Source organism: Rhinatrema bivittatum, chromosome 5 (assembly GCF_901001135.1).
Source record: "Rhinatrema bivittatum chromosome 5, aRhiBiv1.1, whole genome shotgun sequence".
Classification (NCBI taxonomy): domain Eukaryota; kingdom Metazoa; phylum Chordata; class Amphibia; order Gymnophiona; family Rhinatrematidae; genus Rhinatrema; species Rhinatrema bivittatum.
This window is the reverse complement of record NC_042619.1, coordinates 11124287-11196375: the sequence shown is the minus strand read 5'-3', so window position 1 is coordinate 11196375 and position 72089 is coordinate 11124287. Positions and strand designations below refer to the sequence as shown.

At 45.3% G+C, this 72089-nt stretch overlaps 2 protein-coding genes across 2 annotated transcripts; one reads left to right on the top strand and one right to left on the bottom strand.

Annotated features, from left to right (window-relative positions):
* Positions 1-3468: 3468 nt before the first annotated feature.
* On the top strand, positions 3469-4413 carry LOC115091727 (olfactory receptor 52R1-like). The gene has a single exon (XM_029601882.1). The coding sequence runs from the start codon at positions 3469-3471 to the stop codon at positions 4411-4413; it is 945 nt and encodes a 314-aa protein (XP_029457742.1).
* Positions 4414-36678: 32265 nt separating this feature from the next.
* On the bottom strand, positions 36679-37956 carry LOC115091474 (olfactory receptor 52R1-like). The gene has a single exon (XM_029601696.1). The coding sequence runs from the start codon at positions 37954-37956 to the stop codon at positions 37012-37014; it is 945 nt and encodes a 314-aa protein (XP_029457556.1). The 3' UTR covers positions 36679-37011.
* Between the last annotated feature and the right edge of the window lie 34133 nt (positions 37957-72089).

The following is a 72089-nucleotide window of genomic DNA, read 5'->3' as shown; positions in this document are numbered from 1 at the left end:
AGAATAGAAAGTAGATAATAATCAGAGACAGAAGTAGAGAAGAATGAAAGGGAAGAAGACAAAACAAGCAGGGAGCGAGCCCCCAGCTGCAGCAGATAATTAGTTTCCCAAATCTTGTTCTGCAGCAGAGACTCCCCGCTGGTTAGTAAACTTCTGGGATTTGTAAGGAAGAAATATAAAGAGCCTCGGCTGATGGGAAATTCATAATCCAGCAGTGAGGAACAGAACATCACTCCTGCAACATCTGGATAAGTGCATTCCATCCTCCTGTTATAGATGCAGCTCTGGTAAGCAAACTGATCGTCTATAAATGTTTTTATAAATATGGACTGGGAATCTTTGCACCCGCAGCAGGAATACAGGAATCTGGTGCTCTTTACATCGTCGGGACATTTGTTTTCTTCAGTTGTGATGGAAGCAGATCCAGGCTCTTAATCTTTTAATTATGAGTTTAGTTCACACCTCTATTATGTTTAGAATTAGTCTTATTCCTTGATCTCATGATACGTTATTTATACAGGTATAAATGTATATTTACTAAACTTAATGCTCAGCTTTCCCCCGCACACACACACACACTCACAACCACCATCACCATCACCACCCTCATCCTGGCCGCACTCCTTATTTCTGAATCTGTCTCTCTGCTATTTATGCTACGGTACATTCACGCTTTGCATGGATCTGGATTTATTTTCCCTTTCCTGATTTTGCAGGGCATGAAATCCTTGGCTAAGAAATATCTTCTTTGCATACTCTGAACCACATATAAAACAAGCTCTTTAGTTACATTCTCAACAAACAGATCTCATATTCTATTTAAACGTTTGGAGGAGAATTGTCAAAGACATGAAGAGCGGTCACTGAAATGTTGCTCAGCGAGATTTCCTTGTACGCAAACCGTCCTTCTCGAAGCTGCTAAAAGTCGCTCTCACTTCCACAACATGCGTACTTTAATTTAGTTTGGGGAATAAACAACGCATCTATAAATGTATTTTCATATGTACCTCTGATCCGCTGACTGTAAAAAACAGCAGCTGCCCTCAGAAAGTTAACCACAAGCTACATGGACAGTTATGGTGGGAGATTTTGATTTGATTTGCTTCCTCCCGAGTTGCCTACGTGAGCTTCCCTGAAGCCTTGCCCAGAACCTCGGTGATATAGGAAGGACTTGTTGAGATATTTTTTATTATACAATTGTGCCCATAATCTTCATACCCCTGGCAGAATTTGTAAGATGTGCAGCATCTTAAGAAGACACAAGTGATCAGACAAAACATGTCTGTTATTTTTAACGTGTTTCAAATTATAACTATTACGTATCACAGAATAGCACAATCATAAAACAAACCATAGCAGTAAGGGAAATCATAAAATGGTCACCCCCCCCAGCCACTCAGATAAAGCTTCTTACATTTCCTTAACTGTTTTTTTATGCACCTAGTAAACAATTTTGGTTTTGGGGGAATATAAATGTTTAAAGAAATAAACAAATAAATAAATAAGACTTTGTAGCCAAGATAATTACTATTGACCTACTCTTTCCTGTTTATACTTTTATTTATCTATCTGACTATATTCTGCTATTTCAGGCACTTGAAAGTAGATAATATTCTTGAATTGTTTGGTGTATCTCTGTCCCCTGAGGGTTCACAATCTAAGGAGCTCATTCCCTAAGCCATGTTAGGCCAGTTATTGAGTGTAAACCACAGTTTTTTGCTCAAAAAATGGCCTATGGTGGGGAGATTTCAAATCTTATGTTATCTGAGCCCAGGCACCGTGCTTATTTCAATGATCTCATAAGCATGCAAATGCTCATGAATACTCTGAACTATGTAAATCTACTAATGCAGCTTGCCAAATGATGAGCAAACTGCTTTATTTGGTTTCAAGTTAGCTACGTCTGAAGATGTTTTGCTATCTTCCATCCGGGGAGCCTCGGGACGCTATCTTACATTCTGAGGCTCCCAGATTCCTGATTTAAAAATCTGATGATTTAGAGTAAACCCTTCCCCGAGAGTATTGTAAAACACTGGGGTCTGCATAGACACACACACACACACACACACACACACACACACACACACCATCCATTGTGAACATAAAGAAAAAAACCTTTTATGATGGGCACAAGTCCTACCCTCCAACCCCCAAACCCTACGCCTCAACTCTCCACCCTACTGTACAATCCCAGTGGGACCTCCCAACCATGGACCCCCACCTACAGACAAAACTTGCTTCGGCTTTCTGATGGACCCCTAAACCTAGCCCCTTCCTCACTTTTCAAAGTCTCATCGTCATCGGCAGTTTCCAAAAATGGTGCCAGGCAGCCTTTGCCTCTTTAATATGAAAGGGGCAAAGACTGGGCAGCAACGTTTTGGAAAAGAGTCCCTGTGGGTGCCTAGAGCTAGGGGATGCTCCGGGTCCCCACTGGACCAGCAGGGAGACTTTGAAAACGGGGGGGAGGGGGTTGCACAAGACCACCAGGGGAACCTGTGTTGGACCACCAGGGGTTAATTTTACGAGTGAGGGGAAGGGTTCAGAATTTACTTACTGAAGAAGATGGGCTGAAGGCATGAGGCAGTGCATGTGCTGACCTTAAAAAGTTGTATTTTTATTTACACAAAGGTCTGCCTCCCAGGGCAATAGGGATGGTGGTGGTGGTCAGGGGGGTCAGGGGGGGGGACATTGGATCTATGCAGATCCTCAGGATTTTGCACTCCTCTCAGCCCCTTTAAGCAATGGCAACCCCCACATCCCAGGGCATCATTGCACGCTGTTTGGAAAGCTTTTGCTCTAGTCATATTTTTCCTGACAGAATATACCACGTGCTGTGGTATATTCTGTCATGGCTTAGTGAATGAGACCCTAAGGTTGGAAGTGAGGCACTGGAGGGTGAAGTGCCTTACCCCAAATCACAGGAAGCGGCAGTGGGATCTGTACCTGGCTTGCCTGGTTCCCAGTCCCCTGCTCTAGGCACTATTCTTCTATTGATATATATAGTTGGGGAAGGCAGCTTTCCAAAGTGTTTAGGAAGCTGAAAAACAGTGAGCAGGGTTAGGTTTTAGAAGGCAACTGCATACCAGAATTTCAATTTAAAATCCCCACAGGTGCTTCTTCAAAGCAGATTCAAGGTATACCTTACTCACAATCCCCTACCAGCCCTGATTTCAAAAAAAAAAACCAGAATCTTCATGTGGGACATCTCCCTCTGAAAAGAAACTTACAGTCCTGCAGGTAGGAGGTATTCAGGGGCCTCCCCGCTCTGTGGATATTTTGAAATATCCCCATTTAAAAGTAATTTTCTATAAAAACGTAATATAAAAATCTCCTGACCTTTAGTATTCTGCATTGTTTTATGTATGCAAGAAGCAGGACTTCAGCCAGCCATGTCATTACTGAAGTGCATTACTCTTTTCCTATTCCCAGGGCATGAAGGTGACCTGTAACTGAAGGCAGGTGGGCATCATGTCATCTGTCAATAGCACTCCCAGCCACCCATCAGCCTTCATCCTCACTGGAGTTCCAGGGATGGAAGCTGCACACATCTGGATTTCCCTCCCATTCTGTGGGATGTACATCATAACGTTTTTTGGAAACTTCATTATTCTGTTTGTTGTAAAATTCGAACAAAGCCTTCATGAGCCCATGTATTACTTCCTTTCCATGTTGGCTGCCACTGATCTGGTTTTATCTACTTCTGTATCACCTAAAATGTTGGCCATTTTTTGGTTCAATTCAAGAGAAATCTATTTTGAATCCTGCGTGATCCAGGGTTTTTTAATCATGTGTTTCTCCTCCATAGAATCAGGGATCTTCTTGGCCATGGCCATCGATCGCTATGTGGCAATCTGTAACCCATTGAGACACTCGGTTATCCTATCCACTCCAGTGATAATAAGGATAGGACTGGTGATATTAATCAGAGGATTGGTCATATCAATCCCAGATTGTTTTCTTCTGATCAGCCTTCCATTCTGCTCCAATAAGGTCATCTCATCTTCCTACTGTGGGCTTGGAAATGTGTCAAAACTTGCCTGTGCCGATATCCTAATCAACACTGTGTATGGACTAACTGTCTCCATTTCAGTTGTGGGGTTTGATGTGACTTTTACTGCCTTGTCTTATGTCATGATTCTGAGGGTGGTCTTCAGATTTAAGTCCACGGAAACACGCCTCAAAGCCTTCAGCACCTGCAGTTCCCACATCTGTGTCATTCTAATGTTTTATATGCTGGCTTTCTTTACTTATTTAACAAATAGATTTGGTCACAGCATTCCTCTAAATGTTCAGGTAATTGTGGCCAATCTCTGCTTCCTTGTTCCTCCCATGTTCAATCCCTTAGTCTATGCTATGAAAACCAAACAAATCCGTTCACGGGTTTTCCAAATGATCTGCTTCAATAGAACCTAATGTAACCAGGGGTGAAAATATAAAATAAGGTGGTATATATATATATTTCTTTTACTGACCTGAGTCCTGGGGCTGTAAGAAAACATTGTAGGGATGTGGCATGTTTTCTTTTATTCACTGGGTATGTGTCTGCCTGGATGGAAGGGACTGTGAGGCTCAGATTGGAGGAGACTCTGGAGGTGTGTGACTGTTTTTTGTGGGTATAGGCAGTGACAGGCTGCAGAGAAAAAAAACCCAACAGCATGGTGTTATCAGTGCTGGCAGGAGTAGAGAAACTCTGGTAACTTAGAAGCCTCAGGGGAGGTAAGGAATCAGCTGTGAGAGGGTTTGTGTTTTTTTTTCTATCTTCCTCTCCCTGTCCAGTTACAAGTGGTCGGTGGAACTAAAGTAGAGTGAGCAGAGAAGGAGGAGCAGGACTGCAGATTTTGATTGTCAGTTTGCTGCGTCAGTCCTGCTAAAGCTAGGGGTGATGTGACTTCCATGCTGAAGCATATGCACATTACCAGCCCCCGTTATCTGGTGAGAGCTTTAGCAAGAGGAGAGAGAGAGACTGGACACAGAGGAGAACAGGCTGAATCTGCCTCTGCTCCTTTCATGGGGCCTGTTTTTGTGTTCAGTATTGAGAAATACAGAGGGAATTGAGGCAAACTTGTTAATGTCTGCATTAATAGTGATCAAAGTTGTCTTGAGAGTATTTAATCCCAGTGACTCCAGGTAAAAGGCAGGAGAGACAGATACTTGTAAATACAACTTGGCCACGTGTTTTCCCCCCAGTTTAATTGACATAGAACAGCTGAAAGAAGATATTGTGTGAAAGAAAAATAATTTTAAAATCACACTTTGCTTTAAGTGTGTGCCCTTTATAAGTTATTGACATAAACTTTCTGAGCTCATTCAGATGGCTATTTAAGCTCCTGCTTAATCCTGAGTTTCAGACAGCGGGACAAGTGCCCTGAGAGAGGAGAATAAATTGCAGCCAGGTGGCCGGTGTTAATATTCATGTCATCAGAGTGGTTACTTTAAAGGAAAGCAAAACTCTGCACAGAAGGAAAGTGCTAGTGGGGATCCTGTGTCCAGCTTGGAGTAAACCTGCGCAAATTGTGAAAATACCTGAGCAACAGTCCGATTGAGAAACTGACATCAAGGACATTTGTCTTGGAGAGAGAGACATTAACTGCTATCTCCTCATTCCTAGCCAGCATGGCTGCTATTAAGAATAATTAAAACCGTGTTAGCCCTGAGCAGCAGTGACCACCACAGAAAGGTGTGAGTGAGAAATGAAAGGAAAAGACAGTGGGACGCTTTCATCTTCTGTCTTGGAATAAAATATGTCTGTCCTGGAACTCACTTCCCTCCTGAACCACAGAAATAACCTGCAGAAGAAACCGGAAGCGTGAACAAGACATTACTCATTCCTTCTATTTCTTCACTAAGCTAGAGCCAAGTTCAATTAGACGGCAAAGACACCACATGTGGCAACACAAGTAGTACATCGTATGAAGAGGGGGACACGACAGAGTCATTAGGGAGCGCATGTTTTTAATGTTACTGTACAGATTGTCAGGAAACCTAACACTAACACAATATACCGCTAGACCTTTATTATGTTGACATTAGTTGTGTTTGTCTATTTTAACCTTCGTAGGTAAATCTGTTGTGCCTGACTTTTTAACTTATCTACGTATATTTGTAAACCGCCTAGACGGGCATGCAAATGTCTTATTGTTTGCGGTATATGAATATTTTTAAATAAATAAAAAAACAAATAAATAAAGCTGCGACAGACAAGAGAGACGGCTGAGAGAGCCGAACTATAGACAGCGCACTCAAAGGCCCAGAGGCCAGAGGCCAAGATTCCTCAAGGCCGTACAGCGTGAGGAGACTGAGTAACACTGGACTCCATTTGGAAGAGCTAACTGTATAAACTCAACACAAACACTAACGGCCGAAGTTTTACATGGCCACGCGTGTAAAAAACGGGGGTCGCGTATGTGGCCAGGCCTTGCGCACGCCGCGCGCATTTTCAAAGGGGCCCGGCCATGCGCGTAACCCCCATTAGGCGCAGACGTGCCGGGCCCAAGGAAAGGGGCGGTTCGGAGGCAAGAAGGGGCGGGACTGGAGGCGGCCGGTGTAGCGAGCATTTGCCGCTGTGCGGGGAAGCGCACGCTGGCAGTCGGCTGGCGCACGCAAATTGCTTCCGCTTCAATGGAGCAGTAAGCAAAAAAAAAAAGGTAGGCCAAAGGGTTCAGGGGGTGGGGAGGAGAGGAGAGGACAGGAGAGAGGGAGGGAGTATGGGTAGGGTGACAGGGAAGTTCCCGCCTCCAGTCCTCTCTGTAATTGGAGTGGACTGGGAGGGAACTGGGAGAGGCCCAATCTCATCGCTGTGCATACTTTTATAAAATTAGGCCCCCCCTTGTGCACGCGACCCATGGATTTTATCAAATCGGCATGTCCATGCGTGCGCGCAGCTTTTAAAATCTACCCCTAAGAGTCTAACTAGACCGAACAAGAAAGCAAGAGATACAGAGAGACACACACGGTGAAAGCAAAAGAGAGAAAGGGGACAAAGCGAGAGTGTTAAAGGACTCAGATTAAAATAATAAACGCTGAAAAAGAAAGGAACATTCACAAGAAAGGAACATTCACAAGGAAAGAATCCTACGCTCTTAAGCAAACATCTGCTTTACATGCACATTACAAACTCTACTGCGCAGAGATAAAGAGATCTATTCATAGACTTATCTGATGAGAGGTCCGTATTAGCAGGTACCGGGACCAGACAGGAATAGGAATCCTAGGAGGAAAAGAGATCGAGAAAAAGTTTCTTTAATGCTATTCGCTATTGTAAAACAGTCCTTTCCTCTGTGAATGTTGTTTGCAAATGTTCACAAGAATTTGAATTGCTGATTTATACTACATTCTTGGAATACAAAACTCTTAAATAAACTGTTTTCTTTAACGTAACATTGAATTTATCTGAGTATTATACTTTTAAAGACCCTGCCCTCCCTCTCTGACTCTGAGAGACTGGTGGGGAGGGATTCAGTCCCTTTCGTTCCTGTCACTGGAAGGAGGGCAAATTTTCCTCATGTAGCCACTCTTTTGTGGATCTAGTGGCTCCCAGAATAACAACAGAAACCCCATATTCCAGTAGCCACCATTGTGGGAGAGTCACTACCCAAAAGTAGTAGGGTATACTAATAACTGACTCAGCCATATTATCCTGGAACAACATCACCAGAATAGTGGCCGATTCTTCATGCCCTATTATCACCAAAGCCACCCAAGCAAATAAAGACAATAGAAAACCCTGGTACACACCAAAGTTAAAATCTATAAAACAGGAGCTCAGAAAAAAAGAAGTACTTTGGCGTAAAAACCCAACATCTCCTAACCTCACGACATTCAAATCCATGATGCACCTATACAGAACATCCATCCTCCAAGCAAAAAAAGATTTTTACTCACAAAAAATTCACCATTTCATCTTTGACCCCAAAGCGCTTTTTTCACTGGTCTCTTCTCTCACGAAACCTCCATCAACAGCCATACCAGATGATAAAGCGGCAAGCAAAGCGGGAGAACTCGCAACTTACTTCAAGAATAAGATCCCAAACCTACTAGTGCAGCACAAGAACAACAACAATTCTACGCTAGACACACCACAGATTACCTGCCCATCACAAAAGACATGCCTGAGCGAATTCGAAACCACCTCCTCCTTAGAGATAGAAAACATCCTAAAAAAAATCAAACCTTCCTCACATCCTCAAGATACCATTCCCATCAACCTCCTCATTTCATGCGCCAAAACCATATCCAAACACATTGCACAAATCATCAATTGCTCCCTATCTCAAGGACTAGTTCCCGACTCTCTCAAAATGGCAATCATAAAGCCACTCCTAAAAAAACCTAATCTTTCACCGGATATACCAGCAAACTTTCGCCCAATAGCAAATCTACCATTCATCGCTAAAATATTAGAACGAGTAGCAAATAAACAACTCACAGAATACCTTAACAACAACAGCATTCTCTCTCCAACCCAGTTCGGTTTCCGCCAATCCAGAAGCACAGAAACCCTCCTAATCTCCTTAACGGATTCCATCTTACTGAATCTTGAAAAAAGATGCCCCTGTCTACTCATCCTCCTAGACCTATCAGCAGCATTTGATACGGTCAATCATAACTCATTAATAGATCGTCTTTCAGACATTGGAATTAGAGATACAGCTCTCAACTGGTTTAAATCGTTCCTTAAGAATAGACAATACAAAGTCAAGGTCAAAAAGGAAGAATCGCAACCAGTCGCTTGCGACTTGGGAGTCCCACAGGGATCGTCACTCTCACCAACCTTATTCAATATCTACCTCCTCCCACTTTGCCAACTCCTTGTCAACCTAAATCTCATACACTACCTATACGCAGACGATGTACAGATTCTAATCCCAATCACTGAATCTCTACAAAAAACTCTGGACTTCTGGAATACATGCCTACAAGCCATCAACAACTTACTCGCAAGCCTAAATCTTATTCTTAATCAAAACAAAACTGAATACCTAATCATTTTTCAAGATGGAACATACTCACTTCCCAGCACCAACCTCGTTCCTCAACTAACTTTTTCACCACAAGTCAGAAATCTTGGAGTCATACTTGACAACCAAATGAATTATAGAGCTCTCATCAGCAATATAGTAAAGGATGGATTCTTCAAATTACAAGTCTTAAAAAGACTTAGACCACTCCTCCATCTCCACGACTTCCGACTGGTTCTACAAGCAATCATTCTCACGAAAATAGATTATTGCAATGCTCTTCTAGTGGGCCTCCCCGCAAACACCTTAAAACCATTACAGATGTTGCAAAATGCTTCGGCAAGGATTCTAACCAAGACTAACAAAAGAGACCACATCTCACCAATCTTAAAAAACCTACATTGGCTGCCCGTCAATTTCAGAATACGCTTCAAAGTGCTGTCAACAATACACAAAGCACTACATAACCTAACACCACTTGAGCTCAAAATCCCTTTACAACTCCACACATCTACTAGACCAGTGAGACAAGCCTACAGAAACAACCTCCAGACTCCACCAATGAAATCAACGTTAAGCAAAAGAGCATTCTCCACTAGAGATGTGAATCGTGTCCTCGATCGTCTTAACGATCGATTTCGGCTGGGAGGGGGAGGGAATCGTATTGTTGCCGTTTGGGGGGGTAAAATATCGTGAAAAATCGTGAAAAATCGTAAAAAATCGAAAAAACGTAAAATCGCAAAACCGGCACATTAAAACCCCCTAAAACCCACCCCCGACCCTTTAAATTAAATCCCCCACCCTCCCGAACCCCCCCCCAAATGACTTAAATAACCTGCGGGTCCAGCGGCGGTCCGGAACGGCAGCGGTCCGGAACGGGCTCCTGCTACTGAATCTTGTTGTCTTCATTTTCCAAAATGGTGCCGAAAAATGGCGGCGGCCATAGACGAATACGATTGGACGGCAGGAGGTCCTTCCGGATCCCCGCTGGACTTTTGGCAAGTCTTGTGGGGATCAGGAGCCCCCCCCCAAGCTGGCCAAAAGTTCCTGGAGGTCCAGCGGGGGTCAGGGAGCGATTTCCCGCCGCGAATCGTTTTCGTACGGAAAATGGCGCCGGCAGGAGATCGACTGCAGGAGGTCGTTCAGCGAGGCGCCGGAACCCTCGCTGAACGACCTCCTGCAGTCGATCTCCTGCCGGCGCCATTTTCCGTACGGAAAATGGCGCCGGCCATACGCGTGTGGCCGGCGCCATTTTCCGTATGAAAACGATTCGCGGCGGGAAATCGCTCCCTGACCCCCGCTGGACCTCCAGGAACTTTTGGCCAGCTTGGGGGGGGCTCCTGACCCCCACAAGACTTGCCAAAAGTCCAGCGGGGGTCCGGAAGGACCTCCTGCCGTCCAATCGTGTTCATCTATGGCCGCCGCCATTTTTCGGCGCCATTTTGGAAAATGGCGCCGGCTGAAGACAACAAGATTCAGTAGCAGGAGCCCGTTCCGGACCGCTGCCGTTCCGGACCGCCGCTGGACCCGCAGGTTATTTAAGTCATTTGGGGGGGGGGGTTCGGGAGGGGGGGGGATTTAATTTAAAGGGGCGGGGGGGGGTTTTAGGGGGTTTTAGTGTGCCGGCTCACGATTCTAACGATTTATAACGATAAATTGTTAGAATCTCTATTGTATTGTGTTCCATAACGGTTTAAGACGATATTAAAATTATCGGACGATAATTTTAATCGTCCTAAAACGATTCACATCCCTATTCTCCACAGCTGGTCCCAAACTCTGGAATAGTCTCCCATCAGAACTCAAATCAGTACAATGCCCCATTATTTTAAAAAAAAAACTTAAGAATTGGCTCTTCCATCAAGCTTTTCCATAACATCAGCCTGCTGAATAATATCTGCCAAGGACCACTCTAGGTTATTCTCATTCATCCTACAAGAGAGCTATATAAGAACCTCAATTTATTTTTAACAACCAACAAGAGAATTACACAAGAACTATCCAAGTTCAGCTCTGGAACTTCTTTGAAACTCCAAAGAATACCCCAAAAATTCCACAAGGAATACCAAAAGAATTCTTCTAACAATCTCCAACTCCTTGGCAGTCCAAAACCCAATACCCACCCTCTTGACAGTCCCACGCCATTGTTTAGTGCCTCTACCCACCTTTAGGCTTTGTATATAGTACTTTTTATGTTATCAACCCACATATTATTTCCAAGTTATTTTCTTCCTGTTCCTTGTAAGACGTTTACTTGTCACTGTTGTTATTGTTCAAAATGTAAACCGAATTGATCAGTAATTCTGTTACTGGAAAATTGGTATAGAAAAGTTCTAAATAAATAAATAACTGAACAGTTTTTCTTTTGTTGTTATTTATTAGGGATGTGCATTCGTTTTGAATGAATGCATAATCTGCAAAGTATAGGTCCCTATTCATTGCATTCATGGGGTTCCGAAACATATGGTGAACCCCCACAAATGGAACATATCATGACGAATAAACCCCCACCCTCCTGACCCCTCCAAGACTTGCCAACAGTCCCTGGTGGTCCAGCGGGGTCCTGGAGTGATCTCCTGCACTCGGGCCATCGGCTGCCAGTATTCAAAATGTTTGACCTCGATTGCTGTGCCTATCAGTCCAGGCCTTATGCCCCTATGTGGGATTGACTCTGTCCTTGACTGCTGTGCCTGTCCATCCAGGCCTTATGTCCCTACATGGCTTGACCTCTGTCCTCGACTGCTGTGCCTATTCGGCCAGGCCTTATGTCCAGTCCTAATGGCTGAACCCTCGTTGCAAAGGGAAACCTCAATCTCTGGCAATTCAAACTAGTAATCCTTCACAGCATGGATCCTTAAATAAAACAAACAGTTTTCTTTAGTTTCAGGGCAGAGAAGAGAACTTCCTCCATTTTGCTTATGAAGTCATGATCTGTTTGCAAATGCTTAAATCTTAACAATTTGTACCATTATACACTCTATGGGCCAACCCATTCCAGGGAGCCCTTTCCTGCTCAAAGGAACGGGAACTCTCCCTGTTGTTGCAGCCTATCTCTTACCACTTGTTGACCCATGTTCAGAACAAGAAAAGATCTCCAAGGTACTTAGACTGTGGCAAACACAACACAGTGAGACCATGCTCTCAGTGAGAACCTGCTCCAGGTCACCTTGCTTTGAAGGCTTGTGCGTCACTCTAGGGGGCCAACCCATTCCAGGGAGCCCTTCCCAGCTCAAAGGAAAGGGAACTCTCCCCGGGTGTAGCCAGCCTGTATCTACCCTCTGACCCATGTTGAACCGCTGTTTACATGTTAACATCCTCCGCCTCAGCCTTGAAAATTCTCTTTTATATATCTGCTAACTCTACCAGATTTTAAAAGACCAGTGAGAGCTCACTAGACGCCAATGGAAACCCCCCCATTCTAGGGGTGAACCCATTCTAGGCAGCCCTTTCCTGCACAAAGGAAAGGGAACTCTTCCCGGGTGTAGCCAGCCTGTATCTACCCTCTGCCTCTGTGGCTTGCTGCTATACACCAGATGTCTCACTCAACTCTTTGTAATGTTATGGCCACTATCATGGTTGCTCAGTGTGTTGGTGCTAGTCTATCTGCTTGCTATGTTCCCCCTTCATTGTGCTTTAGGATGTTGATGCCACTTGTCTTGCCGCTTTGCCTCTCGTGCTGCCTTTGAGGGTTCATGCAACTGTTATCGGTGCTCTCTTTTGAAGCTGTGGTGTGTTTTTGACACTCTCGCTGCTGCTTTGTGCCTCTTTTAAAGCACTCTTCTTGCCACTCCTGGTACCCCTTTGCCCCTTTAAAGTACCTTAGACTATTCATGCCACTTTGGTGCCACTTTGCCACAGTCTAAGTACCTTGGAGCTGTTTTGTTGTTCTGATGATTGCTCCCCAGAAGTTTCATCAAAATTGATAATAAAACCCCAATTCTGCAGCCCAAAATAGGCTGCAAATACTTCCTGCATTGACTTTAATGGGAACCGGAAAACGAATGCACGTATCAACGTATCGGGGCGCCATTGTATGAATGCTATGAATTTGCCCACCGACGAATACGAATCCTGAATGCAACAAATACTTTCTGGCTGCACATCCCTAAATCTGACACTGAGAAAAGTAGCTTTAAAGCTCTGCTGTAAAGAGTAATGTTTGTGAATTTGGTGATACTGCCATATTCATTGTTTGATGTGTCCTCTGTTTATAGAAATTTTAAGATTGCATCCATAGAGTTGTGTTATTAGATCCTAAAGTCATATGAAAGGCACATTATAGTATGTCAAGGATTATTTGAAGCAAGGAAAACAATAACTCTCTAAACACACACATTCAGTAATATTAATGACTATGATCCAAAGAGATAAGATGAGAATGAAGAGGTTCTTTCAATAGCCTCTGTTATGTTCAGTGTTCTGTGGGAGGGTCTGAGGACCAGCACTCTTACCACCAGCCCTGAGCCATCCTCAGGCGATCCCAAAACCAGGGCGGGCCGCCAGATGACTGTGCTGTAGGCCGCCACACTTAAATGGGCACAACACTGTGAAACGGAGGAAGACACCATAGAGGTGTGCAGGCAAAAAGTTTTCGTTGCGTACGCGATCCGTATTCGTGGGGGTCAATTCCGTTTCATGCGGAAGTATGGAGAATTCAATAAGTTGTTGATCTGTAAATACGTTACTACTAAATTAACTACAACCCCCCACCCTCCTGACCCCCCCCCCACAAGACTTACCAAAACTCCCTGGTGGTCCAGCGGTGGGGTCCGGGAACTCACTCATACCCTCGGTGCTAGTTTCATCGTGGCGCCGATAGCCTTTGTCACAGGGGCTACCAGTGCCATTGGTCAGCTCCTGTCACATCGCCATCGGCACCATCTTGTGCTCCTACCATGTGACAAAGGCTGACCAATGGCACCGGTAGCCCCTGTGACATAGTATGGGCAAAGGCTATCGGTGCCATTTTGAATCCTGGCCTGGCGTCGGACGGCAGGTCGCTCCGGGACCCCCGTTGGACCCACAGGGACTTTTAGCCAGCTTGGGGGGGTCTCCTGACCCTCACAAGACTTGCCAAAAGTCCAGCGGGGGTCCGGGAGCGACCTCCTTTCACGCTGGCCACCTGATCCCATTAATCAAAATGGCGGGGTCAGGAGGGTGGGGGAAGCTAAGGGATTAGTTTTAAAGGGTTGGGGTGGGTTTTTTGTTTATCGGCTCAGGCGCAGCCGATAAACAAAACCGCGATTGGGCCGGACGAAAAAAAAAACCACGATGTGAATCGGAACCGGAATCAGAACCAATTCCGGTTCTGATTCACATCTCTAGAACATATAGTATTCATTGCACATAATACATATTAATTTTACATACATGTTTGAATGAGATATGTTTGTCTTAAGTTTGATTTTAATTGTTTATAATTTCATATAATTTTTTTATGTATGGTGTATATGTTTTTCAATGTTTTATTCATATTTTTATGTATTTATATGTTTTCAAAAATGTTTTATCTTTGCTAGCCCCTGAAGCAGCTCAACGAGCGAAACTCGGCCTGAGTCAGCTTTTATTCCGTTCTGTGCTCAATAAAGATTTCCTGGTGTCTATTGATCCTTCTTCTTCTTTGGTTGCTACTGCAATATTGGATCAATTTCCGATCTGTTTCTTTGGACCTTCCTCTTTACCATTGGCCACCACACTATTGGGCATTCATCCACAGTACAGTGATTTTGTGGACATCTTCTAAAAAAAGTAAAGCCAAAATACTGCCACCCCACAGGGAGTATGACTGTGGGATTGAGCTGCTATCTGACTCCAAGCCTCCTTGGGGTAAAATGTATCCCTTGTCTCTTCCAGAAACTAAGGTGATATCCAAATAGATCTGTGAGAACCTCGACCGAGGATTCATCCAACAATCTTCATCTCCAGCTAGTGCTGGGTTCTTTCTTGTCTCCAAGTAGGATGGCTCTCTTCGACCTTGCATCAACTATCATGGATTAAATGCAATTAATAAAAAGGATCATTACCCTCGATCTCTGAACTTTTTGATTGCCTCCAAGAGGCAAGGAATTTTACAAAACTGGACCTCTGAGGAGCATACAGCCTAGTCCAAATTCACTCCGGGGATGAATACAAGACAACATTCAACACTCGAGATGGGCATTACATGTATCTGGTAATGCCCTTCGGCCTATGTAACACCCGTTGCGATATTAAGTAGGAGGAAAAACAAAATTAAATAAAGTTAAGAAATAGAAAAAGAAAACCACTGGCAGTCGGGTGCAGGAAACAGATGCTCAAATGACAAGCCTCCATTTCCTGAACCTCCTGGCTGTGCAGCATTTAGGAAAACAAATGCTGATAAACTGTGCATCAGTTTTTCTAACTGGTGGACTGCCGACGCCGATCAGGTTCTCGTTAGCAAAGAGGCGCTAGGGGCACACAAGCAACCCTAGTGCCTCCTTACTAATGTGACCCCCTAATTTAAATATTGCATGGCACCCCCCTTGGGGGTACCTGGGGCACATTAAGAACGCAGGCGCTTTCTGATCAGCACCCGCTTTCTGCGCATATTTATTGCATTGGCCCCAGTGATAGTGTGCAATCTCTTACTTGGCATAGATGAGTAAAATGTACAGAAGGGATATAGAGAAGACCTTTATTAGCAGAGCGAAGATTACGTTGGGGAGTGTGAAGTCGAATGCCAGCATTAAGCCAGTCAGTTTGATCTCCATATATGATTTTATGTAGAATGCATAAACTTTTGAATTCTATTTGATATTTTATCGGTAAGCAATGCAATGATATTAGAGTTGGGGTTATAAGGTCATGTTTCTTTGTTCCATTTAGAATTCTACCTGCAGTGTTATGAAGAATTTGTAAAGGCCGAATAGTGGAGGATGGTAAATCGAGTAAGAGTGAGTTGCAATAATCAATATTGGCAAAAATAAGTAACTACAATACCATTCTAAAGTCGGATGGGTTAAGAGCAGTTTTAGTTGTTTTAACATCTGAATTTTGTGATATCCTTCTTTTATTTTAAGTGAAATATGTTTTTTAAAATTCAGTTCACAATCAATGGTTACCCCTAGATTATGAACATGTCAGTGGTGGGGCCACTTGGCAATATTGATCATAATATGATCAAATTTGAATTAATGAATGAAAGGGGGACAGTAAACAAATCCACAGCTCTAGTGCTCAACTTTCAAAAGGGAAACTTTGATAAAATGAGAAAAATAGCTAGAAAAAATCTGAAAGGAGCAGCTACAAAGGTAAAAAGTTGCAAAAGGTGTGGACATTGTTAAAAAAATACCAACCTAGAAGCACAGGACAGATATATTCCACACATTAAGAAAGATAGAAGGAAGGCATGGTCAAAAGGTGACCATGGTCACCTTTTGACCATGGTCACCTGGTCAAAAGGTGAGGTAAAAGAGGCTATTTTAGCCAAAATATCTTCATTCAATAATTGGCATTAGGATCCAACAGAAGAAAATAGGTTAAAGCATAAGCGTTGCCAAGTTAAATGTAAGACATTGATAAGACAGGGTAAGAGAGAATTTGAAAAGAAGTTGGCCACAGAGGCAAAAATTCACAATAAAATGTTTTTAAAATATATCTGACACAGAAAGCCTGTGAGGGAGTCAGTTGGACAGTTAGATGATCAAGGGGTTAAAGGGCACTTAGAGAAGATAAGGCCATCGCAGAAAGATTAAACAATTTCTTTGCTTAGGTGTTTACTGAAGAAGATGTTGGGGAGATACCTGTTCCGGAGAAGGTTTTCATGGGTAATGATTCAGATGAACTGAACCAAAACATGGTGAACCCATAGGTTGTGGTAGGCCTGGTGTACAAACTGAAGAGTAGTAAATCACCTGGACTGGATGGTATATACCCCAGTGTTCTAAAGGAACTAAAAAATGAAATGTCAGATCTATTACTAAAAATTTGTAACCTATCATTAAAAGTATCCATTGTTCCTGAAGACTGGAAGGTGGCTAATGTACCCCAATATTTAAAAAGGGCTCCAGGGGTGATCCAGGAAACTACTGACCAGTTAGTTAGCCTGACTTCAGTGCCAGGAAAAATAGTGGAAAATGTTCTAAAGATCAAAATCACAGAACATATAGAAAAACATGGCTGAAAGACAGGAAACAGAGAGTAGGAATAAATGGGCAATTTTCTCAGTGGAAGGGAGTGGGCAGTGGAGTGCCTCATGGATCTGTATTGGTACCCTTACTTTTCAATATATTTATAAATGATCTGGAAAGAAATAAGATGAGTGAGGTAATCAAATTTGCAGATGATACAAAATTGTTCAGAGTAGTTAAATCACAAGCAGATTGTGATAAATTGCAGGAAGATCTTGTGAGACTGGAAAATTGGGCATCCAAATGGCAGATGAAATGTAATGTGGATAAGTGCAAGGTGATGCATATAGGGAAAAATAACCCATGCTATAGTTACACAATGTTAGGTTCCATATTAAGTGCTACAACCCAAGAAAGAAATCTAGGCATCATAGTGGATAACGCATTGAAATCGTCGGTTCAGTGTGCTGCGGCAGTCAAAAAAGCAAACAGAATGTTGGGAATTATTAGGAAGGGAATGGTGAATAAAACAGAAATGTCATAATGCCTCTGTATCGCTCCATGGTGAGACCGCACCTTGACTGCATTCTTTTTTTTTTTTTTTTTAATTTTCTCTTTATTCACTTTTTCAAAATTTACATAAAGAATCCTTCTCGACATGTATATATATGTATACAACAATAATTCTTCTTATTTATAGTTTTCAGGAAATATCCTATCTCAAGTATACATTATTAAGTCCACTATACTAACTCCAAGGATAGCTAATTACTCATTATTATGAACTCATATAAAGGAAGGAAGACTAAACCTAAATCTAGCATCGGCAGGGGCAACTATTATAATGTGAGGGGGTACATTCTCAGACATATTAAGGCGTCAACAACTGAGTATCAGGGAACTCATTCACAACAGTCTACCAATTTATCACTCAAAAACTGCATTAGCTGTGAGGGTGTGAAAAACAGGAAAGATTTATCTTTAAATGTAACATAACATTTGCATGGGAATTTAAGTAAAAATGATGCCCCTAACTGCAACACCTGAGGTCCTAACAATAAAAATAGCCTTCTTTTTTTTTTGAGTAGTTTTAGAGACATCTGGATACACTCTAACTTGCATTCCCAAAAATGTATCAAGTCGATATTTAAAAAAAAAGCTTCAACACCCATTCTTTATCCATTTCCATTGCAAATATAACTATTGATGTTGCAGGCTCAGCCTGAGCCTGATCCGAAGTTTCCAAGAAATCTGTAAGATTAAACCCAATTCCTGTTTCTTTTTCTCCTCCTGTCGCTCCCAATAATTCTATATTTATTTATTATTTTATTTATTTTAACACTTTTTTATACCGGCATTCGTAGGACACATCATGTCAGTTTACAAGTAACTGAGAAAGGAAATTACAATGAACGGGGGAGGGGAGTTAACTGGATGATATACAAAGGTACAGGAGAAGAGAGTCAGCAAGCAGAGTTACAACTATTTGCATTCATATTAGGATTAGATATGCAAATGAACTAATAAACAATGTTAAGGGGGCATGTGCACTTAAGAACTTGGCATATGAAACTTATTTACAGTATGACAGAGGCAAGTGCACGTATGTACAATTAAATGCTGGTGCAAGGGGGGTAGGGAGGGAGGGAGGGAAGAGGGGAAAAGGAGTGGAGGGGGTGGAGGGAACAGGGTACATTAGAGTGAGGGTACTTTCAGGGAGAGGTTGCTAGGGGGTGAGAGGGCAGGGTAGGGGGAGGCTAGGGGCGCTAGGGGAGGGAGGAGGGGGGGTGCAGGGATGTTAGGAGGGAGGGTACAGAGGTGGTAAAAAGGGAGGGAGCGGGTGGGGGGTACTGGGATGGAATAGGGGAGGTCAGGGAGAAGGACTTTAGGCTGAGCTGGGACTGAGGTCGTTCAAGGAGGACAATGACTAGGATTGAGAGGAATTGGGGTATGCCTGTTTAAAGAGCCATGTCTTGATTCCTTTTTTGAAATGGCTCAGGGACGGTTCTAAGCGGAGTTTGATGGGTAGGGAATTCCAGAGGGTAGGGCCCGCAATGGAGAAGGCTCTATCCCTGGTAGTGGTAAGGTGCCCAATTTTAAGTGAGGGGGTTTGGAGAGTGACAGCAAGGGAGTTTCTAGTGGGGCGATTAGCTTGATGGAATTGTGGCATATCTTCAAGCCAGGGTGAATTGTTATTGTATAATGTGTTATGGAGGATGGTAAGTGTTTTGTATTGGGAACGGAAGGTGATGGGGAGCCAATGGAGATCTTGGAGTATGGGAGTGATATGGTCAGTTTTTCTGGTGTTTGTTAAGATTCTTGCCATAGCATTTTGAAGGATTTGAAGGGGTTTAATGGTAGAGGCAGGGAGGCCTAAGAGAAGGGAGTTGCAATAGTCGAGTTTAGATAGTATGGTGGTTTGCATAACAGTGCGGAAGTCATGGGCGTGGAGAAGGGGCTTCAGTTTTTTGAGGATTTGAAGTTTGTAGAAGCCCCCTTTTAGAAGTGATTTAATGTGGGATTTGAAGCTGAGTTGATTGTCTAGGGTGACTCCTAAATCTCTGACATTGGGCGGTAGTGTGTGAGCTTGTGAAGCGTTATGAATCATTTGGTGGATTGGATTGATTGGTTGATTTGCTAGGATGAGGATTTCAGTTTTAGAGGCGTTGAGTGCTAGGTGGAGATTGGAGAGGAGAGAATTGATGGATGTCAGACATATTTCCCAGTATTGAAGGGTTTCGTTGATGGATTTTTGAATTGGAATAAGTATTTGTACGTCGTCTGCATATAAGAAGAATTTTAGTCCTAGTTTAGAGAGGAGGTGGCAGAGTGGGAGTAAGTATATATTGAAGAGGGTGGAGGATAAAGAGGAGCCTTGAGGGGAATGTGAGCGGATTCAAAATTATCAAGCTTGACTAAGTACTTACGGTGGTCAAGGTATGAGGAGAACCAGGATAGGGCTGTGTTTGAGATGCCTATCTCCGCTAAGCGTGATATTAGGATTTGATGGTTCACGGTATCAAAGGCGGCTGAGATATCGAGAAGGGCAAGTATATGATTGGCCGTGGTCCATGCCTTTGAGGATGGTATCCGTTATTGCAAGTAGGAGTTTTTCGGTGCTTCGGTCTTTACGAAAACTATATTGAGTGGGGTGTAAAATATTGTTTTCTTCTAGGAAATCGGTGAGTTGCGTGTTTACCACTTTCTCCATGATTTTGGATATGAAAGGCATATTGGAAATGGGCCTGTAATTTGCGGGGTCATTGTGGTTGAGGGTGGGTTTCTTTAGTAGTGGCTTCACGATGGCAAGTTTAAGTGGGTCGGGGACTTTCTCGGAGGTGATATTTATTTATATATATTATTTTTAATTTTTATATACCGGAATTCCTGTATGCAATACAAATCAATCCGGTTTACATGTAACAAAATGGTTGCCCTGGTCTGGGAGGTTAGACCGGGGTTTTTTACATAGAACATTGAACAATAACAATCAACCAATGAACATTAACATTAACATTATTACAAGGAACAATGAGAGTATCAATAATATTTAACAAATAATAAATAACCTTGTTCGTGTTTTGATGGAGCAGTGATGGAGCAGTGATGGAGCAGTTTATAATTTCTGCTATTGGTTTTGCAATGGCAGAGGGAATGGTGAGGAGAATCCCTTTTGATGGGATGGTGTCTGCGATATGGGTGGATGGTTGCATCTTTTTTAATATGGATTCAACTTCCTTCACGGAAGTAGTGTCAAGGGAGTTGAGGTTAGTTTTGTTGTCGATAGGTAGTGGGTCTGTGGATGCGGGATTGGAAGGGAGTTGAGTTAGAATTTTGGAGATTTTACTTTGAAAGTAATCAGCTAGTTTCTCACATTTCTCTATGCTATTTATTTCTTGGCAGGAGGGAAAGGGGGACTTTGTGAGTTCTGCAACGAGGGAGAATAAGGCATTTGGATTGAATTTATAGCTGTGGATTTTTGCTGCGTAGAAGTCACGTTTGGCGTGGATAGTTGCTTGTCGGTATGTATGCAATGTGTGTTTGTAGGCCATTTTATGTGTGGGTGTCGGTTGTTTGCGCCAGGTCCGTTCCTTGGTTCTGAGGTCTTGCTTCAGTTTTCTTAGTTCAGCGGTGTACCATGGCTCTCGGTACGTGTAGGGGTTATTATTTTGTGGATGGTGGGGCAAAAGTCATTGGCTATGTTGGAGATAGACTTATTCCATGACAGTAGAGCGGTGTCTGGGTTAGTTAGGTCGAGGTTTTCACTTACTTTGCTGAAGGCTAGGGAGAGTTCCTCCGAGGAACATTGTTTACGGAAAGAAATTGTTTTTTTATGTGAACTTGCGAGCGGTGTGTCGGTATTGATGGTGAGGTGGGCATTGATGAGAAAATGGTCGGACCAGGGGATGGGGGTGGTGATGGGTGCTTGGGGTACTGTAATGCTTGTGTTGACAAAAAGGAGGTCGAGAGTGTGGCCAGCTTTGTGTGTGGGCTCAGAGATTAGCTGTCTGAAGCCCAGGGCTTTGAGGGTGAGGAGTAGTGTTTCACAAGCAGGCGTATTAGGATGGGTGTCTACATGGAGATTGAAGTCTCCGAGTATCACTGCGGGTGTGTCCGGCTTTATGTTGTCGGTGATGTATTCAATGAGGGGGGATGGGTCCTGTTCAAGTATACCGGCGGGGGCATAGACAAGGCAGACCTGCAGGGATTTGGATTTAAAAAGACCAATTTCAAGTCTTGGGGGGGGGGGACTGGTTTGTAGCTTAAGTTTAAGGTGTTTCTTGGTAGCTAGGAGTATGCCTCCTCCTCTTTTTTTGGGCCTAGGGATGGGGAAAATGTCGTATGTCTGTGTTGGGAGTTGGTTGATGAAGACATGGTCTGAATTCTTTAGCCAGGATTCTGTGATAGCACAGATATCTGGGTTGGTGTCAGTGAGTAAGTCTTGAAGTATGGGGGCTTTCTTTAGGATGGATTGTGCGTTGAATAGGGAGATGGTAAGCGTGGCTAGGCCTAGCAGCTGTGTGATGGGTGAAATCATGATGGGCACTAGGGATTTGTGCTGGGTAAAGGAGTGAGGGTGTACTGGGCGGAGGATCCGCCGATGGGGGTGGTGTATGATAGGAATAGTAGGGAAGCACATTTTAGGAGGGGACAGACGGGAAGTTGATAGACGGGTGGGTGGAGGTCGGTCGTCAGGTTAGGAGATTAGGCAGAAGAAAGCAATCTGCTATTGTTAAGACCATGCCTCTAATGAATATCACTAGTCCTATCCTTATTATCACTGGAGTGGACAGGATAACTGAATGTCTCAAGGGGTTGCAGATTGCTACATAGCGATCGATGGCCATGGCCATGAAAACCCATGATTCTATGAAGGAGAAACAATGTGTTATGAACGCTGCCCGCGGGTGTTCCCTGTGAGCAGGCTCACTGACTCACCGCAGCTGTTTTCGCCGATGCGGCCTGCCCACGTGGCCCGGAGGCCGCCCTGGATCCTCTTCTGCTCCGCGGTCAGAGCCGCGGCCCTCCGGCGTCTCTCCTCGGGGCTGGGACCGCCCCCGACGTGGATTCTATCTTCGGGCTGGAGTGGCGGCTGGAGCCGCCCCCGGGGCTTCCGGCAGCGGCTGGAGCCACTGCTTATGTTGGGCCTGCGTCCCAGGCCAGTCCTGCCTCGTTTGACGTACTACCTCGGTGCAGTCCGCGGTCCTGCACAGCACCTGCACTCTTCTTAGGCGCACGGCCGTGTCTTCCTACTGCATTTAAAGGGCCAGACACAGGAAGTGTCTGGGCCCCACCTCGATGACTGTTTCCTGCCTGAGCCCTATAAAGGGCTGCTCCGTCAATTCTTCCTGGCCTTGCATCATCATGGAGTCTTCGCTCTGGAGGTTCCTGCCTGCTAGAGCCTGTGTAAGGTCTTCTTCTCTTCATGGAGCTCCTCATCTCGTCTATTGTGCCATGTCAAGTCTTCGTGCCTGAGGTCCATGTCCAGGTGTCTTCATGATCTTCCATGTCCTACTGTTCCTGCCTTCCTAGATGTTCTTCCCTACGCCACGCCTCGTCTTCGCTCTCGAGCCTTCTGGTACCAGTACGCCGGGGGTCCCTCAGATGCAGTACTCCTGAGTGGACTGCCTGCCGGTGGACGGTTGTCCTGTGCTCCTGAGCCGTCATGTCCCGGATGTGTGTTCCTGTGCTGTCCTACTCCCATCGTGGTCCGTGACCAGTCTGCCAGGGCTGGGTAGGGCGAGTAACGGACAGGGGGGTCCGCGACTCAGTCCCGCGGGTGGCCTGAGTAGGGCGCCCTGAGAGACAGTGCCAATATCCATGCCTCGTGTTGCCTTTGTGGATGTCAAGAGTCTCGTCCCTGGATGCCGTTGCATCAGCCATGTGTCTTCGTCCCTGGATGCCGTTCCATCAGCCATGTGTCTTCGTCCTTGGATGCCTTTGCATCAGCCATGTGTCTTCGTCTGGATGCCGTTGCATCACTTCATAGTCATGTATTCATGTCAAGGCCCGTCTGCCCTCAACCTTAGGCCAGGCCTGCTGCTCCATGCTGCTCGCAGCAGGTCCGAAAGGGCCCGGAATGGTCGGAGGACCATTCACCTTCCATCATCCTTGGATGTTGGCCATGGGAGCTTGCCGGCCTGGCGGAGGGTAGACCATCAGCCATGCGGGGCCACCGTCAACCCTTGGCTCGGCTCAGAAGGTCTGGGTCAGTCTGAGGCCCATGGGCACACTAAACACCGCTCTCAACACAATGGATAAAAAACAGCTGGATGAAGCAGGATTCAAAATAGATTTCTCTCGAATTGAACCAAAATATGGCCAACATTTTAGGTGATATAGAAGTAGATAAAACTAGATCAGTGGCAGCCAACATGGAAAGGAAATAATAAATGGGCTCATGAAGGCTCCTATCAGTTTTTATAACATACAGAATAATACAGTTTCCAATACAAGCCGTGATGTACATCCCACAGAATGGGAGGGAGATCCAGATGTGTGCAGCTTCCAATCCTGGGATTCCAATGAGGATGAATGCTGATGGACGACTCTGCGTGGTATTGACAGACACCATGATGCCCAGCTTTTTTCAAAACTAGGACACATAAATCCCCTGGAAATAAGAAAAGAGTGATACAGTTCAGAAATGACCTGGCTATGAGAAATACTGTGATTTGAACACCTGAGATACTGCAAAAGTCTAAAGTTCACAATTTTTTAAAATTAAATCTTTATAGCAAATAACAATCAAGGGAGCCATTTTCCAGATACACACAGAGCTTGAAAGTCTATTGACACCTCCTATCTTTGGGCAGGGCTGGTGCTTCCATTAGGCAAACTAGGCAGTTGCCTAGAGTACCAAGATTTTGGGGGCAGCAAATTCCCACCAGTGTAAGGTCTAGAGGGGTTCCGTACCACAGCCAATACTGTAAAAGAGGGGAGTGCAGTACTGGATACACTGCCATTGATAGATAAGTTGAGGGAGGAGGTGAATGACCAAAGGTTCACCAAGGGCATTAAATATGCTTACACAGGGCCTGCTTGTGGGACTGTATGTTTATTTTCAGAGGGAGACACCCCATGGAAGTTCCCTTTTGAAACGAGGGCTGCCAGAGGAAGGCAGGTACTGCTGTACCACATTCCTTGCATCTACGTTGAAGCAGATGGAAAATCACTCTTTTGAAAATTGACTTTCACAAATATTTATATCAGAATAAACAGGAAATAGTAGGTCAATTATAAGTGTCATGGCTACAGAATATTATTTATTTAAAAAAAATTATATTCAGTGTCATTCAAAATTGTAAACGAGGCGGATCACAGAAAAGGCAAGAAAATGTAAATTATTTTTATAACTGAAAAACCTCTAATTGTATGCATGCAGAGTTCCAGCAGTGGGGGGCAAGGGGGCTACATGGTCATGTCCACAGAGTGCGATATATATGATTATCTGCCCGTTGGGGAGAGGTTGTGAGTTTGTGCCCTTGGAAAGATCTCCTAACTCTCAAAGAGGAATTCTGACTCTGGAGGACAGAATGGCAGATCTGGAGTAGCTGAGGCAGACATAAAGGTAGCTGGAGGATAACTTCAGAGACATAGTAGAGAGATCCGACCTCCAGTCTTGCAGCTCAAGTGCTACTTTGAAGAAGCAAGGTCATTGGAAGGAGACCATTGCCTTGGAGTTGTAGGAAGTAATCTCCTCCAGGAGATAAAGTTATACTCAAGTACCGCGAATCTGTTTCCAGGTTTGTGTGCCTGGAGGGAAGGGTTAGGTCTGCCTTTAAGATTGGTCATTCGATCATTTGAAAAGCAGACAGCAGGCTGGCTGGTGGGTGTGAGGATCACTTCATGACTTGCCTGCCTGGTTTAAACATAGCGGACCTCATGTGTCAGAGTGTTGGGCACGAACCAGCCATTCTGCTATGTGTGGATACTAGGGATGTGAATCGTGTGCCCGTTTGTCTTAATGATTGGGTTCGGCTGGAGGGAGAAACAAATCTTATCAGTGGAGATGTGAATCGGAATCGGTTCCGATTCACATAGTTAATTTTTTTTAGTGAGACCCCACCCTTTAAAATTGACCCCTTATCTTCCCCCAACCTCCCGAACCCCCCCCCGCCAAAACTTTTTACGAGTACCTGGTGGTCCAGTGGGGGCGCGGGGACCGATCTCCCACTCTCAGGCCATCGGCGCCATTTTGGCTGCCACTCAAAAATGGCGCCGATGGCCCGATTAAAAAAAACCCCACCCGACCCTTTAAAAATGACCTCTTACCTTCCCCCACCCTCCCGATCCCCCCAAAACATTTTAAAATTACCTGGTGGTCCAGTGCTAGTCCCGGGAGCGATCTCCCGTTCTCGGGCCATTGGCTGCCACTCATAAAGATGGTGCCGATGGCCCTTTGCCCTTACCGTGTGACAGGGTATCCGTGCCATTGGCCGGCCCCTGTCACATGGTAGGAGCACTGGATGGGGGATCGGGAGGGTGGGGTCATTTTTAAAGGGTCGGGTGGGTTTGTTTTTTTTATCGGGCCATCGGCGCCATTTCCAGTTGGGCTATGGAAGAAAGCAAACATGATGATACAGCTCATTGAGCCTTCTAAGAGCTTATACTATAACTAATAATCTCACCCCAAATGTTCGCCTGGAAGGCAGCCCACACCATGGGAGAAGTAACATCATGGGTTTAATTATGTGAAAAATATTTGGCTATTTCTGTTACGAGCGCGCGCGGGCACGGTCGTCGTAAGCGGGTGGTGAGCCCTTGGGCCACGGCGAAAGCCAGGGAGGAGCCCCAGCCACACCGTGGGAGGTGAGCTGAGCAGGCATGGTGAGCCAGGCAGGCAGGAACAGAAGCAGGGAGTCCGACCCTCAGCTGGACCTGCATGCCCATGGTAGCCAACACGGGGAAGTTGACTAATGAACGGTCCTCCGACTGTTCCCGGCCCTTTCGGACCTGCCGCAGGGAACGGCAATGGGCAGCAGGCCGGACAGAGGTGAGGGCAGACAGAGTCCTTAAACAGAAGACATCAGACGGGGCAGAAGCAGGCTGAAGCAAGACGGAGACATCAGGACAAGGGCTGAAGCGAGACACAGGAAAGATCCAGGCGAGCAGGAACTCCGATGCTGGGATACTCACATCCGAAGCCCCCTCGGCTGGCAGAAGCTCAAGAGCCCGTGGGACGAATCCCTCCTGTTGGCCACTCCAGGGCCCAACAGGACAGAAGGCTCAGGAACCAGACGAGGACGTAGGTTAAGGCAGAGACAGGAAGACATCCGGGCAAGGGCTGAAGCAGACACTGTAGACAAGGCTGGACGGAAACATGGCACTGTCCATCAGGGCGCCCTACTCAGCCCACCCGTGGGACTGAGTCGCGGACCACCCTGTCCCAGACGCGCCCTACACAGCCCAGGAAGGCTGGTCGCGGACCACGCTGAGAAGGAGGGTGCAGGGAAACTCCAGGCGAACAGGAACTCCGATGCTGGGATACTCACATCCGAAGTCCTTACGGCTGGCAGGCACAGGAACAGACATCTAGGCAGAGACACTGGACAGGGATCCATCAAAGCATATGTGATCATGGAAGACCTGGATCAGCAAGGATACAGACGACTGTAGGACCTGATCCGAAGGCCTTTTGCAAGTGAACAGAAAGTCCTTAAATACTGGAGGTAGAAGGCAACTCCCTGGGAGGAGCTTGCCAGGACCGCCCACCGCTGGTCCTATAACTAGGGTAGAGAGCTGCGGGCCAGCCCCTAGGAGAAGGGCGTCGCCAAACAGGAAGTCCAAACGCTGAGGCATGCAAGCCACAGGCACAGCTAGGCCTCTCAGGCCCTGGAGCAAGTCCCGGATGGAACGTAGGTGAGGCCCTGGCTTCAGAGCGGCCTCTGGAGGAAGGTAAGAGACCTCCTGTAGCGCAGCAGCAGGGGGGATCGCAACAATTTTAGCCTGCAGAAACTCAATAAAAGTGGGATATTGCAGTAATGCTGGATTAAACAGCCAAATATGGTCTTCAACTGAGGGAGAATCCAAAGTGATACTCAAGAAAATGGCAGCACGATCGGAAACTAAAATGGGATGTATGTGAGCAGAGTGAACACTTGGAAGCAAGGAACCAGAAATTAAATAATAATCAATACGGGAGTAGGTGGAATGAGGAGAGGAAAAAATGGTGTAGTCCTTATTAATGGGGTGCAACAGTCTCCCCGGGTCAGATAAACCAAATTCTTCTATTAGACTATGCAAGACCTTATATGTTTTGGTGTAGGAGATTTTTGCACTAGACTGCTTATGCAAAGGAAGATCTAGGGGCTGATTAAAGTCACCATCAATGACCCATCTAGGGGACCCCATACTTAATATCTGCGAAAAGGTATTCTGAAAAAAAATCCAGGTCATCAGTATTTAGGGCCTAAAGTACTATTTGAATATGTCACCTCACTCACCAATCTCACGCCAAATATCATTCCAGAAGAAGAAGCCAAAACTAAATGCGAACAACTGGCTACGTTCTTCCATGATAAAGTCAACAAAATTATGACACATTTTCCTACCGTCCCTCACACACCCCAAAATAGTCACGCTGTACAATCTAGCAACCCCTCTACAAACCTTACAATGTTTGAACACACTACTGCTATGGAAATTGAATCTTTACTCAAAAAAGCTAGACCGTCATCCCACCCCTCTGATACCATACCCACGAAACTCCTCCTCACTATACCCGATGTAACAGCCATTCCCATATTGAATATTATCAATGCGTCCATTGATTCTGGTACTGTTCCTAACCCACTAAAACAAGCCATCCTTAAACCCACCCTAAAAAAACCTAAACTGGACCCAGCTGAACTTACCAATTACCGCCCCATCTCCAATCTCCCATTTATTGCAAAAATATTAGAAAAAACAATTAACCGCCAGCTCACTGACTATTTAGATGAACACCAAATCCTCTCCGCATCTCAATTTGGTTTTCAGACGTGACACAGCACGGAAACCCTTCTTCTTTCACTCTCTGATTACCTGATCAAAAGTTTTGATAAAGGGTTATCCCATCTACTAGTAATACTAGATATTTCAACTGCTTTTGACACCGTGAACCATCAGATCTTACTCAAACGACTTTTCGAGGTTGGAATAACCGGTCATGCACACAATTGGTTTAGCTCTTACCTTTGCAACAGAAACTATAAAGTCAAAATTGGCAACTACGAATTTCAGGAAATTCCCCTCTCACAGGGAGTCCCTCAAGGCTCCTCACTCTCATCCACTTTATTTAATATTTACCTGCTACCCCTCTGCCAGCTCCTATCTAGCCTTAAGCTACCTCACTATTTGTACGCCGACGATGTACAAATCCTTATTCCTATTACTGAATCTATACCCAAAGCTCTTGAAATCTGGCAAGCTACTCTCACCTCAATTAACAACCTCTTAAGCTGTATTCAACTTGCCCTTAACACCATAAAAACGGAACTCATGGTTATATCACCTCCTACACCATTACATACTACGCCCACAATACCTACTATTCCGCCAAGCACACAATTCTCCTCCCAAGTCCGGGACCTAGGAGTCCTACTTGACGACCAAATGTCACTGAAAATTTATTAATGCAACACTCAAAGAAAGTTTTTTCAAGATCCACACACTCAAAAAACTCAAACCATTATTGCACTTTTCTGATTTCCGTACTGTGTTACAAGCCAATGAAGCCATGGTCTTTTCGAAAATTGACTATTGTAATGCTCTGCTATTAGGCCTACCCAAAAGCTCCTTACACCCACTACAAATCTTGCAAAATACTGCGGCTCATATCCTCACCAACACTACCTCAAAGGAGCACATCACCCCTATCCTTAAGGGATTACACTGGCTCCCTATTCACTCTCGCATTCAATACAAGGCATTATCACTCATCCACAAAGCTCTCCACAATCCTGAAATGAACTGGTTCTCTAACTCATTACAATTCCATACATCTAACAGACCAACTAGAAATGAATACTTAGCCACCCTGCAAACCCCCTCTCCAAAAACATTTATTTATGCCTCCACTAAAGCCCGCGTCTTGTCCCTTGCTGGCCCCATGTTATGGAACTCCATGCCCTCTGAGTTGCGTCTAGAACTGTCCACCAAGTTATTTAAACAAACACTCAAGACATGGTTATTCACTCAAGCTTACACATGATTCCAATCTCCTCCTCCATAGCTTCCATCTGCCAATCCTTTCATTCTTTATCTTGCCTCTCTCACCCTATCTTTTCTTCTCCTTATAACCCTAGAGGTTCACATAGGTATCCACTATCCCAGGATACCTAGGCCACCCGGCTCTAATGATGCTTTCTTATTTCACTCTTATCGTCTCTCCTAACATGTAACGTCTGTCACAGCCTCTCTCTCCCAACTTTTTACTCTCTCTCCTACCATCCCACTCCCCCAACCTTCCCCTTCATACTAAGTTATTTCCACCAATGTTAATTTTTAAGCTATTTTTAAGTAATATCCTAAGTTGTTTTATCTATTAATTACACTTTGCTATGCATATTTAATTAACTTAAGCCTTGTTTACCTCCTCCACATTCTTGAGTTGTTCATTGTAATAGTTTTACTTTTTGTGATTTTGTTTTATGTATAATGCTTTGGCGTATAGTTTATTAACTTTTACTATCTTGTTCTATGTATAACGCTAAGGCGTATGTTAATATGTTCTCTGAACACCGACGTGATATCTTGATAAGCGGCGGTATATAAAAACCAATAAATAAATAAATAAATAAAGATTAAAGAAACCAAAACATTCAGACCCCAGAGTGGCCTGTATAGAAATCCATCTACCCTCAGGATCAGCAAACCGCTGAGAAACTTGAACCCCGAGTCTTTTATGAAATAAGATTGCCACCTCTTTGTTTTTGTGTTGCGCAGGGCTAAAAAACACCTCTCCAACCGAAACTTGTTTCAACTTAATGGATTTGATAGAAGAAAGATGAATTTCTTGGAGCATAGACACATCGGCGAGTAGAGAATGCAAGTAGGATAATATTTTCTTATGCTTAATCGGATGTGAGAGACCATTGACATTAAGAGAAATCACTTGTAGTGAGGAAACAGGTGCCATAGTGCTACGTAGCAATGAGAAAAAATGCATAACCTGTGCTGTAAAGAGGAATACGGTATATAGCACGAAAGACAAAAGACATCACAGCAGCCCAACAAGATACATGATAGTAAGAATAAAAAAGCAAATAGCAAAAAAGGAGATTTGCAAAGTCCAACACACACAGCCAAACAGTGGCAAGAAGACTAGAATGAGCCTCAGGGCAGAACCAGTAGTAGTTCAAGATCCAACTGGAACAAAAGAGATTTGAGACTGTACCTATGTAAGTAAATATAAGTAAGAAATAAAAAATTGATGCTGATTTAAATCTGTCCAAATACCAAACCAGTATATAAGGACAACCTTGCCAAGAATCCTGGCACAGTGGTAGAGAAAACCATTGTACTGAAATAAATCAAAAATTTAAAACATTTTAGAAAGTCAGGTCATCATGTCCTCTGCTGCTTCCAACGAGGTGAAATAAAAGCAAGATCCTCAGCCTTGTCAAACATCTTAGTTTGGTTTGGTATGTTACACTCATCCAACAGGATATAAATGACTTTAGCAGGTTTCCAAGGCTTGCAGACGGGGATGAAAGCTAAGAAGACCTTGTGTTTCACCATGGTAGTTTTTGCCAGGTCCGGCACAAAGAGGAGGGAGTATGCCTGGTAATGAAGTGATGATTTGGTATGAGCTGCAGTGAGTATAGCCAGGGCTTGTGGCTAGTGGAGCAGTTTGAGAATTATTGGTCTTGCGTGCCAAGAATGCATCAGAGGCCTAGATGATGTCCGATGTGTGCATTCAATCTCGAAGGGGATATAAGAACATACGAAATTGCCATGCTGGGTCAGACCACGGGTCCATCAAGCCCAGTATCCTGTTTCCAACAGAGGCCAAACCAGGCCACAAGAACCTGACATCAAAACATATTTGTAGACAGGCCAGGATCATAGTCGTGAGAAACTGAATCATGTACGACTCTTCGGTGCCCTCTGGGACATCAAATATACAGATGTTGTTTCTTCTATTCCTGTTAGCCAAGTCCTCCAAAACCCTTTGCAGGCACTCTACCTTTTGAGTAAGTTGAGAGAGCGGGCCTGTTGCAACTAACAGGGTCGCAGTTTGGGATTCCATGTCTTCTATGTGCGATTGAAATGATGTCATTTGCTAAGCCATTGCTGACAAATGTATCCTGATCACTGATGTGGTTTCAATGTTAAGCTGCAGCATTTCTTTCAATTGTTTAAGCTCCTTGAGTACCAACTCAACTGACGCCATATTTATTTCCTTGTGCTGATTTATCAGGTGACGGAGGATCCTGTTTAGACCATTTGGTGCCTCCGCAAATGCCTCATCAATCTTCCCTGGCTTGGGCCCGGACATGATCAGGTATCAGGAATTTGAAAAATATCAAAGATGGGCACAAAAATGAAGAAGGGCGTGGTTATATTCAATGCGGATCTTGAGTAGCAATTGGATCAGGCAGCCATCTCGGTTGCTGCGCAAGAGCACCCCCCAACATTAATGAACTTTGAACAAATGGTGGTAGTTTAAGAAATCACTCTTCTTACTGCCTCCTCACTATTTCCCATCACATATTCTGTAATAGGTACACTCACTATTCAGCACTGGAACACAGGAATATATTGCATCAGCAGAGTAACTTCCTACAAGTAAATAAAGAATTAATATGAAGAGTTTCGAATCCTGTGGGAGGATTCCACCTGTGAAGGAAAGCAATAGTTAAACATGATTATGGCAATAAATAAATCATACACCCATTTTAAGAAGTTTATAAACTTTAAATACTGTGCAAAGGAAAACCAACATTAGAACATGTAACATTAAGAATAAACAACAATTCACATTAGAATTCGAAGGCATGACCCTTCAAAGTGGGTAATTTTAAACATAAGTCCCTTCCCCAAAGGGCTGACACAGTTCAGAAACTGAAAAACCTTTTCTTCTTAGCCTCTGGTCCAGGCCAGGATTTCATTGTGCAGCCTAGGCTGCCCCCTGGCTGTCGCTGTTGCTCCTCATGGCCCGACACTGCTGTGTGTGGCAGGAGGGGCCACTGGTGCTTCTTCTTGGCAGGAGCCATCATGTGGCCCTGGTGCCGTCACTGACTTCCTCCAACTCCCAGGCTCCTCTAGGCATGGCTGTACGCCTCTCCACATTATTTAAAGGTTCAGCAGCGGGAAAAGCCCCATTGCCCCAAGGATGACATCATCAGCCTCCTCCTTAGTCCAGCCCTATAAAAGGGCTCTCTTCCATTTCCTTGGGGCCTTCAAATTGGATCCTCATGGTCATTCATGTTTCTGCTGTCCAACAAGGTCTCCCGTGGTCTTTTTCTGTCTGGATGGTTCCGTGTTTCATGTTTGATGTTCATGGTCCTGTTCTTCATTGGAGCTCCTTTGTTGTCTCTTCGGTGTCCTGATGTTCCATGTCCTGAAGTTCCATTGTTCCTTGTCCTGAAATTCCTGATGTTCCATGTTCCAGTCCTGGTCCTGATGTCTTTGTCTCTGGCACTTCATCCTGCTTCCAGGTTCCCTGCTTGTCCACCCTTCCTGGCATGCCAACATTGTGGTCCATGACCAGCCCATGGGGGGGCTGTGTTGTAGGGTGCTTTGTGGAACAAGGCCTGTCTTCATGTCTGCAGCATAAGTCTCCGGAAGGCCCTTGTTTTTAATTCCGAGGTCAGTTCCTGAATTCGAGTTCCGAGTTTTTGAATCCTGAATCTTGAATCCTGTTCCCGGTCTTCGGAGTACCTTGTGCCTGCTTCTTTCCATGCCCAAGATTCAAGCCAGAACCTGATCCGCTTCAGCATGGTCCGTGACCAGCCACGGGTGACTGTGTAGGGCGTGCCTCAGTGCAGACCTCTCCTGAATCTTCGACATGTTTCCGGTTCCAAGTCTTCACTTTCTCGCCTGGAATATGCTTTGCTTTCTGCATTGTCCATGGCCACCCATGGGCAGCTGTGTAGGGCGTGCTGCAGTGCAGTACTCACCCTGTACTAGAGCCTGAATCCTGAATCCTCGCCTGAGACTTCCAAGTATCCCGGATCCTAGTCCGAGTCTTCCAAGTTCCACGAAACCTTGCCCGAGTCTTCCAAGTATCCCAAAACCTTGTCCAAATCTTCCAAGTTCCTTGAGTTCTTGTCCGAGTCTTCCAAGAATCCTGAAACCTCATCTGAGTCTTCCAAGTTCCACATATCCTCGTCTGAGTCTTCTAAGTTCCACGTAACCTCGTCTGAGTCTTCCAGGTTCCTCGAGCCTCGTCTGAGTTTCCAAGTTCCTGAGTTCCATGTCTTATCTTGTTTCTGCCTTCAGCCTCCGTCTGGCCTCACGCACTTGTCGTTCCCAAGTGGCAGGTCTGGAAGAGCTATTGAGTGACCGGAAGGCTACTCTTGAGACCAGCATTGCGTTGCTGGGTCTCACCTATGCATGCAGGTCCAGTGAAGGGCTGAGTCTGCCTTGTTTCAGTTCCTGATGTTCCAAGTCTTGTTCCTGGTCCAGCCTTGTTCCAGCTCCAGCCCATGCCTGAACACTCTCACCTCCCAGGGTGTGTGTCTTGGGGCTCATTCCTGAACTGCGCCGTGACCCAAGGGCTCACAATCTCTCTGAGCAAGCAACTGCACCTCCGCACTCAGAACAGGGCTGTTGTACTGCTGCAGGTCCCTGGGACTTACTGGCTGGTCCCTGCAGCTTCCTGTCTAGGACCAGCTGCTTCATGGGTAAGAGCTGTGGATACAAACAAGACATAAGTACCAATGGCATCAGGTATCCTTTGATCATTTGGCATCAGAGATGCACTTTGCTTCTTAGCATTGTGAGCATCTTATTCCAAATGATGTGTACACCCGTTGCTGCCTGCCTATTTACAGGTGAGGTGAACTTACTGGCTGCAGCTTGCTAGGTATGCAGCTGCTCAGCTATGCCCTCGAAGACATCCGGTCCCAGCCTTTGCATGAGATGCTCCTCCTTGGGGGTGAGTAAGATGGGACAAGAGGCTCCTCCTCTGGTCCACCGTATATATTTCTTTCTGGGCGTCACCTTGGATTTCAGCTGCTCCTTGATGTCCCAGATGCCCTGGGCTATATTGTGCCAGGTCAACCCTTGGCTGCCTTTGAGGTCTTGGCCGCCTGGTTGGCAAATAGCATGGCAGAATGCTCCAGGACCCCTGCAATGACCCTCCCATTATCCTGCACACTGAACTTGATAGCCCTGAGAGGAGGGCGTCCTGCTGCCTGCCTGCCAAGAGGCGGTACCACTTCCAGAGAGGTGTCCTCTCTTTCCTCAATCTCCCTCCCACTTCCCTGTCCCCTCCCCTCCCATTCTCTCCCTCCTCTCCTGCCCCTGCCCTGCCAACTCCCTTCCCCTCTGCCCTCTCTGGCCATCACTAGCCGGACATCCTCTGCCCTCTGTCCTTGCCTGCCTATCCCCTTCCACCTCCTGGAAAGGGAAAGGGAAACAGATGGCAACAGAAGACCAGACAATGTACTCAGTTAATTGAATCATAAAAAGCTCCTACTCCCACTCATGTGCTGACATAACGCGCCATGCATTATTTACCTATGCAATGTGGGAGCCTGCAAATTAGCATAACCATGCACCTTTTTTTTTTTTATCGTGGGTGCTATTTTCACTCTATTTATAGCTCTTTGATTAATCTAAGTCTTAGAATGTGATCCCTCTCGGGACAGGGAAATACCTACACTACATAATGTAATCTGCTTTGGAGTGGCTGAAAGGTGTGATATAAATCTATTAAATGAATTAAAAATAAAATATGGGAACATATGCATGCACATGTTTTTGTTTTGTAAACTGCTCGTGGGTATAAAGGACGTGTACTTTGCAGCTGCATTTTCTATAGGCAGACCTCTATAGAAATCATCATATGCAGATAAGAAAATCCAGTGTATGTGCTTTATTTTACAACCCTGTCCTAAACAATTAGCAAGGAATGTCTTCTTTTATGTCAGCAAAAAGTGTGCATTCACGTTTAGTTGGATGGTGGGAGGGCAATGATCAGAGAATCAATTTACCACAGTAGATCACTATTTACCCACTTAAATGGCTTAAAGGTTTGCCTCTATAAACACTGCAGTTATCATACATACTAGATCTGCCTCAGTAGTGTTTCATATTGCTGTCAAAAACTAAACTCCAGGTCTGCATTCTTTTTATTGGGAAGATTTCTTCTGCCCTCAGATCCAGATGTCCTGGCTTGGAAGCCTACGCAGACAGTTAAACCTCTGCCTTTTTCAGCTTCCAAAAGTCAGAGAGAACTCAGATCTTAGTATCAAAATATTTATTCAATTATAAACAGTTTAATACTTAACAGTGAATGGCATGGTATTGAATATAGCACACAGCAAACCTGAGACAGCCGTGCTGAGAAAATATGAGAGCTCAGTAATAGGCAGACCACTGCAAACCTAGAGTAGAGGAAGCTCAGTAAATAGCAGGAACCTGTGGCGGGCAGGAAATAGATAAGAAATAAAGCCAGGAAGCAAGGTGAAAAGAGCAGTGCTTCAAGGAGCTTGCAGAGATTTCAGGAGAGTTGTAAGCTTGACAAGAGCCCGTTCCCAACTGCAATTTCAGCAGGAAGTAAGGTCTCCCAGGGAGTCCAAAGATCAAAAGACCAACAGGAAGAAGCAAGAGACCACAGACAGAGAGGGGGAGCAAACAGGTACAAATCCAATCAGAAGCTCAGCAACATTTAAATAATAGCTAGTCAGGAAAGGGAGGACTACAGATGCAGAAACTCTGCGCTAAGCAACATCAGATTTGATACAGGTGACAATGTACTAAAGAAACATATATGCATATACAAATACATTAAAATATGCTATGAAGGCAGTACAAGATTCAGGGAAGAGTAAAAAAATGTCGCTGATGTTCTTGAGGCTGCTTCAGTCTCAGAGTATCCTGAAACCTTCTCTTGAGGCCAGACAGGCCAGGGTCAGCACAAGCTGTGTCCCAGCGATTGGTATTCTGCACTGAGAAGTCCCTGACCTGGGGTTGATTCTTTGGGCCAGCTATAAAAGCAGCACTCACATCCCCAGAAGGTGTGTTGAAATAAGTCATTCTCTCATAGTAACAACACCAATGAAAGTAGCTCTGGAAAGAGCTGCATCCTAATTTCCAGAAGTGGGAAGTTATATCAGTATTTGGCCAGGGGATATGGAGGATAACAGAGAAAGCATTAGGGATCACATTCGGTTGTTTAATAAGAATTGCAAGGGAAGATGAATGAAGAAAGGTCAGGTATGATGGTTCCTTCAGAAGAGCTGGAAAGGAAGAATTAAAAATATTTATCTCACAGGTGATGATAAACAACAAAAGAATCTGCTCAGTCATTAGCTTCTATTAAAGTTGATTATTTGGAGCACCTGGGAACGGATCTGGTTGGTTTTCACAACATAGACTATGGGATTGAACATGGGAGGCAGAAGGAAGTAGAGGTTGGCCATAATTACATGAACATATAGAGGAAGGTTGTGACCAAATATATTTGTTAAAAATGTAAAGAAACCCAGCATGTAAAACATTAAGATGACACAAACATGGGAACTGCAGGTGCTGAAGGCTTTGAGGCGCGCTTCCGTGGACTTAAATCTGAAGACCACCCTCAGAATCATGACATAAGACAAGGCAATAAAAGTCACATCAAACCCCACAAGCAAAATGGAGACAGTCACTGCATACACAGTGTTGATTAGGGTATCTGCACAGGCGAGTTTTAACACATTTCCAAGCCCACAATAGGAAAACGTGATCACCCTGTTGGAACAGAATGGAAGTCTGACCAGAAGAAAGCAAAATGGGATTGATATGAATACACCTCTGATTAATATCACCAGTCCTATCCTTATTATCACTGAAGTGGACAAGATAGCCGAGTGTCTCAATGGGTTGCAAATTGCCACATAGCGATCAAATGCCATGGCCAAGAAAACCCCGGATTCTATGTAGGAGAAACAGTGGATAAAAAACATCTGGGTTACACAAGATTCAAAATAGATTTCTCTTGAATTGAACCAAAACAGGGCCAGCATTTTAGGTGTTACAGAAGTAGATAAAACCAGATCAGTGGCAGCCAGCATGGAAAGGAAGTAATACATGGGCTCATGAAGGCTCCTCTCAGTTTTTATAATGTACAGAATAATGCAGTTTCCAAAAAAAGTTATTAAGTACATAGCACAGAATGGGAGGGAGATCCAGATGTGCACAGCTTCCAGCCCTGGGATTCCAGTGAGGATGAATGCTGATGGGTGGCTGGGAGTGCTATTGACCGACGACATGATGAGCAGCCGTCTTCAGTACCAGGATACATTCAACCCCTGAAAATAAGAAAAGAGTGATGCAGTTAAGAAATGACCAAGCTATGTGAAATCCTGCAACTTGTACACCTAAGACACTGCATAATACTAAAGGTTAGAAGAAATTTGGATTGTCTTTGTAGAAAATAATGATTAAACAGGGGAATTCCAAAACATCTACAGAGCCGGCATGTTCATGGGTACCTCCTACCTGCAGGACTCTAAATACATTGTCAGAGGGAGACGACCTTTGGGAATGCAGGCTGGTAAGGCTCTTCTGTATCTTGTGTACCTTGCACCTGCTTTGAAGCCGATGCAAACTATGCACATTGATGTTCCGCTGGGGCTTTCAAAATGAAATTCTGGTATGCAGTTTCCAGGGGCAGATTGCAGGAATATATCAGTCTTAGGGATTTTTTTTTTCAAAACCAGCCCACGGGGTAACTGATTTCCTTGTGCACTTTCCCTGTAGCACATGCGTCAACAGCTCCCAAAAGCATCCTAAGTCAACCCCTGGAACGTGGCAGAATTGACCCAAAATATCTTTAAAATAAATCACATTTTCCCTAAATATTTATTTATTTACTTACTTATTTTATTTATGTTTAAACGATTTTATTAAATTTTTCTGAACACAAAACAGCAACACATTATTGACTGGGCGCGGTTTGTTCTGCCGCCACCCCCAGCAATACTGACAGCAATCAGAACAATAACAATCTGAGCACCCTAAATCCCACCCCCCCACCCTCCAACCACCGTCGATCCATGCCAATAAAGTCCATCACGGGATTCCGGATCGGCACAGATCAAGTCCAGGTCCAGCAGTAAAAGTGAAGCAAGAGGAAACTCCAGCAGATCGAGTCAACCTACATCAGTCATTAAGAACTCGGCTCCGAGCCTGGTGCGGGAGCGATTGTATATATGGTTCCCAAACAGCCAAGAATCTCTTACGCAGTTGTGGAGGTCCCTTAGAAGAGAGAGATTCCATATACATCATATTAAACAAGAGATTTCGCCACACCCAAAAAGTGGGTGGATCCACCTCTCGCCATTGCCCAAGAATGACCTTCTTCCCCACCAGGCTCGCCTTTTGTATAAAAAGGCGAGTACCCAAGTCACGGAGGCGCAGCTCCAGGATAGATCCAAACAACAGCCACCGGGATTCTATAGGGATAGAAACCCCTAATATCCCTGCTATATATTTGGCAATACAAGACCAAAACTGAAAACCGCAGGACAAGACCAAAAAACATGGGTCAGCGTTCCCGTGCAGCCCGGGCATCGAAGACAGCACTCTGAAATTGCAATATGCTGTTGAAATGCCCGCTGGGGTGAAATATACGCCCGTCCTAAAAATTTAAACAGCAGTTCACGATAAGCACTTTTGCTCGAGATCTGGGAGATCCCCCAATAACAGGTTCGTAACACAGTGGCTGACATCCGGAACTCCCCATCTGCAGTCCAACGGGCGGCCATGATCTCAAAAAAATCTAAACTGTCAAGCTTAGTTAAACATTCATAATACATAGAAAGGGATGGGGCTGTAAGCTGGGACAGGTGCAACAACTCCTCCACCCGCTGAAAGACCCGTAATTGCAGAAAAGCAGGCAGTATAGATTTAATATAATGGTCTAATTGCATATAGGGAAAAACATCTTTACTCGCCATACCATATAATTCCCGGAATTCCAGCCAGGTAAATCGATGCCCTTTGGAATGATAAAGGTGCCCCAAGTAGGTGACCCCCAGTTGATACCATCTCCTGAAAGCTCCCGATTGAGTGCCCGGAGAAAAATCGGGATTCCCCACAACAGATAATAAATAAGCACAAATTCGGGGTAAATGTAATTTTTTAGTAAGTGTCTCCCACGTTTGTCTAAGTGGCGCAACCAAAACTGAGTTCGTGAACACATAAGGTAAACTACGCCGCTCCAACTGCAATGCACAAGGGAGGGCAATAGGGAAAGTACTTGCCCGATCTGCCTCCAATGACGTAAAAACCGTCTCATCGAGCAGCCAGTCCCGGAGAATACGTGCGTTACACGCCAGATTGTATAGCTGCAGGTCCAGGACCCCCAGCCCCCCAACGCCTCTTCAGCCACGCTAAGGGCATGCGAGCCCTGCCCCCCTTCCAAAGAAAACGTCCTAGGGCTCTATCCAACGCTCTCCTATCTAAACGAGCAAGATGGACTGGTAGATTTTGCAAAACGTAGAGCCACTTGGGCAAAACCACCATTTTATATAAGTTCAATCGGCCAATAAGGGACAAAGGCAACTGCCCCCAACGTTGCAATAAATCCGTCGTCATCTGAAGGAGCGGGGGAATATTGTCCGAATAAACAGTGGCCGGGTTTGCCGATATAGTAATACCCAAATATCGAAGCGTAGGGGAAGCCCATTGCAAGGGAAACGACCCAGGCCAGGTCTCTCACACCGACCCCGGGCCAGCAAGCATCATGGACTTCCCCCAATTAATATGCAGTCCCGAAAATTCCCCAAAGTTTCCCATGACTTCCAGTAATAGGGAAAGCGAAGCCTGAGGGTCCGTTAAGTACACCAACAAGTCATCGGCAAACGCCACGCATTTAAAGATGGTATTGTGAAGTCGAACCCCACGTATCCCCCTCGTGTTTTGAATGGTTAACAGGAGGGGCTCCAATTGCAGCACATATAACATGGGGGAAAGGGGACACCCCTGTCTCGTTCCCCGCCTAATAGGGAAGGTAGCCGAACAGCCCCCATTAGCCAATATGGAAGCCTGAGGATCTGTATAGAGCAACTGCACCGTCCGGAGAAAGAACCCTTCAAATCCCATACGGCGGAGAACATAAAACAGGTATGGCCACTCCACCCGATCAAACGCCTTTTCCATGTCGAAGCTGATCGTAATGGATGGGGTCTGCCCTTTATCATTCCAAAGGGCACTTAAAAAACACTCCTCCAACAGACCCACTAGAGAAGTGTACAGAGAACTTCTACAGGTACCACACGCCAATACCACCCAACACATAACCCTGAGAGACAGGGCCTTCTCTACAGCAGGCCCCCCACTATGGAACTCAATCCCCTTAGAATTACGACAGGAACCATGTCTTCCAACCTTCAGAAAGAGACTTAAGACATGGCTGTTCAAGAAAGCCTTTCCGGACTCTGACTGATGATCTCACCAAATACAGAAAGACGGTCTATCTCCCACTAAACTGATACGGACATACCAAACACTACACGTTCTTATTCTTGTTAAATTTCTATCGTCTTATTCTTCTTCTTTTCCCAGTTAGAACCATCCTTGTTTTATTGTAACTGATTTTTTCTGCGCACTGTTATAACTTTTTATAATTTGTAAATATATAAAATGTATACTCATGTTATATTTATACACGTTTATAATGTATTGATCACCCCTGTTTTATGTAAACCGACATGATACGAATCTCCGTGAATGCCGGTATAGAAAAACTCAAATAAATAAATAAATAAATAAATAATGACCCAGTTCAAGGGCCGCAAGAATTTTCCGAACGTTAGAAAGGATGTAGCATTTTCGTACGAACCCCACCTGATGGTTCCCTACCAAATCCGGAAGGACGCCTGCCAGTCGATCTGCCAAAATCTTAGCCAACAACTTCTGATCGTAGTTAATCAGGGAGATCGGCCGATACGACTCAACCCGCTGGGGATCCCTCCCTGGCTTCGCAATCATAGTGATATGGGCCTTGTTCATCTGCGGTGGGTATCCACCTTTTGTAATTATATCCATGAAAAAAGCCTTCATAGGGCCACTAACTTTATCAATCACACAGCAATAAAATTCAGCCGTAAAGCCATCCGGTCCGGGGGCTTTCAAACGTTTGGAATGCAGGATACCTCCCCTAATTTCCAAATCCGTGATGGGGGCATTAAGCATCCGCCTCTGCTCTAGGGTAAGCTCCGGGAAGGCTACAGCTTCACAGAACCTGGAGCATTTGTCCTCATTCCAGTCCCCCGCACTATACAACTTAACATAGTAATCCCGAAAGAGAGTTAAAATAGTCGGAGTACGGCTTTCAACCTGACCGGACGCATTCTTCAAACCCGCCACATATCGCGCCCCCTTAGAGGCTCTGATCAAATTAGACATCAGTTTCCCGGCCTTATTCCCATATCTGTACAATTGAAACTGATAATACAAGATACTCCTTTTAACCCGAGAATGTAAAACACTATTCAACTTACATTGCAAAGAGTAATATTGTTCACGAAGGGGACCGGTATTATTGCCCAGGAGCTGGGTTTTTGCCCGTCGTAATTGATCCGTAAGTTGTAAAACCTGCGCATTGATAGATCTCCGTCTATGTGCCACATAGGAAATAATATCCCCACGTAAGATGGCCTTGGCCGTGTACCAAAACAAAGAGGGATCCTCCTCATGTGCTTTATTCAGGAGCGTATAATCGGACCATTTTTCCAGAAGATAACTCTGAAATTTGGGGTCATCAGCTAGGAAATAGGGGAATCTCCAAGTCCTCCCCCCCGGAGGGATGGGTACCAGTTGGAGATCTACCCATATCGGGGCGTGATCGGAAATGACAATAGTTTCAATACCGGCTTCCCCCACCAGTGGAAAAGCTTGGCCGCTCAGTAAGAGATAATCGATACGGGCGTATGTCACATGCACCCGCGATAGGTGGGTAAACTCTTTAACCCCCTGGTTGAGCGTCCTCCACACATCTACCAACTGTAAGGAGGATTCCAACAACTCAATACCTTTCCCCATCCCCACCTCCCGCCGAGTTACCTGCGAGGCATCAACTTGAGGATCTTTAACTGTGTTAAAGTCCCCTCCTACAATAATAGTATCTGTCAAATAGGGGAGAAGCAGCCTACTGATCGTCCGGAAGAACGTAGCGTTGTAGGTATTTGGTGCGTAGACATTACAGAACACCACTTGCCGCTGATAAATCTCGGTCACCACTATAAGAAAACGCCCCTCCGGATCCTTAATTTCCTCAATAATCCGCAGCGGCAACGTCTTATGAAACAAGATAGCCACTCCAGCCGACCGGGTCGTCGCCGAGGCATAAGAAACCTGTCCCACCCAATGTTTGCGAAGCTTCAGATGCTCGCCATCAGTGAGATGAGTTTCTTGTAGAAAACCAACATGGGCTCCCTTCCTATTAAGATGGGATAAGATTTTAGTACGTTTAACAGGAGAATTTATGCCACAGACATTCCAGGATACGACACGAGTGGAATGACTAGAGGCTCAAACCATAAGCTAGTATACAAAGCAGAGTATAAAGTAAAAAACTCACCTGGACCCTCCCAGCCGGAGCCCAGGCACCAAACACTTCCACTGAAGACATGAGACAAGAACCTCGACCATATAGTTCAAGAAATGTTTCCCTCAAAATACAGTCGACGGTGGTCCCCCCCCCCCCCCCCCCAACCCTCCCCCTCCCGTCCCCCCCCCCCCCCCACATATCTCCCCAATCCACCCAGCACCAAGCCAGACATAAGCCCGTGCCGTATGAGTGGAGATCACGTAGCCTTCCCCTACGCGGGTGGGCTCCTAACATGCCGCCCCCCCTCCCCCCCCCCCCCCCCCCCAACCCCGCCCTACAGTTTCCCACTGCTTGCATAACCAGGCCCCTACCAAGGTCATCTCTTAGGAGCAGCCCTCCTGGCACATGGCGGCTGAATAGAGAGAAATAATAAGAAAAAAGAGAAAAAAGGAACAGAAAACAGTCCCCATACTGTAAACATAGTATTCACATAGCAATCATAAACAGTAACAGCCGGATGCGCAGCAAAAAAACCCAAAAAAAACAAGCCATAGCAGGGGTGAAAAGTATGGTAAATAATAAATGGATAAATAACAATTGCAATTCCCCATTCTAGTGTCCCCGCAACCCCGTCGCAGAATGCAGTAAAGTAAAACCCAGGAATTGCCATGTAATACATAGGAAAAACGAGATTGCAGTACAATGAGCCATAGTAAAATTGGTCCCCTTCAAGATGCAGCAAACAAACCAACGAAGAAGTCCCAGGCAAACTGTTGGGTAGACTCCCCCATGCTGTGGATAAAGGGGGAAGAAGAACATTAAAAAGAACCATAATAAGAAAAGAGGAGCAAAAGAAAAAAGACAAAGAAAAGAAAGAAGAAGAAAAAAAAAAAAAAACGCCACAAATCTGGCCTGTCCCTCAGCAAGGTAGTTCCAGCAGAAGAAAAAAAAGTAAACTTCCAATGATATGGGAGCACACAGCTGCTAGGGCCGAAGTACAAGCTTGCGTCGTCCCATCGTTGACCCTGGGCCACAAACCACCAGGCCAGACAAATCGCTCTCAGGCCGGACCTAGGCTTACTCCTGGCCGCTGAATCGCGGCCCCAACGAACTAGGTACGTCCTCGCCACTCGAATTCACAGCCGAGCCCCAACTGGTCCCCCCAGCAGGGATACTCGTTCAAACAAAACCAAAATAAAAACTCGGGACAGGGCTAAACTGAGGTACGATAATAGATACTCTGAGCAATCAGCTTGCAGTCCAACGCCTCTCAGCGACATTATCCGCTCTCCAGCCACGTGGTCCCTCACATGCCCGCTCACCCGTTCGCCGGAGCCGCCGCCTTGGTAGATTCGACAAAGGTCTTGGCCGCCTCCGGGGTCTCCAACCACTTAACGCCAGTGGCCGTCGCCACTCGCAGTCTCGCAGGATAGATGAGGGTCGCCCGGAGGCCCAGGTTAATGAGCTGCGAGCAGTGCGGGGCCATGGCACGCCGACGCTGGGAGACCCCGGATGAAAAATCCTGGAACAAAAGAATTTTGCGCCCGTCCGACATCAGACTCCGGTCGCCCCGCAGGGCCCGCAGAATCTCGATTTTATGCGCGTAATTCAGCAACTTAGCGATCACGGGGCGCGGTCTGGCCTGATCGGTCTGTCGTTGGCCCAAGCGATGCGCCCTCTCCACCCTCAGCGGGCCATTTTGAGATGACAAATTGAGCTGTTCTTGGAGCCATTTCTCTAGATAAGCCGGTAAGTTAGCGTCAGAAATCGACTCCGGGAGGCCAATGAGACGGATATTCGACCTCCTCGACCGATTCTCGAGGTCTTAGAAACATATAGAAACATAGAAACATAGAAATGACGGCAGAAGAAGACCAAATGGCCCATCCAGTCTGCCCAGCAAGCTTCACATTTTTTTCTCATACTTATCTGTTTCTCTTAGCTCTTTGGTTCTATTTCCCTTCCACCCCCACCATTAATGTAGAGAGCAGTGATGGAGCTGCAGGGCCCCGATATCCTTTTTTGCCGCCACGAGGTCGTCTTGTGTCTCAGACACCCTCGTCTCCAGCTCCCCAAAACGCGCCTCGTAGCCTGTTATCGACTGCGTTAACTCGGCCAATTGGTCTGCAATGGCCTTAAGTTCGGGGCCAATTGCCGCCGTGACTGCCGTCTTGATCTGCTCAAGGTCAGGGCCTACTACCGGCAGGCCCGGCTGTGGACGGTCCGGGGAAGATGGCGGCTCGGCGCCTCTAACCTTCTCCCTGTCTTTTTCTTTACGAACCATTCTGGTAGCCATGATCGCGGTCCCGGACAATACGGGAGGCTGTAATGTCGTTCTGAGCAAGCCGATTAGCGGCGCCAAGCGGTTAGATGGGCCCGGGATGGGTGAGGATTAGGGGTCGGCAACCGGAGCTAGGGCACCCACATCCGCCTTCCCCGCTGGCTCACGTGATCTCCTCACTTATTTTATTTATATGGTTTTCTATACCTTTGCACAGAAAAATTCTATCTCAATGGTTTACAATAAATTATATTAAAAGAAAAATAGATAAAATACATAATGTTCACAAAATTATCCAAACGTACATTATCAAAAGCAAGATAACTAGAATAGCTAAGAGGTAGGTTCTTATGACTTGGATTGGCCACTGTTGGAAACATGATGCTGGGCTTGATGGACCCTTGGTCTGACCCAGTATGGCATGTTCTTATGTTCTTATGTTCTAAGGTAGAGCAGGGGTGAGAAAACAGAGGCCCATTCCATCCATGCAAATCGGCTGCCCCCCCCCCACCCCCAAGTCTGCTTCTATCTGTATAAGAGATTTTATAGGTATATGTATCTATAAAATAATAAAAAATATATATATATATATATATATATATATATATATATATATATCCTGCATTCCTGGTCTAGACAACTAATCAGTTCTTGAAACAGTTGCAACTAATGAGACAACCATGCTGCCAGCCAGTGTCAGACACACACTCACTCACACACACACACACACACACACACACACTCATACATACACACTCACACTCACACACACACACTCATACACACACACACACATACACACACACACACACACTCACACACACACAAACTCATACCACACACTCACATTCACACACTCATACACACACACACACTCACACACACACTCATACACACACACACTCATACACACACACACACACACATACACACACACACACTCACACACACACACACTCATACACACACACATACACACACACACACACTCACACACACACACACACACACACACACGTATGCTCCGTGACACAGACTTTTAGATTGCAGAAACTTTATTGGCACATACAACTGACACACACTCTCTTTCTCAGAGTCTTTCTCACAGACACACTCTTTTTCAGACACACACAGACACTGAGAGCAAGAGAGAGTGTGTGCACGTCTGTGTCAGAAAGACACCCACACACTCACTCTCTCTTTCTCATAGCAACCTAAAACTTAACTAGGAACTGATCAAAATTGAGATGAAGGCAGCAGTCCAGCAGCAAGAGGGGGGCTTCCCAGTCTTTTGCATCGAGTGTCACATGTATGATTTTTTACCCACCGGTGAGAAGTTGTACATGTGCATGCGATGCAAAGAGCTCCTGGCTCTCAGAGAACGAGTCCGATCTCTGGAGGCTAGAGTGGCAGACCTGGAGGAGCTGAGGGAGACAGAGAGGTATATAGATGAGACCTTCAGGGACATAGTAGTCCAGTCCCAACTTCAGACTGGCAGCCCTGGTGCTGCCTTGGAGGAAGAAGGTCTCATGATGGGAGAGCACCAACCAGGTGTAGCAGGAAAGGATCCTGTAGCAAGGAACTGCTCTCTAGGTGATGCCTTGTCCTTTCGCACTGAGGATATCTCCCCAAGGCCTACTGCCCAGGAGGGAAGGGTTAGGTCGGCCGTCATAGTTGGTGATTCGATTATCAGGAATGTAGATAGCTGGGTGGCTGGTGGGCGTGAGGATCGCCTGGTAACTTGCCTACCTGGTGCGAAGGTAGCGGACCTCACGCGTCACCTAGATAGGATTTTAGACAGTGCTGGGGAGGAGCCGGCTGTCGTGGTACATGTGGGCACCAACGACATGGGAAAATGTGGGAGGGAGGTTCTGGAAGCCAAATTTAGGCTCTTAGGTAGAAAGCTTAAACCCAGAACCTCCAGGGTAGCATTCTCTGAAATGCTCCCTGTTCCACGCGCAGGTCACCAGAGGCAGGCAGAGCTCCGGAGTCTCAATGCGTGGATGAGACGATGGTGCAAGGAAGAGGGATTCAGTTTTGTTAGGAACTGGGGAACCTTTTGGGGAAGGGGGAGTCTCTTCCGAAGGGATGGGCTCCACCTTAACCAGGGTGGAACCAGACTGCTGGCGCTAACCTTTAAAAAGGAGATAGAGCAGCTTTTAAACTAGAACAAAGGGGAAAGCCGACAGTCGCTCAGCAGCGCATGGTTCGGAGAGATGTATCTTTAAAGGATACTAATGATGCATTAGAATTAGGGCATCCCGACAGTGAGGTTCCAATAATTAGAAAAGTAGTCCAAGTGCCTGTAACTAAAAACTCACCTGAGCTAAAAAATTCTAACTTATCTCTATCAATTAAAAAGCAGAATAAAAATACAAACAAAAAACAAACTTTTAAATGTTTGTATGCTAATGCCAGAAGTCTAAGAAGTAAGATGGGAGAATTAGAATGTATAGCAGTAAATGATGATATAGACTTAATTGGCATCTCAGAGACATGGTGGAAAGAGGATAACCAATGGGACAGTGCTATACCGGGGTACAAATTATATCGCAATGACAGAGAGGAGCAGTCGGGAGGAGGTGTGGCGCTTTATGTCCGGGATGGCATAGAGTCCAACAGGATAAACATCCTTCATGAAACTAAATACAAAATTGAATCTTTATGGGTAGAAATCCCTTGTGTATCAGGGAAGACTACAGTGATAGGGGTATATTACCGTCCACCTTGTCAAAATGGTGAGATGGACAGTGAAATGCTAAGAGAAATTAGGGAAGCTAACCAAATTGGTAGTGCAGTAATAATGGGAGACTTCAATTACCCCAATATAGACTGGGTAAATGTATCATCGGGTCACGCTAGAGAGATAACGTTCCTGGATGGAATAAATGATAGCTTTATGGAGCAATTGGTTCAGGAACCGACGAGAGAGGGAGCAATTTTAGATCTAATTCTCAGTGGAGCACAGGACTTGGTGAGAGAGGTAACGGTGGTGGGGCCGCTTGGCAATAGTGATCATAATATGATCAAATTTGATTTAATGACTGGAAAAGGAACAGTGTGCAAATCCAAGGCTCTCGTGTAAACTTTCAAAAGGGAAACTTTGATAAAATGAGAAAAATTGTTAGAAAAAAACTGAAAGGAGCAGCTACAAAAGTAAAAAATGTCCAAGAGGCGTGGTCATTGTTAAAAAATACCATTCTAGAAGCACAGTCCAGATGTATTCCACACATTAAGAAAGGTGGAAAGAAGGCAAAACGATTACCGGCATGGTTAAAAGGGGAGGTGAAAGAAGCTATTTTAGCCAAAAGATCTTCATTCAAAAATTGGAAGAAGGATCCAACAGAAGAAAATAGGATAAAGCATAAACATTGGCAGGTTAAATGTAAGACATTGATAAGACAGGCTAAGAGAGAATTTGAAAAGAAGTTGGCTGTAGAGGCAAAAACTCACAGTAAAAACTTTTTTAAATATATCCGAAGCAGAAACCCTGTGAGGGAGTCAGTTGGTCCATTAGATGATCGAGGGGTTAAAGGGGCACTTAGAGAAGATAAGGCCATCGCGGAAAGATTAAATGATTTCTTTGCTTCGGTGTTTACTGAAGAGGATGTTGGGGAGGTACCCGTAATGGAGAAGGTTTTCATGGGTAATGATTCAGATGGACTGAATCAAATCACGGTGAACCTAGAAGATGTGGTAGGCCTGATTGACAAACTGAAGAGTAGTAAATCACCTGGACCGGATGGTATACACCCCAGAGTTCTGAAGGAACTAAAAAATGAAATTTCAGACCTATTAGTAAAAATTTGTAACTTATCATTAAAATCATCCATTGTACCTGAAGACTGGAGGATAGCAAATGTAACCCCAATATTTAAAAAGGGCTCCAGGGGCGATCCGGGAAACTACAGACCGGTTAGCCTGACTTCAGTGCCAGGAAAAATAGTGGAAAGTGTTCTAAACATCAAAATCACAGAACATATAGAAAGACATGGTTTAATGGAACAAAGTCAGCATGGCTTTACCCAGGGCAAGTCTTGTCTCACAAATCTGCTTCACTTTTTTGAAGGAGTTAATAAACATGTGGATAAAGGTGAACCGGTAGATATAGTATACTTGGATTTTCAGAAGGCGTTTGACAAAGTTCCTCATGAGAGGCTTCTAGGAAAAGTAAAAAGTCATGGGATAGGTGGCGATGTCCTTTCGTGGAATGCAAACTGGCTAAAAGACAGGAAACAGAGAGTAGGATTAAATGGGCAATTTTCTCAGTGGAAGGGAGTGGACAGTGGAGTGCCTCAGGGATCTGTATTGGGACCATTACTGTTCAATATATTTATAAATGATCTGGAAAGAAATACGACGAGTGAGATAATCAAATTTGCAGATGACTCAAAATTGTTCAGAGTAGTTAAATCACAAGCAGATTGTGATAAATTGCAGGAAGACCTTGTGAGACTGGAAAATTGGGCATCCAAATGGCAGATGAAATTTAATGTGGATAAGTGCAAGGTGATGCATATAGGGAAAAACAACCCATGCTATAATTACACGATGTTGGGTTCCATATTAGGTGCTACAACCCAAGAAAGAGATCTAGGTGTCATAGTGGATAACACATTGAAATCGTCGGTTCAGTGTGCTGCGGCAGTCAAAAAAGCAAACAGAATGTTGGGAATTATTAGAAAAGGAATGATGAATAAAACGGAAAATGTCATAATGCCTCTGTATCGCTCCATGGTGAGACCGCACCTTGAATACTGTGTACAATTCTGGTCGCCGCATCTCAAAAAAGATATAATTGCGATGGAGAAGGTACAGAGAAGGGCTACCAAAATGATAAAGGGAATGGAACAACTCCCCTATGAGGAAAGACTAGGGATGTGAATCGTGTCCTCGATCGTCTTAACGATCGATTTCGGCTGGGAGGGGGAGGGAATCGTATTGTTGCCGTTTGGGGGGGTAAAATATCGTGAAAAATCGCGAAAAATCGTGAAAAATCGAAAAATCGAAAAATCGCAAAACCGGCACATTAAAACCCCCTAAAACCCACCCCCGACCCTTTAAATTAAATCCCCCACCCTCCCGTACCCCCCCCAAATGACTTAAATAACCTGCGGGTCCAGCAGCGGTCCGGAACGGCAGCGGTCCGGAACGGGCTCCTGCTCCTGAATCTTGTTGTCTTCAGCCGGCGCCATTTTCCAAAATGGCGCCGAAAAATGGCGGCGGCCATAGACGAACACGATTGGACGGCAGGAGGTCCTTCCGGACCCCCGCTGGACTTTTGGAAAGTCTCGTGGGGGTCAGGAGGCCCCCCACAAGCTGGCCAAAAGTTCCTGGAGGTCCAGCGGGGGTCAGGGAGCGATTTCCCGCCGCGAATCGTTTTCGTACGGAAAATGGCGCCGGCAGGAGATCGACTGCAGGAGGTCGTTCAGCGAGGGTTCCGGCGCCTCGCTGAACGACCTCCTGCAGTCGATCTCCTGCCGGCGCCATTTTCCGTACGAAAACGATTCGCGGCGGGAAATCGCTCCCTGACCCCCGCTGGACCTCCAGGAACTTTTGGCCAGCTTGTGGGGGGCCTCCTGACCCCCACGAGACTTGCCAAAAGTCCAGCGGGGGTCCGGAAGGACCTCCTGCCGTCCAATCGTGTTCATCTATGGCCGCCGCCATTTTTCGGCGCCATTTTGGAAAATGGCGCCGGCTGAAGACAACAAGATTCAGGAGCAGGAGCCCGTTCCGGACCGCTGCCGTTCCGGACCGCTGCTGGACCCGCAGGTTATTTAAGTCATTTGGGGGGGGTTCGGGAGGGTGGGGGATTTAATTTAAAGGGTCGGGGGTGGGTTTTAGGGGGTTTTAGTGTGCCGGCTCACGATTCTAACGATTTATAACGATAAATCGTTAGAATCTCTATTGTATTGTGTTCCATAACGGTTTAAGACGATATTAAAATTATCGGACGATAATTTTAATCGTCCTAAAACGATTCACATCCCTAGGAAAGACTAAAGAGGTTAGGGTTGTTCAGCTTGGAGAAGAGACGACTGAGGGGGGATATGATAGAGGTGTTTAAAATCATGAGATGTCTTGAACAAGTAGATGTGAATCGGTTATTTACTCTTTCGGATAGTAGAAAGACTAGGGGGCACTCCATGAAGTTAGCATGGGGCACATTTAAAACTAATCGGAGAAAGTTCTTTTTTACTCAACGCACAATTAAACTCTGGAATTTGTTGCCAGAGGATGTGGTTAGTGCAGTTAGTATTGCTGTGTTTAAAAAAGGACTGGATAAGTTCTTGGAGGAGAAGTCCATTACCTGCTATTAAGTTCACTTAGAGAATAGCCACTGCCATTAGCAATGGTTACATGGAATAGACTTAGTTTTTGGGTACTTGCCAGGTTCTTATAGCCTGGATTGGCCACTGTTGGAAACAGGATGCTGGGCTTGATGGACCCTTGGTCTGACCCAGCATGGCATTTTCTTATGTTCTTATGTTCTTATAAATCAAGTGTACATATACTGGTGTGTGTCTCTCTTTTTCTTTCTGACACAGAAACACAAACAAACTCTCTCTGACACACTACTGTTGTGCTGCTACTTTTGTGCTGACAGAGGGAGTGGCCCCACTCCTGAACTGCTGCGTCATGGCCTAAACTTATCGCTTGCTGCCTGCCCTTCCCCATTCTGCAGCAGCCTCCTCCTTTCCCAAAACCACTCTCCAGGAGACCTGCTGGTTCCACAGCCAGCGGCCCTACTCAGAGCCCAATCTCGTCACCTCAGACATGAATCTCCCCAACATTTCCCAGGCACTCCCCCCTGGCTTACGCCCTCCCTTCCTGTGCCTGTAAGTTGCCTCTGCTTCTCCGTCACCCTCCCACCGCTCCAGTGCATTCCCATTGACTGCAGGAGATACCGTCTGCTGCTTTTATGGTTCCCCAGGCTCGGCTCGGCCTATCTACTCCTGGGGAGAGGAGGCTAGAAGTGATCCATATTGTTCTCTGGGCTTTTAAAAAGAGAACATGAAGCCCTGACGGAGACTGGGGAGAGCCTCTAACCCAGAGCAGCCCAGCTCCAGATGCAATCCTGCTTTCTCTTCTTGGAGCCAGGGTCTGGAGCTGGGTATTGGGTGCCTTAGGCAAACCTTGCAGCTGCCATGCATCCGTCTCACTGTGGGTGAGCAGGAGAGGGGGTGTGGGGGAGCAGGTACGGGAGCTGAAAATCCTTTCCGTCTGCCCATCCTCACCGTGGCTAAGTCAGGGGCATTCCTGGGATGCTCCAGTGCAGAATGGGGTTATCCCAGTAAGTTAGCCAGATAATGCCAAAAAACTTTCAGCTTTACCCTGATAATGTCACAAAATAACTTTAGGACAACCAAAGGAAAGTCTAAAAGTAAAGGCCAAAGAACATTTCTTTCTTTTCAGTCTGGCCTAACGTGTGCATGTTGTGGAAGCGAGGATCCCTCAAAAGGGATAGTTTGCACCCAGGGAAGTCTAGCTGGCCAAACCGCTGGTTACCCCTTTTACAGACCTTTAACTGTTTCATATCGGGGAGAACAATTCAGTATCTTTGAGATATGATTGAGAAATTAACTGATGCAGATATTTTCAGAGGTAATTCAGAGTCTGGAAAGAACCCATCGCTTTCCTGCAAATCCAGGAAGAGGAAAAAAAAATCCAAATCTATATAAAGTATGAATATAGTGCAACATAAATAACGGAGGAAAGGATTCAACACAAGGGAGTGCGTCCAACGTGAAGGTGGTGGAGGGCCACACGATTCATTTACCAAATGTATGTAACTATCTGAGTAAAATATATTGAGACCAGAAAGAAAAGAGACCAAGGAATAAGACTAACTGTATGAAACAAACTCACATTTTAAATCTTCTACTTAGTGCTGCTTTCAGTCAGAGTTGAATGGCTAGAAAATCAACAGGCCCTGCAGTCAATCTTCCCAGCAAAGGAAGTCCCTATTTAGAAATACGTTTGTAGAAGATCCGATTGCTTACCAGAGCTGTATCTGTACCAGAAGGAGGGAGTGCGATTATCCAGATGTTGCAGGAGTGATGTTCTGTTCCTCACTGCTGGATTATGAATTCTCCATCTGGGAGCCCGGGCTGTGATCTGCTGCTCTTTATATTTCTTCCTTACAAATCCCAGCAGTCTCATAACCTGCAGGGAGTCTCAGCAGCAGAAGGAGGTTTGGGTGACCCTAATTCCCTGCTGCAGCTGGGGCCTCGCGCTCCCTGCCTTGTTCTGTCTTGTTCCCCTTCACTCTTCTCTATTTCTGGCCCTAGGATTATTTTCTACTTTCTTTCTGTCACTTCATTCAGTTCCTAGTTTTTCTAATATTTTGTTATTTTATTCTCACTTTTTTCTCCCCTGCATTTTTCTCTCTGTTTCTTCTTTTTATTCTCTTCCTTTTCATAGTTTCTCTCTGCCTCTTCCTTCTCCCTCTGCTTGGTGTTTACATCCTTCTCATCTCTCTCACTCTGTCCTCTGCCTGTTCTTTCTCTCATGCTGATGTCTGCCAGGTCACAAACCTGGAAACTCTTGTACTGTGCCAGGCTGCTTTCTTTTCCTCACCGCAGCAGGCGTGAAAGGTGGAGGCCAGCACTGGCTCCAAACTGGTATTTTTCCTTTGAACCTTCCCATCTGCCAATCTGTCTCCTTCTTTTCCTCACTTTCTCTCTCTCTCTCTGTTTTTCACTCCCTCTTTCTTGAATTCCTGGACATTTAAGAATCCTTATAAGGGACTGATCTGACACAGAGAGGAATGCCTTCAACAGCCTGCATTGCACTGCTTAGCAAGCAGAGTACAACCGAACACCCAGTAACCCTCTCAGAGTGTACAAAAATGTCTCTCTCCCATGCACACACAAATACACTCACGCGCAAACATACTCACACACACTGTATAGATGCTGAGTCCTTTTGCACACATAGAGATAAAGGGGTAGATATCAAAGCTGGTCAATGTAACTTAGCTGGTTAGAATTTATACGGCTAAGTTACGATGCAAATTCAGCAGCACGACGAAGCCCCTGAATATAGGCTGCTGATCACAGGTGCGTATTCAGCGGCTGCTATTTAGCCACATAAGTCCCACTTATAGGCTAAATTGCAATGAATATGCTTTGAAAATGGCACCCAAAGAGTCAAAGCTCAAGTTGCTGTCACTAGAGAGGTGCAGAGGCAAAATTTTGCTTCAGTTTGTTTATTCATATAGAAACATAGAAACATAGAAATGACGGCAGAAGAAGACCAAACGGCCCATCCAGTCTGCCCAGCAAGCTACACAGTTTATCCATTTTTTTTTTTAATCTTCCCCCCCACCCCTTTTTTTCTCCCCCTCCCCCATCACTATTGGCTTCCAGCACCCTCCGGCCCCAATTCCCTTCCACCCCACCACCAATGCAGAGAGCAGTGCCGTATCCGCATCCCAATGAACATCCAGCTCAATCAGGGGTAGCAACTGTCGCAATAAACGGCCACACCCCTGCCCCATACTCTTACCCACCTCTGTTTTGCTTGTTTGTTTTTTGTTTTTTTGTTTTGGTTTTTTTGTTTTTTGTTTTTTTGGAGATGGCAGCCCTCCAACCTTCCGCTCCGTGAAGGTGGAACACAAACCACTGGCATCCCGCTCCGTGAATGCCTATGTGGCTACTGCCGCTCCGTGCAGTATTTTGCTGCCTGAAGGTGGAACAACTACTCGCCACTGGCATCCCGCTCCGTGAATGCCTCTGTGGCTACTGCCGCTCCGTGCAGTGTTTTACCACCTCCTCTATATTTATGCCCACTAGACTTGATGGATCCACAGTGTTTATCCCACGCCCCTTTGAAGTCTTTCACAGTTTTAGACTTCACCACTTCCTCCGGAAGGGCATTCCAGGCATCCACCACCCTTTCCGTGAAGAAATACTTCCTGACATTGGTTCTTAGTCTTCCTCCCTGGAGCCTCAGCTCGTGACCTCTGGTTCTGCTGATTTTTTTCTGACGGAAAAGGTTTGTCGTTGTCTTTGGATCATTAAAGTTTTTCAAGTATCTGAAAGTCTGAATCATATCACCCCTGCTCCTCCTTTCCTCCAGGGTGTACATATTTAGATTCTTCAATCTCTCCTCGTACGTCATCCGATGAAGATCCTCCACCTTCTTGGTTGCCCTTCTCTGTACCGCTTCCATCTTGTCTTTGTCTCTTTGTAGATACGGTCTCCAGAACTGAACACAGTACTCCAGGTGAGGCCTCACCAAGGACCTGTACAAGGGAATAATCACTTCCCTTTTCTTACTCAATATTCCTCTCTCTATGCAGCCCAGCATTCTTCTGGCTTTTGCTATCGCCTTGTCACATTGTTTCGCAGACTTCATATCATTAGACACTATCACCCCAAGGTCCCTCTCCTGCTCCGTGCACATCAGCCTTTCCCCCCCCATCGAATACAGTTCATTCGGATTTCCACTCCCCATATGCATGACTTTGCACTTCTTGGCATTGAATCTCAGCTGCCATATCTTCGACCACTCTTCCAGTTTCCTTAAATCCCATCTCATTCTCTCCACTCCTTCCGGCGTGTCCACTCTGTTGCAGATCTTAGTGTCATCCGCAAAAAGACAAACCTTACCTTCTATCCCGTCCGCAATGTCGCTCACAAAGATATTGAACAGGACCGGTCCCAAAACCGATCCTTGTGGTACACCACTTAAAACCGCTCTCTCTTCAGAGAAAGTTCCGTTTACCATCACACATTGTCTTCTGTCGGTCAACCAATTTGCAATCCAGGTCACCACCTCGGCCCTCTCTCCTAAGCTTCTCGTTTTATTCACCAGTCTCCTGTGCGGAACCGTATCAAAAGCTTTGCTGAAATCCAAGTAGATGACATCGAGCGCTCTTCCTTGATCCAATTCCTTGGTTACCCAGTCAAAAAAGTCAATCAGATTTGTCTGACAGGATCTTCCCCTGGTGAATCCATGTTGCCTCTGGTCCATTAATTCTCCTGACTGTAGATAGTTCACTATTCTCTCTTTCAGCAGTGACTCCATTACTTTTCCCACCACCGAAGTGAGGCTAACCGGTCTGTAGTTGCCAGCCTCCTCCCTGTTCCCACTCTTGTGAAGCGGTACCACCACCGCTCTTCTCCAATCTCTTGGTACCACTCCTGTTTCTAGGGATCTATTGAACAGGTCACACAGCGGACCCGCCAGAACATCTCTGAGCTCCCTCAGTATCCTTGGATGAATCCCATCAGGCCCCATAGCTTTGTCCACTTTCAGATTCTTTAGCTCTTCCCATACATTTTCTACTGTAAAAGGATTTTCATCTATTCCACTTCCCTCCAGTTTCTTGTTGTGTAGAGATGGTCCTTCTCCAGGGTCTTCTTTAGTGAACACAGAGCTGAAGTATTCGTTTAATATTTCTGCCATTTCTTCATCTCTCTCCACACATTGATCATTACCACCTTTCAATTTCACTATACCACTTTGGACCTTTCTCTTTTCGCTGATGTATCTGAAAAATGTTTTGTCACCATTTTTTATCTCCTTGGCAATCCTCTCTTCCGCTTGACTTTTTGCCAACTTGATTAATTTCTTCGTCTCCCTCAGTTGAAACAAATATTCTTCTTTGTGCTCCTCCCTTTGGGATCTTTTGTATTTTTTGAATGCTGTTCTTTTAGCTTTAATTTTGTCAGCCACCTCCTTTGAGAACCAGATAGGTTTCAATTTTCTTTTGCTTTTCTTTACATTTCTAACATATAGAGCAGTTGCCTTGGTGATTGCTCCTTTTAGATTGGACCACTGCTGATCCACATCTCTTTCATTCTCCCATCCTTTTAGTTCTTCCTCCAGGTACTTCCCCATTTCCTCAAAGTCTGTGTTTTTGAACTGTAAAACTCGGGTCTTTGTGGTTCTTTTCCCTATTCTTTTAGTGATATTAAACCATACCGTTCGATGATCACTGCTGCTGAGGTGGGCGCCCACCTGGACATCAGAGACGATATCTCCATTAGTGAGCACTAAGTCGAGTATAGCTCCTTCTCTCGTGGGTTCCAACACCATTTGTTTGAACAAAGTTACTTGCATGGCATCCACTATCGCTCTACTATTTTTAGTTTCTGCAGATGGGATTTTCCAGTCTACATCTGGCATATTAAAGTCACCCACGATCACCACTTCTCCCTTCCTGCCTATCTTATGGATGTCTTCAACCAGATCTCTGTCCAGCTCTTCCTTTTGGTTTGGAGGCCTGTAAACCACTCCAATATATATGGATGCTCCGTCATCTTTTTTTAGGTCGACCCATAGAGCTTCTTCTTTACCCCAACTTCCTTGTAGCTCAGATGCTTGGATGTTGTTTCTGACATAAAGAGCCACACCTCCCCCTTTTCTATCCTCTCTGTCCTTCCTTAATAAGTTGTAGCCTGGTATTGTTGTATCCCATTCATGAGATTCTGTGAACCATGTCTCTGTGATAGCAACAATGTCCAATTCTGCCTCTGTCATTAGGGCCTGCAGATCAGGGATTTTATTTCCCAAACTATGAGCATTTGTGGTCATAGCCTTCCAGGTACTCTCTTTAAGGTTATTGCTTTTCCTGGACTCCTTATGAGACTTTAGTTGAGATTTGTTATTCCCTTCACTCTTTCCTTTTGCAGTTGTGCCACTGTTGACAGAGTTATCCATCTCAATTAGATTTTTCTTTTGGTTATGGAACTTGATATTCTGCATGCATTGTGTTTTTTTTCTCTTTTCTGGTAACACTTCAATGTTTTTCTCAAGAACTTCATTAGTTTTGAATATAGAGAAGGCTTTTTGTTCTTTTTGCATTTGGTACATTGTGTGTCTCCTCATCACAGGTCTAATTCTACCAGAGCCCACTGTAATCCTGGATTGTAAAGAATTTCTTAATGACCTGATTGAGTGGGAGGGTGTACCTGTTGGCTGTCCATTCGTCAAGAATGGGTGACTGTGGGTCCTACCTGAGCCTAATGAATCTCCTTTTCTTGACTCTTGGTTTTTCTGTGATATTGGGGAATTAATTTCTGAGTAATGCAATGTGGGTGTGATACTTGTAATTGAAGCTAATTGAGCTTTAACCTCAGTCAGCTCCTTTTTCAAGGAAGAGAGTTGTGCACAAATTGGGCAAGCTCTAAGTTTCCAGATGCTTTCCCTCAGAATACAGGCTCCACAGCAGTTACATTGGATAGTCCTCATTTTGGTAATATATGATTTGTATTTCCTTGACTTATCAATGTACTAATGTATCTTGCTGCTAATGTTAAGTTAGGCAGTCTTTATTAGAAAACAAGCCCCAGGGGTGGGTGGGTAGTCACCTCTGTTTGTTTCTTTAGTTTCCAATTGAAAAATAAAAATTATTTGTTAGTTTCATTTGGGATTTTTTTTTTTTTGTATTTGTCATTAAAGTCAAAGGGGGAAGCAACAAAGGCTATTTCGAGCTTCAAAATTGGGGTTTGCTAATCGATTCACATGAAACTTGTGGGTGGACAACATCAGAAGTTGGAAAAGAACTTCAAGGTACAAAGATTATGGCTCATAGTCACCATAGTATAAGGCATCATAAAGGGGCAAAAGGGGACTTGCAGTGGCAAGAATTCTCCAAGGCACCATCAGAGGAGCAAAGCAGAAGCAAGAGGGGGAAGTACTCCCCAAGGCTTCAAAAGAAGGCGCCAATAACAATTGCACGAATCCCCAGAGGCAGCACAAGAACGGCCAATTTGCATCAAAAGTGGCCTGAACAGCCCAAGGACCCATGAAGGGGAGATGAAACAGCAAAGGAGGCAGAAATAAAACCCAGGCACTGGCACTGCTAAAGGGACAAAGGAGCACCAAGAGTGGCACGAAGACTCCAAGACACTGTCAGAGCTACGAAGAGGCCACCAGCAAGGTGAAGAATCTGGAGTACGGCAGCAAGGCGGAGTTTAGAAAAAATGCCAAGGATGTAAGGTTTGAGTGTGGCAGCAAAATCCTCAAAGGTGTGAAGTCTGCAATTTGACAGCAAGGCTGAGTGGAAGAAAGACCCCTAAGACATAGAGTCTGTGATATTGCAGCCAGGCTGATTTTCAGCAAGACCCCTAAGGTGGTTCATCAGGGGCATGGCAGTTAGACACAGTGGCAACAAAAGTCCCCAGTGTTGGTACATCTGTGGCATGGACGGTCAGCAGAGTGACAGCAAGGCCCCCAATGTATGGCATCAGGGGCATTGCAAAACAGCGAGGGTGCAAAAATAGGAACGATGCAGCTACGAAACCACAGCAAGGATTATTATTATTTTTTTTAATTATGCAGGATGCCAATGCCTGTTTATTAGATGATTCAGTTCATTTTCTCTACTGGTGCTTGAATAAAAGTTTATGATATCTGAAAATCCCGGGCCCCCCCCCCCCCCTACTTGTAAAGAGCCTCCACAGCTCCCATCCCCGCGATCCATCAATGCTGGCGCTGCCGCTGGAGCTGTAGCTGAAGGCAGACTGGAAGGAAAAGGGCCGGTCATTTATGGACTGCCTGCTCTTCCTGGCCGTAGCGAGATCCCCATCGTGGCTTAGATTCTTTAAACCCTCCTCGCTTACCAGACTTTCAATGTCTGATTATTCTGCTTTCACGATTCACCTGAACCAGTGGCTTTCTGCCAAGATTGGCAGCAGAAACTGCTCGAGGCAGAGCAGGAAGTGCTGGGCTGGTTTCGGCCGTTGCCCTCTTAGTACCCGTGCACCCCTTTTGTCGCTGCAGCTCACCACCAAGCTTACTTTCCTCTGTCCCTGCCCCACACCAGCAGTGAAGATGGGAGCAGGCGGCTCCTGCTCCACCTGCTCAGTTACTCTGCTCCCTTTAGCTCATTTCCTCTTCTTTAAAAATTCCTCCTGTGCTTGGTGGGAGGGCCTTCCGATCCCTTTCCCGTACCTCTGACTTCTAGGTGTTGTGGTCCTGTATCCGTGACGTCCAAATCATCATCCCCATCCAAGAATCACTAGCCGCCACCCTTAGCTTCTGGGAGAAATGCCTTTCCTCTATTAACACTTTACTCACCTCCATGCAACGTGCCCTCAACTCTGCTAAAACTGAGCTCCTCCTCATCCATAACCGCCAAACCTTTAAGCTGGCCACACCCATAGACCCTCTGACCACTTCTTTCCTCTCTCAACCCTCTGTAAAGAACTTAGGTGTCCTAATTGACCCACATCTGAGCCTCAAGAACCACATCACCTCCGTTATAAAGGGAGGTTTTTATAAGCTCATGGTCATAAAAAAGCTCAAGCCCCTACTCCATACCCACGACCTCAAAACTGTTATCCAAGCCACCTTATCATCTAAGTTCATCATCACTTCCTCAAGCCAAACTCACCAACACCAGGAAGAGAGCTTTCTCCATAGCAGGCCCAAACTTATGGAACAACATTCCACAACATTTAAGCTCAATTCATGACATCAAAGCATTCAAAAAAGAACTAAAGACCTGGTTATTCAATCAAACTTTTAGAGATGGTGTGGGATAAGAAATCCACCCCCTTTCGAACCATTACACGTTGACACTCCCATTCCTTCGACGATCCCTTTCTATTAAACACTTTCTCCCCTCCCCTCCCCCCCACCCTCATCTTTCCCTCTCACCTCCCCTATCATTGCCCTCGTCCCTCATCCAACCTTTCTCAAGTCTTTACCTGAATCACCTAACATACCCCGAGCTCCTACTCATACCCATATCTTACATTAACCTTCTCCTGCTCAGATTCCTATTTGTTCCACATAATAGTTAATGAATATCATATATTATCTCTTCGTATAGATTATCTCTTTCATATAAATTTTTCATTTAATATGTTAAATAAGGTTATACTCTTTGAATGTTAAATATAGTTATAAGTTATTTGTATGTATTACATTGTTATCCTGTAAACCGGAGTGAAGGCAAAACGCTATACTTCGGTATACAAAAAACTCCAAATAAATAAATAAATAAATAAATAAGTTAGATTACTGCAACTCCTTGTACCCCGGCCTTCTTTCCTCCTCCATCAGACCCCTCCAGATACTCCAAAATGCCACAGCAAGGATTATTAGTAATACACGCAAATCAGACCATATCACCCACATCCTTAAAAACCTACACTGGCTCCCCATTTCCTCGCGCATCCTTTTCAAAACCCTCACTATTATACACAAAGTTATCTACAATCACAACTCATCTTGGCTCAATGAACCTCTCCAACTCTCACAATCCTCCCGCCCCACCAGAATGATTCAAAAATGTACACTACTAGTTCCCTCTCTTAAGAAAGCCCTCCTCTCAACTACAAGGGACCGCGCTTTCTCAATTGCCGGCCCTACGCATTGGAATCTTCGTATGGAACCCTGCCCTTTTTAATACTCATGATCCCCCGGTATCCTGTAACACTTGTATATTTTGTATATTTGCATCTTAGTTAATCATGTTACCGCCTATCTCGCCTCTCTCCTTTCTCTATAGTTTATGGGGTCCGCTGCTTCCAGCCCCTGTTCTTTGGTTCTCCTCCCCCCCCCCCCCCACCCCCTGTTATTTGTATTGTCCACCTTTTTGTTATTATGATGTGTATTTTAATGTCGGTATAGAAAAGCTGTTAAATAAATAAATAAATAAATAAAAATAGTATGATTCTTTCTTTAAATTTACAGGTGAATTTACTAATTAATCAGCTAGCGTCCTACAAGGGGATGATTAAATTTTCGATAAGGGCTGGTACAAGCGATCCAGGGATTGACGTCCACAGCCCCAGCTTCCAGAAGCCCCGCACCCTTTGCAGAAGAGGAGGACCGGAAGCACGCGCCTAATAGCACATGAATCTCAAACCCTTCCATTAACTGAGTGAAGATTAATTTATAGGTGGTTAAAGAGGATTGGTAAGTATAGTTTTCAGAAATATTTGGGCTTATAAAAGTTTGGTGAAAGGTGAAATTAAGGGATATATTCTTTAGAGTTTGTGTGTGTCTGAGGTAATAAGCAAGCCAGAGAGAGTTAATTCTAGTGTCTGTCTTCCCACCCACTCAACCCTTGATTTTTAGGCATGAGACACTTTCTGATTAAAAATCAATCAGGGTCTTATCTAAATCATACTATTGTACCAGCCCTTATTGAAAGTTTAATCATCCCCTTGTAGGACACTAGCTGATTAATTAGTAAATTCACCTGTAAATTTAAAGTACTCTCATTCCACCCCCCTTAGTATCCTAAACTTAACTAGGAACTCAATAAAACTAAGATGAAGGCAGCATTCCAGCAGCAAGAGGGGGGCTTTCCAGTCTTTTGCATTGAGTGTCACATGTATGATTTTTTTACCCTCCGATGAGAGATTGTATGTGTGTACTTGGTGCAAAGAGCTCCTGGCTCTCAGAGAACGAGTCCGATCTCTGGAGGCTAGAGTAGCATACTTGGAGGAGCTGAGGCAGACAGAGAGGTATATTGATGAAACTTCAGGGACATAGTAGCCAAGTCTCAAATCCAGTCTGGCAGCCCCAGTGCTGCCTTGGACCAGAATGGTCTCCCAGTAGGAGAACATCACCCTGGTGTAGTAGGAAGTGATCCTGTAGCAAGGACATGCTCTCCAGGTGATGTATTGTCCTCTCACACTGAGGACAAGTCTCCCAGGGCTACTGCCCAGGAGGGAAGGGTTAGGCCGGCCATCATAGTTGGTGATTTGATTAATAGAAATGTAGATAGCAGGGTGTCTGGTAGACATGAGGACCACCTGGTAACTTGCCTCCCTGGTGCGAAGTTGGCAGACCTCATGTGTCACCTAGATAGGATTATAGACAGTGCTGGGGAGGAGTCGGCTGTCATGGCTCATCATTCTTCAGACAAAAAGAGACTTCTACTCTCAAAAAATCCACCACTTTATCTACGATCCAAAAGCCCTCTTCTCCCTGGTCTCATCGCTCACCAAACCACCAACATCAGCAATTCCAGATGACAAAGCTGCAATCAAAGCCACCGAACTTGCCACATACTTCAAGAACAAAATAGTTAACTTACTCGCCTCCCATACAGATAATAAAGTTCCGGCCCAACCTCATCTATTCTCCTCCACTCTGCCGCTCAGCTCCAATCATTCTCAACTTCCCACAGCCTCCTCGCTACTAACGGCAAGCTTAGAGAATTTCGAGCTTACATCCGCTTTAGAGATGAAAAACCTACTAAAGAAACTCAAGCCAGCTTCACACCCACTTGATGCGATTCCAGCTAATCTTCTTATAGCAAGCGCCAAAGACGTCGCCAAGCCTATCGCTCAGATCATCAACGCCTCACTATCTCAGGGTCTTGTCCCTGACCCCCTCAAACTTGCCATCTTAAAACCCTTATTTAAAAAAACAAATCTCTCTACAGACAACCCAGCTAACTTTCGCCCGATTGCTAATCTTCCAATCATTGCTAAAATCCTGGAAAGAATAGTCAAACAACTCTTTGAATTCCCTGACAATAACAACATCCTCTCTCCGGCACAACTTGGTTTCCGCAAATCCCGTAGTACCGAAACACTTCTTTTATCACTGTCAGACAACATCCTCATGAATCTAGAAAAAAAACAGCCCTGCTTGCTCATCCTCCTTGACCTTTCGGTTGCCTTTGACACAGTCAACCATGAGTGTCTCATCAAAAGATTATCCGAGATCGGCATCAAAAACAAAGCCCTAAACTGGTTCAAATCTTTCCTCCAGAACAGGTACTACAAAGTCAAGATTAACAGCAAAGAGTCTCCACCATTCAGTTCCACCCTAGGAGTCCCTCAAGGTTCATCGTTATCCCCAACTTTATTCAACATCTACCTTCTCCCGCTTTGTCATCTCCTATCTGAGCTAAAGCTAACCCATTACTTATATGCAGATGACGTTCAAATCCTCATTCCGATTACAGATTCACTGCACAAAACCATACTCTTTTGGAACTCCTGCCTACTCTCCATTAATAACCTCCTCTCAAACCTCAACTTGATACTCAATGCCGACAAGACAGAGTTCCTCTTGATCACTCAGGATGGCAACCTTTCACTAAACAGCTCACACCTTACAGCTCTCCCAGTTTTTTTCCCCCCGGGTCAGAAACCTTGGGGTCGTCATGGATAATCAACTGAGCTACACAGGTTTCATCAACAACACGGTAAAAGAGTGCTACTACAAACTCCAAGTTTTAAAAAGGCTAAGACCCCTCCTCCATTTCTTTGATTTCAGATCAGTGTTACAATCTATCATTTTCTCGAAAATCGATTATTGTAATTCACTCCTACACGGCCTTCCAGTCAACTCCCTAAAGCCTCTCCAGTTGTTACAAAACACAACAGCAAGGATTCTCACAAAGTCCAACAAAAGGGACTATATAACTCCAATTCTAAAGAAGCTCTACTGGCTCCCAGTCAAATATAGAATCCTCTACAAACTTCTATCAATCATCCACAAAGCCATTCACAACAACACTCCACTGGACCTCAGGATTCCTCTTCAACTTCACACTTCCTCCCGTCCACTCAGATTAGCACAGAGAGGTACTCTGCACGCACCTCCTATCAAAACATCTTTAAGAAAAAGAGCTCCCTCCACTGCGAGCCCCGAACAGTGGAATTTGCTTCCACCTGAGCTCAGCCTGGTACATTGCCCAATCACGTTCAAAAAAAGACTCAAGACATGGCTGTTCGGCCAAGCTTTCCCATAATTTCAAGATTCTTCCACAGCTTCCACAGACTGTCCCTACCCAGGCCCTATGTTCATGTTTTAATCAGCCATAGTAACTTGTCTCCCTCTCCCCCTCCATTAGTCAACTTCCCTCCCCAGTCGGCTTGAAATCCCTCAAGTCCACTTCCTTTTATCTGTACACATTATTTTTTTTCCTAGTTATGTTTATCCAAGTTGTTCTCATCCTTGTTCATTGTAAGACATATTCTGTCATTATTTATTGCCTGTTGGAATGTAAACCGGAGTGATAAGTAACTCTGTTACCTGAACCTCGGTATAAAAAAGTTATAAATAAATAAATAAATAAATGGTATTTTATGACAATGTTTTACATTTTACATTTTAAATGTTTTACATTTTACAATGTTTTACATAATAAATGGTATTTTACGGCATTGTTTTACGGCACTATTTTACGGCATTGTTGTCTTACAGTTATCCCGCATTCAGTTTATAATATTTTCACTTGTTCCAAATGTTCCAAATGTTCTGATGCTCTAATGTTCTACGTTCAATGTGTTCCGATGTTCTAATGTTTTATGTTCTATGTAATCACCCCCGCGACAGTTCTGTTACACTGTAAACCGGTATGATCTGTATACTTTACAGGGATGTCGGTACACAAGAATTCAAAATAAATAAATAAATAAATGGTACATGTGGGCACCAACGACATAAGAAAATGTGGGAGAGAGGTTCTGGAAGCTAAATTTAGGATTTTAGGTAGGAAGCTGAAATCCAGAACCTCTAGGGTGGCATTCTCTGAAATGCTTCCTGTTCCACGTGCAGGTCCCCAGAGGCAGGCAGAGCTCCAGAGTTTCAATGCGTGGATGACACGATGGTGCAGGGAAGAGGGATTCAGCTTTATTAGGAACTGGGGAAACTTTTGGGGAAATGGGAGGTTTTTCTGAAAGGATGGGCTCCACCTTAACCAGAGTGGAACCAAGCTGCTGGCATTAACTTTCAAAAAGGAGATAGCGCAGCTTTTAAACTAGAACAAGGGGGAAAGCCGACAGTTGCTCAGCAGTGCATGGTTTGGAGAAATGTATCCTTGAAGGATACTAATGAAACAGGATAGTTAGGGCATCCCAACAGAGAGGTTCCATTAAAAGCAAACATAGTCTATGTGCCTATATGTAAAAAATCACCGAAGCTAATGATTTCTGAATAGCAGGTTGTTAATACAAACAAAAAACACACTTTGAAATGTGTTTATGCCAATGCCAGACGTCTAAGAAGTAATATGGAAGAGTTAGAGTGTATAGCAGCAAATGATGAGATTGACATAATTGGCATCACAGAGACTTGGTAGAAGGAGGATAACCAATGGGACAGTGCTATTTCAGGGTTGGCCAAAGGGTCCACTAAACAGAGACTCCCATAACAGATTGCAAGGCCATGGACTCGGCGGATGCGCCTGTCCTCTTGGACCTGCCTGGGTTGGCCCAGCAGCTGCAGTATCAAAAACAGTACCTCGAGGTCCTTACTGGTTCAGTAGGGGAGTTAGTGACTCGATTGGATGCCAGGGCCGCTTCTGCCCTAGACCCAGCACCTGAGGCCCAAGACTCTTAAGTGACGCAGCTGCCGGCACCCTCCCACTACGCTGGTGACGTAAGGACCTGCTGCGGCTTTCTGAACCAATGTTTTGTTTGGTTCTCTTTGCTGCCCCGGCAGTTCCCCTCAGATGTGGTGAAAGTGGCATATATCCTGTCCCTGCTTGATGGAAAAGCCTTAATTTGGGCTTCTCCCCTCTGGGAGAACAATGATTCTTCGTTAACGGACCTACAACAGTTCGTCACGAACTTTCACCAGGCCTTTGATGAGCCCACCTGAGTAGCCACAGCTACGTCTGAACTGCTGCAACTTCGTCAGGGGGTTCACTCCCTGGCAGATTACGCAATGAACTTTAGGACGCTGGCCCAAGAAGTAGGTTGGCAAGATAGTAGTCTTAAGGCCATCTTCCTGGAAGGCCTCTCCGGACGCATGAAGGATGAAATGACGGCCTGAGATCTGCCGGGGGACCTCAATGCCTTGATCGAGATGGCTGCCCGCATTGACCGCTGCCTACAGCAACGGGCCAAGGAGCAACGCTCCCCTCGCTACAGTCCGGCTCGTGGGCCGAGACCTGTGTTCTCCCCCAAGATTCCTCGTCCAGATGCTTCCATCTGCGAACCCATGCAGCTGGGTCGGGCCTCGCTTTCTGCTGAAGAAAGGCAACGTCGCCGTTCGTTGAACTTGTGCTTGTATTGTGGCCAGAAGGGCCGCTTCCTGGCACGCTGCCAGGAGCGTGCGGAAAATGCCAAAGCCTAGGAGGTCAGGAGGAGCTCCTCCTAGGCTGTGCCACAGCTCCTCAATGTACTGTCCCGGTTACCTTGGAATATCCCAGGGGCTCCTTTGAGACGATGGCGTTCCTGAACTCCGGAGCTGGAGGTAATTTTATCCTGTAGGACTTAGTCTCTCAGCTGCGAATTCCGACGCAGAGACGGGAGGTCCCGTTACGTATTTCCTCTATATAGGGGATGCTTCTTCCCGGACCTGTCCAGATGTCCACCACACCCATTACGGTCCGCACTGGGGCGATCCATTCAGAGGAGATAGCCTTCCTAGTCTTGGAGAAGGCTGTCCACCCCGTGGTGCTAGGGTTGCCATGGTTACAGAAACACTCGCCCACGATCCAGTGTTGTACGCTACAGATTGTCAAATGGAGTCCTTTTTTGCCTAGCTAATTGTATGAAAGTGCCTAAGACTTCCGCACTTCCCTTGATGCATTCTGCCGTGGGTCCTCCTGCACCTTATGAGGACTTCACGGACATATTCTCCAAGACCAAGATGGAGATCCTTCCGCAACATCATCCGTATGACTTGCTACCTGGTACTATGCCTCCTCGAGGAAGGGTCTATCCCTTATCTATACCTGAGACCCGGGCCATGTCCGAATATATTGCAGAGAATCTGGCCAAGGGCTTTATCCGCCCGTCCAAGTCTCCTGCAGGGGCAGGGTTCTTTTTCATCAGCAAGAAAGACGGCTCATTGAGGTCGTGCATAGACTATCGAGGCCTAAATTCAATTACCAAGCGAGACCGTTACCCGCTCCTGTTAATCCCGGAGCTCCTTGATCGGCTTCAAGGAGCAAAGATCTTCACAAAGTTGGACTTGCGAGGAGCGTACAATTTAGTCAGGGTCCGTCCCGGAGACGAGTGGAAGACCGCATTTAATACCCGCAACGGGCATTACGAGTACCTCGTAATGCCTTTTGGCTTGTGTAATGCCCCAGCGGTATTCCAGCACCTGATGAATGAGGTGTTGCGGGACCTTCTGAACACCTGTGTAATTGTGTACCTCAATGATGTGTTAATCTACTCCCAGGATCTGTCGTCACATTGTCAGCATGTCCGTCAAGTGCTCCAGATACTTAGGGAGCATGGTCTCTACGCAAAGCTGGAAAAGTGTAGCTTTGAAAAAACATCCCTGCCGTTCCTGGGCTACATAGTCTCTGCAGCTGGCTTTCGAATGGATCCACAGAAAGTGGCAGCTATTAAAGACTGGCCCCGGCCGAGAGGTCTTAAAGCGTTGCAACGCTTCCTCAGCTTTTCCACTTTTTACCATCACTTTATCCCCATTATTCTCATATTGTGGCCCCGTTAACTGCCCTCACCCGAAAGGGAGCTAACACGGTGGATTGGCCTGCCTCTGCCTGTCAAGCTTTTGTGGGCGGAGTTCTCGTATAATAATCACACACATACCGCCACTGGAAGTTCGCCATTCCTCGTTGTCTATGGGAAGCAACTTTGTCTGCCCTTACCTTCACCTGAACCTAGTGCACTCCCGGCAGTGCAACTCTCTGCTCATCGGCTTCGGTCCTTGTGGATCTCTACCCAGGAAAAGATCAGTAAAGCCGCTCTGGTTGCCCAGAAGTGGGCAGATAGGCATCGTCAGCCAGCACCCATCTTCCTCCCAGGAGATTGTGTCTGGCTTAGTTCCAGAAATCTACTGCTACGTATTCCATCTAGAAGACTAGCTCCGAAATTCTGTGGGCCTTTTCGAGTTGCCGAACGAGTGGGAGCAGTCTCGTATCGTCTGTGCCTACCCTCCTCCATGCGCATACATGACGTGCTTCATGTATCACTGCTGAAGCCTCTTGTGTTATCCAGGTACCACTCCCGGGCTCCTGAACCATCGGATCCATCAGTACCGGACGAGGTCACGTATCAAGTGCGTGAAGTATTGGATGTCCGGTTTCATCAATGCCGATGGGAATACTTGCTTGCCTGGGAGGGCTGCGGATCCGAGGATAATTCTTGGGAACCGGCCCGTAACATCCTTGACAATGACTTACTATGGCAGTTCCATTTGGACCATCCAAGTAAACCCGGACCGGCTAAGAGGGGGTGTAAGAGGGGAGGTTCTGTTGCAGTTCTGGCCGTGAGCACCACGGCCAAACCTTTACCTCCGGGCTCCCGGACCTGTTCCTGTTCCCTGAGGCCTAGTTTGTGGCCTAGATGGCGGCGTACCCGCTGGGGCTGCGCCACTGCGAGCTCCTCCTTAGATGCCCTGCGCTTAAGCGAACGCGCGCCACTTGGGTGCTTTTCTAGGCCGTTTCCCGCCAATGGTGACTCTGCCCAAATCCTGACGTCAGACGCCGCGGCCTTGATAAGCCAGCCGCGACCATCCAGTATTCGCCTTGCAACGGGTTAGCTTTCCGGTTTCCTGTTGCGCTGTGCCCCGGAGTGACTCGCTTGGCTTCGTCGCTCCGTTCCTGCTACAGTACTTGTCTGGTTCCTGCCTGCTCACTACAGTACCTGTCTGGGTCCTGCCTGCTCGCTACAGTACCTGCCTGGTTCCTGCCTGCTTGCTACAGTACCTGCCTGGTTCCTGCCTGCCAGCTTGTTACAGTACCTGCCTGGTTCCTGCCTGCCAGCTTGCTACAGTTCCTGCCTGGTTCCTGCCTGCTTGCTACAGTTCCTGCCTGGTTCCAGAACCTGAACCCACTTACAGTATTGCTACTGTCTTAGTCTGGTTCCAGTTACCTGTCCTGATCCACAACTCGCCTAAGTCCCAGCGGCCGGGCCCCTACGGGCTCCTCCCGGGGGAGTCCCAGCTTCCAGGGTGAAGAGCATCTACGTCCTGCCTGAACATCTGCCTCCCATCCTGCTTTGCAACAGAGACATTGTCCACCTTTCAAGTCTCCAGCAGGTTGGCCCAAGGGTCCACTGAACAGAGACTCCCATAACAAAAATAGCTAAATATTAGCAAAATCTGGGAATTGAATGAAGTGACAGAAAGAAAGTAGAAAATAATTCTAGGGCCAGAAATAGAGAAGAGTGAAGGGGAACAAGACAGAACAAGGCAGGGAGAGCGAGGCCCCAGCTGCAGCAGGGAATTAGGGTCACCCAAACCTCCTTCTGCAGCAGAGACTCCCAGTTGGTCATGAAACTGCTGGGATTTGTAAGGAAGAAATATAAAGAGCAGCAGATCACAGTCCAGGCTCCCAGATGGAGAATTCATAATCCAGCAGTGAGGAGCAGAACATCACTCCTGCCACATCTGGATAATCGCACTCCCTCCTTCTGGTACAGATGCAGCTCTGGTAAGCAATCTGAGCTTCTACAAACGTATTTCTAAATAGGGACTTCTTTTGCTGGGAAGATTAACTGCAGAGACAGAGGCTGTTGATTTTATTGCGATTCAGCATTTGTTTTCTTCATCTGTGTCTGAAAGCAGCACTAAGTAGAATATTTAAAATGTGAGTTTGTTTCATAGAGTTGGTCTTATTCCTTGGTCTCTTTTTTTTTCTGGTCTCAATATATTTTACTCTGATAGTTACATACGTTTGGTAAATTAAATGTGTGGCTCTCCACCACCTCCATAAAGGCTGCACTCCCTTGTGCTGAAACTATTCCTCCGCTATTTATGTTGCACTATATTCATGCTTTTTTTAAAATTTTCTCTTTATTGAATTTTTAAACAATCATAAAGCATTATTACACACCTTAATTTACAGGCAGGTCTCTACAAAGTTATCACCAAGAAAGTCAAACATTTGGTACTGAAGCATTATTTACATTTTTCAAAAATCTTAACAAATATTGATCCTATAATTCCAAAATAATTTCCCACTACTCCTTGCCTATATTTACTATGTAATCCGGGGAGAACAAAACATAGCAATTGGAGCAAAATACTTTTTTGATTTTACTGATACAAACAAAGCAAAAAGAGAGTAGCGAGGTTATCTAAATAATATTCTGCCCTTCACTTCTTCAGTCCACGAAAATTTCTAACTGGTCTGCTTCCATAAAAGCATATCTATATTTTTCTATAGTGAGTTTACATTTGCATGGAAATTTTATCATTATTTTCACACCGATCTGACGAGCCCTAGGACATAGATTCAAAATGTTTTTCCTATGCAATTGCATTGATCTAACAATGTCCGGATATAGCCATATCTTCCCTCCAAGGTATAGCTTCTTCCTATTGCGGAAAAAATTCTTTAGAACCATGTCCCTTTCGGCAGACATCAAACACTTCACCATCTTTGGCTGAAGCCATCACTTTAAGCCCCGGAGCTCCCAATATCCCATCTCCACCAACAGTCCTACAGGATAAAATTGATGATATAACATTTTCTGCTATATCAAGTGAAGTAGGACTTGAGACGGGAAACATTGAAGCAGGGGTTAGTGAACTGGGACAGTCTGAAGAAAGAATAATTGTAAATCCAACATCATCAGTGATAACAATGGACGTGATTTGGGCTGCAATTAAGTCTCTTGAGAAAGCAATAATAAATTTAACTAAAACACATGTAGAAGGTCAAAAGAAAACATCAGAAATAGAGAAAAAAGTTTTAACTAATCAGGCTA

What these genes read in the sequence shown, in the direction of transcription:
- LOC115091727 (XM_029601882.1), top strand. Translation starts at nt 3,469, where the DNA reads ATGTCATCTGTCAATAGCACTCCCAGCCACCCATCAGCCTTCATCCTC.
- LOC115091474 (XM_029601696.1), bottom strand. Translation starts at nt 37,956, where the DNA reads ATGTCGTCGGTCAATAGCACTCCCAGCCACCCATCAGCATTCATCCTC.